Genomic DNA, 50,523 nt, shown 5'->3' on the forward strand with positions numbered 1-50,523 from the left:
GAAACCGGGTTTCGATACCCGTGGTGGGCAGAGCACAGATAGCCCTTGGGTAGCTTTGTGCATAATCAAAAACAAACAAACAAACTGAAGAAGTTCAGATCTTGTTACCATACCAACAAACAAGAATTGTGACCATAGTCGAAAGGTTAACATATTGGTTTGAATTTCGTGCAAAACGACTCGAGAGATATCTGTACTAGCTGTTCCTTCACATTATAACACCCTGACCGCATATTCGGTGACGAGAATTCGTATCCGCAGATTGCGAGTCGAGCGCCCCAATCACCAGTCGTGCCAGGTCGGGTAACATATAAAAAGATCAAAATATTAACGGCTTAGAGTTTTTCCCTCTCTATGTAATGGCCCCCCAGTAGCACAGCGGTATGTCTGCGGACTTACAACGCTAGAAACCGGGTTTCGATACCCGTGGTGGGCAGAGCACAGATAGCCCTTGTGTAGCTTTGTGCATAATTAAAAACAAACAAACAAACTCTATGTAATGAAAATTTATAGTAGTTCCAAATGAATCATCTCGGCCCCCAGATTTGCACAAAGGTAAAACTTTTGACCCTAATCATTAGAGAACCCGGGTATTGTGCGAAAACACTTTTACGGGGATTCCCCAAAAGCGGACCCTAAATTGGGCATTGATTTACATTAGAGCACGATAATAAGTAGCCCTACTAATTGCCGTTCGTAACTTGATTAAAGAAATTAAACTTGCGTTATAGCAGCACTGGACCTGGAACATCATTCCTAGAAAATATTAGAGACTGTTAGTAGCTTTGAGTGAAATTTATCAAATAAACCAGAATAATTGTAATCTCTTATATTTGATTTGCTACAATGTTGAACATTAACATCACCCGAGTTATAAATGCAGGGACATGAAAACGATAACTAATTTTTGTGCTAATTTTGTAGCTTAGAAATTAGTTTTAGAATACAATCTGATAAGACAAATGATAACACGAAAAAAACAACATATTTTAGAAAACTGTTATGAAATAATTTTCAACAGCGCTCATACTAACAGTAAAACATGACATACGTGGATTATATGTCCTTGCCAACATTATTGTTCATTTATTAACGCTGCTATATCGCCGTGTTTGTTTTTCAACAAAGAAATCGCTACAGAAGTAAAATACAATGTAAAAACATTATTGGGAGACATATTTAACGGAAAGTACTTGGTACAAAGAAATTAACGACATGTTGTAATAACGATGCTCCGGGTATTGTGTTGCCTTCTGGAATACTTCCTCTATCTTCGATTGTGCTCACAGCGATGACCATGATTAGGAACAACTGCTTAACAGACCAATTTCCACTGCAACAAGCTGCTGCAACAAAAAAAAACAAAAAACAAAAACAAGCCCAGTTTTAGACAACGAATTTTCATAAACTTTACACAGACTCTTCAGTGAATCTACATTGAATGAGGTCTCAGGCATGTAGCCGAACAGATTTGCTGTGATTCATGTTTATCCAGCTGTCTTTTTCTGGAAAACAGCTGTTGATTTCCAAGAATGAGTAGAAGCTTGTGATAAGTTTTCACCAACTTCAAACCCTTGTTTATTACCTAATGGTACAAAGAGATCTTCACAGCTTCACTGTAAGGGTTTTTTGGGTTGGAAAGTTCTCTTTTGTAGCCATAGCCTTCTCTTTGAGAATTAAGTTTTTGCCTCATATTGGTTTAGGAATGTGGTTTTAAGTTCACGTTGCTGTTCTAAAAGTTCTACAGAACAAATGTCTCTGCTTCAGTAGAATGCACTGAAGAGCCATTTTCTTGATCTGGTCTTCATTTTCATTCAGTTCAGGGAAGGCGAGATTTCTTAATGTACTCCACTTTAATTAATTGCAGAATATTTCCTCATAAATCTTTGTAATTCATATAACCTTTGACCAGAATACGTATTAATCAAATAATATAAGGATTACATCATCTCTTGTGCACTGAAGTATTGTTACGTGATAATACAGATATTCCATAGGGAATTAAATTATGACACGTTTATAGAAGCAAAACTATTATTCTATTTATGAGTATCGTAGTTACTCGGAACAAATGATTTGTGGACGCCATCTATAAAAACGGTTCTGATAAATGTTATGCAGAGGTTTAATAGCACTCTGTAAAACGGATTGGCATATGCTAATACAGTGTCATGTCGTTGTACATACAAGGGCTGATGCCAAAAATGACATGTTTTGCATTCTAAGGAAAAATGTTCGTAAGCGAGATTATTAAAAGTTGTTGAGCCAAAGGACACAACATTCCGAAGACTCTTGCGTTTCTGTTTTGGGACTCAATCAAAATGAAGCTGTCGAAAATGTTTACCAGTTTTTGTTTTAAAGTACATGAACTTGTGTTGGACGTAAGATAATATTCAACCCGCAAGGCTGAAATCCTTCGGATCTAACTATAACCGTAATAAAGGTCTGCTAAATGCACTTTATCCACGACGAGGAATCAAACACTGGGTTTTAGCGTTGTAAGTCGATAAATGTACAGCTGATCCACAGGGGGGAGAACGGAAATCTGCTCATTTTTTTATGATATTAGAATTCAGTTAGAGCCAATTTAGTTAATTTAATTTAATGTAAAAGTGAGTTTTACATCACAGATATTTCCTTTACTGCCAATACTAAACCGCTTATATGAAACTTTACTAGGTTATAAGCACGACTTCGTCACATGTCTCCAAAAGAGGGTTTTAATTGCTATCCTAATTAAATAAGTTAATGCTTCATACAATTAAATCTAACGCTTCGTTGCGATATTCTTAATGTGTATACAGCGTCAATTTTGGCCATGACCTGATCCAGAAAAGCTCCAGGATAGTGTGATATGTATAAACTTATTAGAATTAACATCTGTTAATTTTACTTAATTTTCTTGCTATTTTACTATTTCCTTTAAACTTGAAAGGGGAAAGTCGTTGTTAAAGGCACTGCATCATTACTTTTTAAATGACACATTTATAGTGTGTGGGAGTTTATAAAAAGACAGCTGATAATATTATATATAGATATATAAACTAATAACTAAACTTATATAAAATAAGACCCAAAACTCGTGCGCTTTTAAATAGTTGACTATTCCACTTTGTTTTCCTGAAAAAGAATAGTCAACTATTCGAAAGCGCTCGAGTTTTGAGTCTTATCTTAAGTTTATTACACATTATCTGTGAGCCTTTGTGCTAACTCTTTTATCAGGATATATAGATATATGTTAATGAATTAAGCGCGGAAATTTTATATTTTTTATTTCCTCAACTTAATTTGTTTTATTTTATTTGACTTTATTTCTTCCATATTTTTAGATCTAGGTAGACATTAATAATGTTCACACTCAACTTTCCATGTTATTTTACTTTTAGAATTTCTAATATACAAAGTTTCTTTCCCATACAAAATAATTCCAAATGTTTTATTATTCACTTCGTTGTAGAATTTAAACTTCTTAAAGTCGATACAGTATTTTGAGTAAATAATGTTGAAATGTCAGAGTTCAAGCTTCAAATTGCTTTTTATTTTGTATTTTTCCCTGGAGTGAATGTAAAATAACGAGGGCGTGCCAGATTTTGTCTTAAAAAATGAGAATAAAAAAACAACATAAGTATTAACGCTGTTCTTAGACAGCTATATTAACAGGCTGTGGTTGACACGTTCAAAGATATAACCGCTATCTATAGTTTTATTTCTTGCTCCCTCTACTGTGTAGTCAGCATGAAGACCCTCTCCGTTTCCAATAGCAACGGCTTCCTGCGCGTCGATCTCTTGTCTGACGCAGTATTCATTGACATTATCTTCTGCGCATGTAAAGTAACAGATAGAGACGCACCCTGCTGCCGCGACAACGATCCACTGGAGACTAGGGCTCTCTTTCGACAAACGGAATATGCTCATGGAACGCAGATAGGATTATTTTAGGTTCGAGGGCGTGTGTGTTGTTGCACTTTGGCATTGTGCTGTTGTAGTCTAGTATATAATTTAACACTTTAAAAACAAGAGACATTCGAGCAGTGGCACCTTAATCTCAGCTCCGAGTAAGTATTATTAAATACTTGAATCAAATAATTGAGAATCAACTGACAAAGAGAGTGTTTTTATCTAAACTATTTCTTAAAACATTTCTCTAAATTGATTTCTTACACATCAAGTGTTTTTGTCTATGATTCAATTTGTAAAATATCATATTCGTGGTTCAAAAGTACATTTATTAAGGATTCGTGAATAAACCTAGAAATTCAATGTAGAATATAGAATGAGATTTTTGACAGAAGAAAAATCTTTCAGAAAATGTAGCTGAAATAAATACATTCACAAGTACTTCACAAAGTAATACTCAACATTTAAATCAATAATAAATTCTTCTTAAATGGGTATGTTATATATTCGTCTCGATTTGGTTATATCCTAGTCACACCAATTATTTGATTTTTAAGTCAATGTTGAGAACCTTATTTTCTGTGTTATTAGTTTCCTGAAACGTATATGGAAACACAAGTTACTAAAGATTATACGTATAGCAATACTAAACTGTCTTAAACACTGTTTACCTTTTGTTTTTTGTAAACATAATGCATCATAGAGAGACGGTTCTTTCGCAAAAATAACATCGGTAGAATAGCTTGTTTGATTAAGTTTCTGAAGATTTTATATGTAGATAAAGATCACATTGAAAATGAAAGTAGCCCAGCTGCTCTAGTTACTCTTCACTAATGTTTTTTTTAATAACGCATGTTTCAGAAACAAAAAAAAAATGTTTAGTTAGTGAACAACCTTGCCTTCTTAATTCTCGTGCGGACGGTCAAAGATCGAATATAGCATACACTGATTTTTTTCTTTCTCAGAATAACCTCAGGTATACTTTCTCTTCCAGAATTGATGTGATGTGTTGTTGCTGTGAACAGTCTACTTGAAGAGCTTCCACTGCACTTGTCACTCCAGTTTAATACTCTCGTGGGTATCCTTGTTACATTAACTTTAATTTCTTGACATATATATATGTGAATACATAAATTTTGAAGAGATGGAGGATTAAACCATGACAAAAACATCTGCTATAGTTATTTTTACCTTAGTTTCATTCGTGTCATTCATACATCCTCATTCCTCTGCTGTTATAAGAAGCTATTATTCTCGTGTGGTGAGAACTAAATTTGGTTCTTTGCGAGGTTTCACAAAGATATTTTCTAATGAACAGTTAAGACCTACTGAAGTGTTTCTAGGCATTCCTTATGCCAGGGCGCCTACAGGGTCGCTTCGCTTCATGCCACCTGTCACCCCTCCCCCTTGGAGAGGAGTAAGAACAGCGGATCGGTTTGGCCCTGTCTGTCCTCAGAAATATCCAGATATTCGGAATACAACCGAAGCTTTGAAAAAGATGACACCTGGACGTCTGGCTTACCTGCGACGCCTTCTTCCTTTTCTTCGTAACCAGAGCGAGGACTGTTTATACCTGAATATATACTCTCCAACACGGCGTAAGTAGGCAAATTTGAATAGAATAATCAAACCAAAATTCACACAAGATATTAATATTTGCAAATACCACCACGAGGTTTTTCTTAGGCATTAAACCTGGCAGAGAGAGAAATGTGGATAAAACCTAAAACCTTAACATCTTATTAATTGATAAAAGTTTTTGAAGTTTCAATGACAATATTGTAAGTGCAATTAACCTGCTAAGTTAAATATGGTTAAGAAAAAATAGTTATATGTTGTTAAATTATCAGACTGAAGGTAAAACAGCTTCTGAAACGTTTTATCTTTTATACACAGTAAGAATTCTCTAGTAGCTTATACTACAATCCTCAGTTCTGTATTTTTCACCATTGAAAGCCCCCCCCTCCCAGTGGCACAGCAGTATGTCTGCGGACTTACAACGCTAGAAACCGGGTCTCTATACCCGTGGTGGGCAGAGTACAGATAGCCCATTGTGTAGCTTTGTGCTTAACGTCAAACAAACACAAATACTATTGAAAGCATATTTAATTTGAAATACTTTTCCTTATCAGAGGCACCCACGCAATTACTCAAGATATATATAAAGATTTTGAAACTGTTTTTTGTGGCAAAATTAATATATAATCTTCCAACCAATAAAATCCGTTTCAAGAACTTTAGATATATACATTTAAGTTGCCGAATGCTAGATTTTATAGAACATGTGCTTATTTGAGCGCTTGGAGATGATCAAACCATATACAAATGAGTGTTTTCAAACGTAAATTATGACAATAATCACACTTTCAATGCCGCAAACTTAATGGTTTATAACGCTAAAATTCGAGGTCCGATACCACATTTGGGCTCAGACTATAGCTTTGCCTATAAAAACAAACAAACAGACAATTACAAAAGAAAACAATAGAGCTTTGAACTGATAATTTGGGAATAATCTTTAGAGTTTTAGCATACTGGAATTAGTCATCACCACCCCTAAAAAAAAATTCCCGTTTAAGTATATGTAAATGATACAGATTTCATGTGTTGAACATTTAATCTCTGCACGTTATTTAGATATTTGCTAGGTGGCGAACTCATAACAAAAATTACGTGGTTTCCATGGAAATAATTGTGCAAGGTTGTTTCACTTAAAGCTGCTAAGTGAGTGTAGAATTCGTGCGTCATAGTAAGTCGGTAGCATGGGTTCGTATGACAACTGAAATGCGAAATATTTTATTAAGATAATGTAAATTCCAAGCAGCTTGTCTCACTAAATGGTATAAAATATGATAAATGCGAAATTTGTTTGTAAATACGAGAATTAACACAAGATAACGCGTCAACCCAGTGGATTTATATATGATAATCATGAGTGGCTGAACTTTGGAAGCATAGTTATTGAAATATTGACGCTCGTTTCTTCTTATCTCAAAGTATGTTTTTTGTTTTTTAATCTAAATACAGAGTAGATAAAAAAATAATCAATTCAATCAATAGCTATATAAGAACCATGGGGTTTGATGGGCCAGAAGCGAGACAAGATTGTGTTGTTTCATTGATTAATTTTTTTTTGCCATAGCCAGATTATCCAGTGGGGTTATGTCCTAAGGGAGCTCATAATAAAACTGAGCTATGTTCTCTGTCCACTTTCTCGCACGAATGTCTTCATTTTACGCTTTCATTAAAAGTTTTTTGGTCGAGTTTTATATTTCAACTGAACAAGGCAGCAATCAGTTTGTAGGCATTAAATATATTATAATATTTATAGTTTTACATTTTTGATGTTGTGATTGGTTAAATTTAAGTGACTTTATCGTTTCATAATTTTTTATCAATTGTGCTTAAATAAGTAATTAAGCCTCATGTTTCCCAGGTGGTAAGTGGTAAGCTTATGATCTTACAATGATAACATCCGGAGTTCGATTTCTTGTGGCGGACCGAATGTAGATAGCCCATTGTGTGGCATTGCACTAAGAAAAAAAAGAACAATAAATTAAGCCCCTATTCGAGAATGCGCGGGCCTTGTGCAATGCATTTCTTTCTTTTTTTATAACTGCTTAACACTTAATTCATTGTTTTAGTGTTTCAGCATATCGCCCTTTATATAGGTGAGTATTTCTATGAATTCGATCGCTCATAAAAGTCGTAATTTTAAAAGTATATTGTGGATTTGGGAGCTTTTTTCTGGCCAAGGAGCTCCTGCTTGGTTAACCTGATACCTTCTTTAGCTATATATTTATTTCTAGCATGGCTGAACTATTTCTGAAAACTGTTTAATTACAGATTGCTTAACGTGCGAAAGAAGGTTCTCTAGAAGTATTTTTTATCGATTTACGAGTTTATCATCTGAAAATCCTTGATTCTAAGATTTTGTTTTTATAATTCTAAATTAAATGTAGTTTCTTCATTGCATTAAATTCGGGAGACATAATTTAAAATAAACAATATTTCTTTCAAAATTATAAGATAATATTTAAGTAACATACTTTGTATTTCGGAAAAGTCCGGGCGTGGTCTAGTTGATAGCATGCTAGACTGTGGAAAAGTCCGGGCGTGGTCTAGTTGATAGCATGCTAGACTGTGAAACATGGAGTCCATGGTTCGCAAGATTGCGTTCCGCACTTTGAGGCCGTGGTTGCGTTATAATAGTGGCGGTCAAATCCTACTGTTCGATGAGAGTAGCCCAAGAGTGTATCAGTTCAAAATAAAGGACGGCTACCAAAGATGGTCCTGGTGTAGCTTTGAGCACTACCCGAGGTAAACAAACAAACCTTTGGGAAAAGTATTAGTTATTAACCGATATAATAAGTTTTAAATGTTTTGAAAAATTAACGCTGAATTATACAAATATATATTTTTTAAATTAGATATTTATGAAGGTAAGAAATTTCATTAAATGTAAAAACCCGTATATCTGTTAAAATTATTTTTTATAATTAAATTATTATAATAACTAGCTAATTGACAGAGAATAACACCAGGGGCCGTTTCTTGATAGAATATTCAAATCATAAATGATATATGAAATTTGAAATATTTCGAAAAATATGTTTACGGTATTACTTGTAATATTAGATATAGTCATAAAAAACTTTGAGAATTTAAAGAGTAGTTCACGATGTTTATTATTCAGAGGTTTGAATATTAATAAATAATATTTCTTATATCTGAAGTTTTGGTGAGAAAACGTACCTACAGAGAGACAATATAGTAATGAATATATCTCAATAAAGCCTGATATTGGTTCCTATTGTATTAGAAAAGTAGAGTGTGATCATCGCTGTTAATGCATTTATATGAACATTAAAGTTTCATAACCCTAAGAAAATTATTTTTACGTTTGTTATTTAATACTCATAAAATCTTCTTATTTCTATTGGTTTTGTTGAAAATTCAGTATTGAAAGACAATTTTAAAGCATAAATTTTTCATTTGAAAGTATTTTGCAGAATTAAAAAGTTAGTTTAATTGTTTGAATACTTCTTTGACATAAAGATATGACATATATGAATAAACTGTTCAAAGACATTCGGTATCTTAAATACAGTAGTACTTATAGTAGGAATGGGGCGGATACACAATACATGCAATACAAACTCATATACACCTTTAACAACCAAATAATAAGTCTTCAAAAATATTGATAGACACCTTTAGGTGATAAACAAACCACACTAAAAAAATACAAATCATACAACCACATGAGAAAGTCAGCATAGCAGATAACAGAAAAATCACGAAACCTCAAATTTCTCAATCTCACTGACTGTCTGACATTTTTGAACGCTTCTAGCTGTGTAACAAACAGACTTACTACAGTTATAAGTGCACCAAATAGAACAATATCACAGGGACTGCGTACTAGTGCTAGTGTTTATCTATACTAAACATCACCAAAACAAGAGCTATTTAACGTACATCAGGTAATACCTTGAACATGGACGCCATTTTAAAATACATATCTTCTCTCGCTCACTCCATATACTGAATAGGTGTGATCAAATAAAACAGTGAAGGTGGTGTGGTCTTCTCGATCTACAGCACTGTGTGACAAGATATGGAAACTGTGAGTAATATGTGGTATACCAACGTAGGTTGAGCCTTGAGAGAAGCTTCACTATGTAGGCTAGACGACAATCTATGTTCTTTTGCAAGGACTTTATAATACTTATTGTATATTAAACAAAGTTTGCATTCATGTAACATTTAATACGTAGCGTGGGAGTCTACAAGTAGTTCAAACTGCCGCAACCAGTTTTTGCCGCGTATAAACCTTGGTTGGAGGGTGATTTTTCCAGTTTTTCATAGTGAAAATGTTTTTCCAGTTGAAAGTGTTACAAGCGTTTATAAGGTGAACTCTGACTGCGCGGCTGAATCAGTTAGCTTTAGTGAATGGGCAATCATACACTACAGGTGAACTATTTAATATATCAAATATTTTGTTGGGCTTGAGGTGATCACTAAATGTTTTTCGGTAGAAATGTTATTTCGTCCATTTCATCTGGATTTCTTCCATTTGTGCTGAAGTGAGACTACAATTCTGTTTGTCTGTGCTACTCATTCTGTCAAACAAGCTTCCCATTCAACTGAAGATAAGCTGAAACTTTATTTGTGCTTAGTTTACCTGATGGTACACTTGACATGAATAGTACCTGTTTCTTTCATAAATGCCAACCTGCATTACCAATTTTATCTACATGAAATTATAGTTATTGCCTGAACTAGATGAAGTAGTTAATTAAATTAATTAGCTAATTTATCAACTCTTAGTGTATGCACACAACCACAACTCACGTTACATCACCCAAATGACATTTCACATTATAGAGTGTGTGCCATCACATGTATAGCCCACATGCACACTCACAATGTGTACATACACATTAAATGAAAAGAATGCACACCATACACACATGCACAGATATTTACACATACCATAATATTATGGTGCACACCCACACTGATGATACACATACAGGATATCAACACAGATGAGTGAATGAATAATGCGTAAGATCGTGTAACCTTGTATGAAAAATGTGCATGAACAAGTTGAAAAAATATTTTCACAAAAAATTGGAAGTGTAGGAATTGGTGCACCAAAACAAGGTAGGAATGAGCATGATATAATAAAACTTCTTCTCTGCAACCTCACAAGGTCCAACAGCGGGTCCATGCCTACTTCATTTTTATGTGTTCATGATACTATACAACTTATAGGCACATACAAAAGTGTGTCTATGATTCTTCTACTTCTGTATAGACAGTAACAAATCCATGACGTCGATATACAGAAACCTCTTAGGATATATTTTACCTTAGTATTTTAATACACGTATATAGCTAATGTACGAAATCCTGTTGCCTCCTCATTCAATCGCTAAAGGAGAGACAAGTTGTAAAGAAAAAAAAACATATATGTTATGGGTCCACACGAATATCTGATTCTTCTGGTGTCGTATAAACATGTATTGCCTCTAATAATTCGATTCACAGAAACCTCTAGTTATTGTATGATAAGCATAACTAAATTGATAGTCCACCTGTCTTATTGTATACAGGATTAAAAGAATAAAAGAAGTAGGCATTCACCATATTTTGGTACGCCCCTTGCGAGTCATTTCATTTCATTTCATTTCAATGGTAGCAAGTATTTAGGTATAATAATATCAAGGGTATTCAGGAATCGAGGGATTCCTCTTCACCTCTCCCCTCTGTGAGGTTGTACAGAGGAAGTTTTATTACATCATGCCCATTCCTACCTTGTTTCCTCACTTTTTGTAGTACCCATTCCTAAACTTCCAATTTTTTCTTAAATATTTTCCCACTTGTATTGTTATAGTTTTGTTACTTATTAACTGTTGTTGTATTTGTTTCATTACTTATTGTTTGTACTTTTCACTGAATATTATCACTTGTCATTATTAACGTTGCTACTTTTCAATGTTTTCTAAATATTGTCATTCGTTAGCTATTTATTTATCACTTTTTCATTTAAATATTGTCTTTCAATAATTATCTACTGTGTTATTTTTATCATTTGTTTCTATTACGTTTACACTGAATATTGTTGCTTTTTAATTATCTAATGATATTTTTTCATTATCAGTTTCTAACAATTATTTATTGATTGTCGTCATTTGTTCTTTATGTGTTATTTCTACTTTTTTCTATTTTTTATTATTTAATGAAATTTGAAGCAATTATTTTCTATTGTTACTTTTCATCCTTTTGTTATCAGTTGTTAGTTGAATATTGTCTTTTCTGTTGATTCGTTATTGTCTTATTTATTCTTCTTATCTCTTATGCTTATATATTTCTTCAGTACTTATTGGTGTAATTTTTCACAACTGTTCATTATTTATTTAGTTCATTTTTGATTAATTTTTGATAATAATCTATATTTTTAATTTTTATTACTTTTATTTATCACTTTTTCAATGTTTATTACCGCAGTATCTCATTATTTATTGTTGTCTTTTTTATACATTGTTGATAGATTTCACTTGTTCGTTAACTATTGTCGAGTGTTTCCATTATTTAGTGTTGCCACTTGTTCATTTATTGTTTTTCACCAGTTCACTAAATATTGTCTATTGTTCACGGTTTATCTCGCTAGTTTTGATTATGTATTGGCCCCAGTTGTTCTCTGCCTATTTTCAACAATAATTATTTTTTATTGTGTACACTTATTGATAAAGTATTGTTGTTTGTTAAAAATTTATATTATTACTTTTCGTTATTTGTTGATTTCATTTGCTCTCTGGTTATTGTGACATGTTTATAATTTATTGTTTATTAATACCACTTGTTTGAATTGTTGCTACTTGTTCAATACTTCCTGAGCATCATTGTCACCTGTTCATTAACTATTGGTTGTTTTTCATAGGTAGAGAAACATCTCGGTTTCCAGTAATCGTAGTTATTCACGGAGAGTCTTATGAATGGAATTCTGGGAATATATATGATGGCAGTGTGGTTGCTAGTCATTCTGAAGTCATTGTTGTTACCTTAAATTTTCGCTTAGGAGTGCTAGGTGAGTATCTAATTAAATTCCTATTCGTTGATAAATGACAATATTTATATAATTCAAAATCTTTTGGCTATTACAATTCATTTAAAGACAAAATATTTGTCATTTACTAAAAAAAATTATGTTGCTGACTGCACACACATATATATATATATATATTGAATTATCGAAAAAGAGATTATTAATATATATTTATAAATAATGTAAAACTGCCATATTTCATACATCTAACTAAAGTTTTTAAACTTTTTTTTTAACTGATGACCAAAAACATGCTCAAGATCTTTGTCAAGGGTTTGGTGAATATTCTGTAGCTAGAATATTCAATTTCAATATCTTTATGTATTCTTAAATTTTGTGTAAATACAGTTGTTTCTATTTGTGTGTTAGTAAAGCTGTACTTGTTTATCGTAGCATTGTTTAATTAAGTACGTATAGCACATAAATACAGCATGCCACTCCTTCCAAAGAAACGCACACAAAAAGTAGTTGGTGGAGAGAATTATAAATGGTCAATGATTGTTCCGAAGATTTTATGCATCTTTTGTGTGAGACATTTTAAAAATGATATTTTAACACTATAATAAACCAAATATTTGTGTATTTTGAATGACCGTCATAAATAGAGATTTTAGTTTAAACCGAGCAATTTACTTGAGCAAAAAAGGGAATATAAATCATTTTGTTTATATCTACTAACTATGAGCTACTCCAGTGATTCAGCGGTAAGCTTCCGAGATTATAACGCTAAAATTCGGGGTTTCATATCCACGGTGGGCACGTCACAGATAGCTTATTGTGTAAATTTGAGTTTAAACAAAATAAACATTTAAATAAATTATATTAAAAACAAATTCTTTAGGTAGTTTATCAAAAACTGCTATTTCTAAGGATCGGAAGTGAGTTCCGAAACTAACAACGAATACCATTTATATAGTAAAAATCTGTACTTAAAGAGATGTAGCCTATCTAAAACTTTTATCTAAGAGTAGGTAGTTCGTATTCTTGAACGTACCACTTTTTTCAAATGAAGTGGCTTGTTAAAAATTATCGGGATTTCCTTTTCTATACACTAGATATAAGTAAATCGCGTCTGTCGTTATCATTGTTAAGTGCATTATCCGCCCGCTGCTATCATCATCATATGCTATGTATTTCTGCTACAGTTGGCGTACAGCTCACTTAAAAAATGACAACTAAGAGTAGCGTTGGTTTGAACAATGTGCTGTGCTCTAGGTCTTATTCTATAGTATTCTGATCTAGATCTGACTGACTTGGGTCTTATCAAAGATGGTCCTTTTGCTATTGTTCTTATTCTTAAAAGACATTGGTAAGGCCTCACCTTCATTTTCCCTAATACGTGGAGTTCATGGAACGCTGTATGAAATGCATTATACTTTCATGAACTGGTTTATGTTGAGATGTGGCGTCTGATTGTCAACATCATCGACACTGTTAGTGTACATTGGTTGATTGTACTGGTTGTCCTACAGGAAATAAACTCCTCTTTTTTTCTGAAAGCTTTTCATAGTTCTAAAGATACCACAGAATCTGCTTCTCTGTTAACACTTCCCGGTTAATCAATCCTGACCTTCAAATTATTAACGTGTTTCGAAATAACAGCAAACTATTACAATGTAAAATAACCTAAGGACCATTTATTAAATTGCTGGAGCTGATGTAAGGCATCTGAACTGTAGAAGTGTTATATGTATTCTGATTCCTGTATGCTTACAAGTAAATCTTATGAGAAAATGTGCTTTAAACTATAAGCATTTACATATCAAGATATACGGCAGTGTGTCAAAACAACCTGCTGCAGAATACACCGCGTGCTATTAACAGGAGTGATAGTTTAGCGATTTTGCACCTTCTGTACCTCAGACTGTGGTAATTCAAACTAACAAATATTTCCAGTGGATGTTCTCTACTGAATTCACAAATAATTAACCGAGTAAACAGCGCTCTATCTATATGTAATATAAAAAAACAGAAATGATGTCTATCTTTCTCTGTAATTAAAGTTTCACGTGGTGGATACAGCAGATAACCTAATGTGGCTTTGCTCTGAAACAAACTCTAACTACGTTACACTTATTCAATAGGTAATTATTCTATATCTGTCCCCAAATGATTTTCGTATTTACAAAACATGGTTAACATTCTTGAAATCTACATAATATTTAAATAACTAAAAACAAAATTAAAAGAAGAAAATTGATTCAGCACTAAACACACTTGTTATCTCTAAATAGATTTTCAAATACGCGATTTTTACGCTTGTATCTAATTATATACGTAAACCGTTTAAGAAACAGCCCAATGAAGATTGTGTATAACACATTACTGTATCACAAATAAAAATTCAAAACTAGAGAAAAGACATGGAACTGACAAAATAAAAAGCAGTTTGAATTGATTATAATTTTTTTACAAAGTGGTATTCATTCTGTAAGGCCATTTCATCAGTATTAGCTAGATTTTTACGTATTGGAAACTGTTGTATTATGTTATAACAAATCTTTATGCCTTTAAGCAGTTTTCTGGTTCACACTTTTTTACGGACAAATAAAACTATTTATTTATTGATAGTTTATTGATAGATTATTTTTTGGATCAATTTTATGGCTAATAATTGTACATCTCTCGCGCTGACGTCAATCACCTGACGTAACGTAATGTAATTAAAGAATGTTCAGAACTAACTTTATTACCAATGAAAAATCAATGCCCAGAATTAGTTAATCATCATTAGATTTACTGAAACATAAATAGTCGCGTAAACACAATGTTCAGTATTAAACATAATTACCCATGAAAAAATAATATGTGAGATTAATAATCACTATACTTAATGCAACCCAAGTACTTGTGAAAGCAATGTGCAGCATTGACCTACATTAAGTTTACTGTAACCTTAATACTAGTTAAAAACAATTTGCAGCATTGACCATCATTAGATCTACTACAACAAGTATTGCGATATTTACTGTAACATGGAAAACGCATGGAATCAATTATCATTATTTTTCCGATAACCTGAATTTTCCTAGAACTACAATGTTCAACATTAACTACTACAAACAATGTACTGTCATGTCCTATAAATAATTTACTGTCACATTCTAGACACAATGAACTGTCATGTTTTAGAAACAATGTACTATCATATACTAGAAACAATGGACAGTTATGTCTCAAACACAATGTGCTGTCACGTTCTAGAAAACTTGGACAGTCACGTCCCAGAAACAATGTGCTGTCACATCCTAGAAATAATGCAATGTCACGTCCTAGAATCAATGTGCTATCACATTTTAGAAACAACGTACTCTAACGTACTAGAAACAATGGACAGTTACGTCCTAGAAATAATCAAATCGCGTTCTATAAACAATATGCTGTCACGTCCTGGGGACTATAGGAATCACCAGCGCAAATGTAAAAATCCCCCCTTCTGAAAGCTTTAAAGCTGTCTTAATTATTGTATATACAGTCAAGATAGGTCAATTGTTGTTTTTGTAACGTAAAGATATGAACCTCTCAATCATCGTTGTCTTTTTATACAAATGAATACATACAAAACAGACGAAAGGTAAGGAAAACAAACAGATCTGATTACCATGAAATTTATGCCTTTTTAATCGTTGATAATGTAATCTAATTATAGCAAGAAAATTTAATAATTTCAAATTATTAAGAACTTTTAACCTTTGCTTTTAAACCCACTTTTTATTAAACTTCATTGTTCATGTTTATCACACGCTTTTACACAAACTTAATAATGCTTAATATTATTTTAAAGTATAATAAGTACTTATTTTGCATTACAGCAGTCAGCATTTTTTAACATATTTAGCTTGGTATTTTGTCAAGTATTGTCGTTTAATACACAACAGGAAGTATGTGCATTAAGATTCCCTCTTCATCAGTTTATGATTTTACATTTGATAAAGATTTCACAACATAACAGTATTTTATGTAAATTGTTAAGAATCATTTCAAATAACATATACTTTCCTCAAATATTGTTAACAATGTACTTCCTTCTATATTTTAGCTGTTTTAGCTTCCTACAACACGGAAGTTTTAAATAATTAATAATTTTTGAATGATTTAAACTTGCAGAAATCCTTGAAAGTGGTTTTATGATAAATATTCCATTCATTTTTGCAATATTTTTACACAGTAGCTGAGAGTGAGAATTTCATAAACTACCCGCGCTCCGTTTTGAGATTCAAAGGCCCCTCATGATTAACATAAGCCGCAATATACCTATCAAGCTTTTACATTATCCCAAATAACTTCTGTAGTTACATATTTTGATTATTTCTGTGTACTAAACACGTTAATTAGTATTCTTAGATGTGGAGTTTTAATTCACTAAGCTAGAAAGACTTTCTTTTGAATTACAATTAAAAATTGAATCTACATTTAATTAAATGTGAATAATTATTCAATAATGGCTCAAAGTGTAAAACATGTGTGGATATATTATTCTATTACATGTGTAATTATTACATAAAGTCGTGTATAAAAAATGAACAAAGTAGTGATATTAAGTGATCATAAACACTGTAGTGAATGGATGTTTCCTAATATCTCAGCAACACTTTGGATACTCGGTACTCTTCAGTGTTGTGATGTCTTCGACAACATCACTGTGATATTAAACACACGCAATATCCCCAACAATTTACATCGAACTTATAAAGGTACAAGCGGTAGGAGAAAGTTATGTAAGTTTATACAAGTAGAGAGAAAGACGGTGAAGTTTCTAGTTACCGTTGTTACCGCCTATAATTAGTAAGTTTTGCCAGTGTGCTGATACGACCATGATTCACTGTGGCCATGATTGTGAAACTTGGTCGAAATTATATTGGTATATGTGTTCATTTAACAAAAATAATGAGTGTAATCAATGTCACATATTTAAAAACATAGTTGATTAATTAGCTTTAAGATCAAACCAGTTTCTTGAATATTATATTATACAGTATTCCTTAGCAATCTCTTTTACATCCGTAAAGGTTTTTCTATATTTTTCAGCTTCTGTTTTGGAATCATCAGATATTATACTGTATTTTTCAGCTACCAGTTTAGAACTATGGTATTCCCAGGTTCATTGATTTCTGTTAGAGTAATCTGGCAGGGTGATTTACCAGAAAATGTTTTGTAGACAACAATCTGAGTTCTCTTAACTCTCTACTGAGTTTTAAGCGACGGAAGAGACTGTACACCATTAAACACTCCAAAACAAACTTCATTTTAATGCAAACACAATCAAAGTATATTTTGTGTATTTTGTGGCGTACTTATTATATTGCTATCGCTGTGGTTAAAGCAAATAAGTAGCTGCAATAGTCTCAAATCATATTAAACTAGCCTTAGAAATATGATATTATATACTAATAACAACAATTTCATTATTCTCAATGTTTAGGTGCTACTCACGTGACTAAGTGTCACTCTCCTTTTGTGACAAGGGACGTTCTATACCTGGAGCATCACCTGACTTGCCAGTGGAAAAGATCATTTGCTATTTCTCTTGACCTTGCATTCTATATAAGACTACAGACAATATGTAAAGAACTTTTATTAACTAAGTGGTAGGAACACATGGTATGCCTGCATACTACGTAAATATCTACTAAATACACTAAATATCATAATAATTCAGCTACATTTTTAATTTAGGAATGTTATAACGTGTTTACGGTTACTGGATTTTTATCATTCAATATTATACTGTGTTCTTCAGCTGCTAGTTTTATATCATTCAATATTATATTGTGTTTTTCAGGTGCCAGTTTATATCATTCAATATTATGCTGTGCTCTTCAGCTGCTAGGTTTATATCATTCAATATTATTCTGTATTCTTTAGCTCCTTCTTTTGAATTATTAATATTATAATCTACGTTTAGTTGCTTTAGTTATTTCATTAATGTGTCAAGTATTTTATTTATACTTGAGAAGTTATTAATAGCTATTTTCTTCATTCAATGACACAATTATGCTATTTCAGAAAATCGTTGAATAAAACATTAAAAAAGAAATCAATAAACATACATTACCATGAACGCACTACTAAATGTATATGTAACAACCTTTATTACTTCAAATTTACGTAAAACGTTTAAAGGAACATAAATATATTATTTCAACTTCAAATGCAGTCTTTGAAGTCGCCCTCCAGTGGCACAGCGGTATGCCTGCGGACTTACAACGCTAGAATCCGGATTTCGATACCCGTGGTGGACAGACCACAGGTAGCCCATTGTGTAGCTTTGTGCTTAATTACAAACAAACACATCTTTGAAGTCCAGCTCTATCCTGAAATTGATTGACATTAGGTGACTGTACTGGTTGGTACAATAAGCCCTTTGTGTTCCTTCGGAATTCGATGTAGGCGTTATGTTTAATTATTACAGGATTTCTTCCCACACTGACGGGAGCAGCCCGCGGAAATTACGGCCTCATGGACCAAGTAGCAGCTCTACACTGGATTAAAGAAAACATTATGGAGTTTGGAGGTAACCCGAATAATGTGACGGTTCTCGGTCATGGCCATGGAGCAGCGCTCGTCAATCTACTAATGTTGTCTCCAATGGCTAAAGGTTAGTTTTATTCACATGTCAATGCAATGTAGAACTTTAACTAATTTTCCGAACATAGCAGCGATTACTATTATAAACCTAGAAACACAGTGTCCCATTTCGTCGTCAGATTTCCTCGTTTGGTAATTTAACATCTTGATGATCACTTTGATTATATTTATTTTTTGCATGTAACTACGTGGGTCATTGTTCTTTGTAGTAGCTAGAAGGACTTTTAATAAGAATACAGACTGTCAAAACTGTTCACATGTTGAAACAGTTTTTTTTTCTATTCTCCATCACGCCTTCAGCCCAAACATCCTTTGCTCTTTGGTAAGCCTATGAACCATGCTAGCTGTTTCCAAAAAAAAGGGGCCAAGAATAAGTTTTAAAAATTATTTTGGCCCACCCTTTATAACACATATCATAAACAGAAGAAGACTACAGTTTCAAGTTAGTTATACTATGTGGGAAATCTTTAAACAAGATTTCATTGTAAGAACGTAACTTAGTTGTAATGAAAGAAATATTACACAGCACAGAAACGAAATATTTTTATTCTTCGTCAATATTATTTGACATGTAAAAAAACCAAAAACTTTTCGATATAATACTTGTTTCAGCTATTACTTTTTCACTGATCGGTTACATTATATGGTAATATGTGTTATTTAACTCACTACAGATCTATTTTCACGAGTAATCCTGCAAAGTGGTTCTGTTCTTAGTCCGTGGGCCACTGCTCCAGAAGCGGTGACCTACACGCGACACCTGGCAAGAGTTCTTGGGTGTCCATTTGAAGATCATGCCCTCTTGGTGACCTGTATGAGACAACAGTCTTTATCCGATATCATGCGAGTTCAGTTATTAGTTCCCGAGCACCTGACAGCCTTCGGCCCGACTGTAGACGGAATTGTGATTCCAAACGACCCAGAGCTACTGCTGAGAAATTATCCCGACGTGTACAGTCAATATGAGCTCTTAGTTGGAGTGACTAGAAACGAATTTTATCACCATTTTTCGGCTCGAGACGAGAAATACGGAATAGAACCAGAACGAAGAGACAAGCTAATACGCACTCTCGTTAGAAACGTTTGTACCTACCATCTCCAAGAAATATTCCTTACAATTGTTAACGAATACACAGACTGGGCTAAAACTGTGCAGCATCCAATGAATATAAGGCAGAACACAGCGAACGCATTAGGTGATGCGTTAATAGTAGCACCAGTCATCCGGCTAGTGAATTACCATTCCAAGGCCAACTCCAGAACTTTTTTCTATGTGTTTGGACACCAGACAGAGCATGGAGATTACCCAGAAAGATTGGGATGTGTTCACGGTGAAGAGCTTCCTTATGTATTCGGTGCTCCTCTGGTTGACGGAGGCCTGTCGTATTTCCAGCAAAACTTCACGCACGCCGAAGTAACGCTGTCCATGGCTGTCATGATGTATTGGACAAATTTCGCCAAATATGGGTAAGACAAGAAAATAGAAACGTAGGTTTTAGGTTTGTTGATATTTTATAAACTAGTAATTTATAGATATAAATCGAACAATGAATACGATAATGTTTGCTCATTTAAGTTCCAGTGTGTTAAGGTAACTTAGGTGTCGTTGTTGTACATGCAAATAAAGTGGAACAAAAGAAAACACTGGGTTGATAAATTTTGATACTGTTAAAGCTGCGCCAACAGGAACGACTATTAAAGTTATAGCCCGCAGTGGCACAGCGGTATGTCTGCGGATTTACAATGCTAGAAACCGGGTTTCGATACCCGTGGTGGGCAGAGCACAGATAGCCCATTGTGTAGCTTTGTGCTTAAATTCAAACAAACAAACAAAATTAAAGCTATACTAACAGGAAGGACTATTAAAGCTATAACAACAGGAACGACTATTAAAGCTATACTAACAGGAAGGACTATTAAAGCCATAACAACAGGAAATACTATTAAAGCTATGTCAACAGGAACGATATTAAAGTTATGCCAACAAGAACGACTGTTAAAGCTATACCAACAAGAATGACTATTAAAGCTATATCAACATGAATGACTATTAAAGTTATGCCAACAGCAACGACTATTAAGGCTATGCCAACATGAACGATATTAAAGCTATGCCAACAGGAACCATATTAAAGTTATTACAACAAGAACGACTATTAAAGCTATACCAACAAGAATGACTATTAAAGCAATGCCAACAGAAACGACTAATAGAGCTATGCCAACAGGAACGCCTATTAAAGCTGTGCCAATAGGAACGACTATGCGTACAAAGTAGAAGTTAATTTTCATTCGACTGTGGAAAACTAGTTTAATTTAATATATGTGAGTATTTTGTGTTACCTCTACAATTGATTCCACTATACTTAACCTAATGAAAATCTTATATCTCACATGTTCCATTTAGTACATTTTTGTTTTAATATTAAGAAAAATTGTAAACTCTATAGTAAGTATATGTTATGAATAAGAAATAAGATTACGGTTTGATAAACGCTGAACTTCAGTGTCTCGTAAAAGTTTTCAACTAATTGTAATAGCTTCAAAATCCAACAAAACATCATAAAAAATACAACTATTCTTAAATCTTCCATTAACAGATCGTCAAACAGTTTATCAGTTTCAGTATTTAAGAAATTTGAAGCTCCTATATTGTTTAATGTTATCCTCAAGGAGTGTTTGCTTGTATTTGATTTTTAAAGTTTTTTAAAGCTTAGATATATATATTGATGCTTATTTTCTGCTTGAAGGGATCCAAATATTCCTCTTCTTCACCGTGATGTAGTTGGTGATAAAGGAATTGGCCATTTTTATAGGTTTGAATGGCCAGTATATGACGCTGTTCATCAGAAATATATTTCCATAGGTAAGATTAAAGTTAGCCTTCAAGAAAATAATAATTGCCTGGCATTTATAAAACAGAAATCTTAAAATACTCTAGCAGTGCAAATGTTCACTTGTCTTTTTACTCAAACATGTCTGAAATTTAAAACCGATACATCTTAAAAATAATATAATTTAAGTCAGTTTCGGAAACAAGGATTCACTGACATAAGCACAAAGAACAAAACTTGTTTCACTGAAGTGCAAGAAATAACTTTGACTTTTATATGGATATATATTATAAAGAAATACAAGTAAAACTAAGCAAAAACTTGAAACTAGTTTAATCAGAATGAGGAAGTGTGCCTAATTAAGGATAGTTGGGAGTTTTGTCTCTCAATTATGAAATAATGTTTCGGTTAAAGATTTAGTGGTAGAATTACTAGAACTTAAAACTGATAAATTAAAGAAAACAGTCAAATGTCCCGTGTTTTCTTTATGTTGGCAATTTCATGTGTTAACGAGCAGCTCAGGTTTTAAGATATCGTTTTTTGTGAACGTAAGATATCACACAGTCTTTACACACGAAAAAATACGGGTCTCATTAACCAGTGAAATATGAAAGTAATCACCGTTTCGGAAAAAAGTTTCAGGTTTAGTGAAGATTTAAATGCCATTGTTAAATCAGTTTGGACACTTAGTTAGTTTGATGAAAAGAAGATGGCCCGGCATGGCCAGGTGGCTAGGGCGCTCGATTCGCAATCTGCAGGTCGCGGGTTCGAATCCCCGTCACACCAAACATGCTCGCCCTTTCAGCCGTGGGATTGTTATAATGTGACTGTCAATCCCACTATTCGTTGGTAAAAGAGTAGCCCAAGAGTTGGCGGTGGGTGGTAATGCCTTCCCTCTAGTCTTGCACTGCTAAATTAGGGACGGCTAGCACAGAAAACCCTCGTGTAGCTTTGCACGAAATTCAAAACAAACAAAAAGAAGATGCCATTGAAAATTTAACCGTGGATTTAGATAAGGCTGTTGTAAAAAAGAAGAATGTCAGAACGAAGCTACATGAAAGGAGTTTGTAAGATCTGTTGAGTAAAAAAAAATAACTTTGTACCCAAAGTGAAAAAAAAAAATTGACTGAAGAAATCAATGAAGCAAGCTATAATTTATGAATATCTATTAAAAAGTATGTAATATTGATTAACCTCAGTTTTACAAGTGAAGTTAATGCAAGTGTGCTTTGAGTTGAGGTAATCAAGTAAGTTAGATTACTTTTTTTTTAAGTAGAAAGAAACAAATACTTCATCCACATACCTTATCAACAAGATTGTTTTGATTGATTGGACAGCGGTTAAGATATGTGTGATCATTATGATGATGAAGAAACGTGTTAGAATCCCAATACCTGTGGAATCAATACTTGTGGAGCTCATTACAGCGGTATTTATTTTTGGTAATATAGGGAGTTAGTAATAATAAACTGGAATTTCGTGATAGCAAGATCGAAAATGATCACATCGGAATTCTGAAAGGCCAAACTAGATAATTTTTCTCGAAATTATAGAAAGGCAAACGTCCATCGTTTTTTTTTTGTCTTTTTTACTAAAATATTGAAAAAGTTAAAAACTGCTCATGAAGTAGTTATGAAAGAAAGTTGAACCATTTCAACAGCCCAAGTTGAAAGGGTTGGAGAAAAATGTTAATTATTTTTTCTGAATAAATCTATGTCAAAATTATTTATTTCCCCGAAAGGGGACCAAAGGGCGCCCGGAGGTGTCACCTGTTTTAACCACTTGCACTACTTTATAATAGTGTGTTGTCAGTAGACGTTACATAAGGGACGCTTAACACTGCAATTTGTAGTGTCAGTAAAACGTCCGCATGCCATGTATCATGAGAATAATTATGCATTCTGTAGGCTACAACATAGCATGACATATGTACTTCAAAAACAAGAAATATAAATATTTGTTACTTTTAATTTTGGGTTTATTCACTCTCGCGGAAGTACATCTAGTAATTATGTATTGATTACCTTGTAATTAATTTTGTTATGTTCCTGTGATATAGTGTTACTATATACTATCAGAATGCTAAAGCTTTTATGATTCACAAATATTTTTTTAATTAATAATATTTTCTAAGCTAATGTATTCTTGTTTTCTTAACATTTTAATATGTTATAGACAAATTCCTCATTGTGGTTTATAATTTGTTCTTTATCTTCAAATTGTTCTGAAGAGACAGACATGACCCAAGACTTACAATCCAATGGATGAAAAACACTCCGCTCGTTTTTAACTTTTTCTAAGTTTTCTTTTCTTTATTTCAGGAGTGGACAGATGGCGTATTTTCACAAGTTTATAAATCAAAGACATTTTCGGAATTTTTTTGCATCGACATAGCAGCTCATAGAATGGCTCTGAGTTTTTTGTTTTTTTTTCAAGTACAAACTTTTAGCTCATAGCTCTGTCATCTCTTGATCGATTTGAGATATAATTACAGTTTTGGACTCAGGAAGTCAAACTCTTTCGATTCATATATTTGACCACTACCAAGGTCTCATATTTGAATTTACTCCTGCCTAAAATAATTTCAATTTGAGGGTAGGCTCGTACAGATCCTGATGAGTAATAAAATCGAATCGGGATACGCGCGCCCTACGCTTGGTATTGCTGACGCACAAAAACACAGCTAATAAAAATGAAAAAAGGTCTCATAGATTAATTTACTTTAATCCTGCCGAGAATTTCAAGTGCCGTGGCTATTGAGGATTCCCTCTTGTTTATAATAAAAAAAGACAAAGATAATTTTTGCGATCTTTAGATTCCTTTGCTATTGCCTTCGAGAGATTGTGTATGAACGTTGTACTCAATAACGATACAAATACGAATCCATTCTTAAAGTCCAGTTCGAATTTACAGTGGTCTTTTTTTTTTCTAAGATCTTTCTCATTATGAAACTTCGTTCAATATTGTTATATTCAACAACGCTAGAATCCGGGTTTCGATACCCGTGGTGGGCAGAGCACAGATAGCCCTTGTGTAGCTTTGTGCATAATTAAAAACAAACGAAAAACAAAACAATTAAGCATTACCTATATTTTGGATTTTGATGCGATCCTGGTTACTTATGAGAACAATATGAATGTTGTTAACTCACATAAATATAACATGTAAGATCACAAGGTCGTTCGTTTGGAAAGTCGTGCTAATGAGCGTGGAGAATGATTTAAGAGATAAAGAGGCTATACTTATTAAACAAAGCGCTTATTTGAACTCGAAATCATTCATTTAGTTTCATCATTTTAAGTGTAATTACTTTAAGACGTCTTGCCAGATTTATTGTTTAGGTTCTGCTGGCTGGTTTCCATAAGACCCAGAAAACTGGAAGTATAGAACCTTATTGATAAACAAATAATTGGTATCATTAAAAATCACCACCCGTATTAGTACAAACTATACTTGTACTGAAGAATAATTCAACATTTAAAAGAGGGCGTTGTAATAAAATAGAAAGAGCATCTTGCTACTTGACTTTTATACAGGCAACGTATGTCACCACACCGAGTAAAAATCTGAGTTTATTTTGTCATGTGTGTATATATATATATACATATCATTACTGACATATGTGTGTGTTTGTGTATACACATATATATCTTTACTGACATATGTGTGTGTTTGTGTATACACATATATATCTTTACTGACATATGTGTGTGTTTGTGTATACACATATATATCTTTACTGGCATATGTGTGTGTGTATACACATATATATTTTTAGTGACATATGTGTGCGATTATAGGAAATAAAAACAAAATATATATATTTTTCAACACAATGTAGCTTAAGTGATAGAAATGGATGTAACTTATGTTTATGAATATACGTTTTCAAATAAACTGAAATATACATTTTAATAGTAACTTTAAAACTAAATTATCAAGAAGACGATTAATTAAAGGTCAAACAATGTACTGAAGATATTCTCTAACAAAGAAATCTCAAATTTTAAGTTTCCGGTGGGACATCGGTAAGTCTACGGATTTACAACGCTAAAACCAGGGGTTTGATTTCACTTGGTGGACATAGCAGACAGCCCGATGTAGCTTTACTATGAAACACACACACGGAAATTTTAAATCCTGAGGGACCGTATTATCTCATTTTTCAGATTGTACCTAGAAATAGCTGTACTAATACAAATTGAAATATTTTGAGAAAGGCCCCCTGACCAGCACATGTTATTGCTATTTTTTAGGAATAAAACCAAAAATTCGTGACCACTACCATGCTCACCGTATGTCTTTGTGGCTTCACCTTATTCCCAAGCTAGACAAGAGCGACGTTGGAGTTCCGCCGTATCACCATTTACTGAACGAACATAATAATGCCGATCTGTACGACGGTATAGTCCGCCAGGTACCCTTTCCCCAAGGATTTCCAGTAACTACAACATCTTTGCCAGTATACCCAGGATTGCCTTTGCCGACACTGGCTGGAGTGTGGAATATCAGTGAAATCTTCAAGCAGACTGATGATGTCGTTTTTCTAACAATTGCTCCAAATGAAGACCATTCAATTTCAACTAATGGTTCTGACACAGTGGCTACAGTCTTGAGACATACGAGCTATTCGACAGCACTCAGTGTAACTATTGCTGTTGGGTGCTCGCTTCTCATCTTAAACGTTCTCATATTCGCTGGTGTATTTTATCAACGTGACAAATATAGGATTGAAGCAAAACTCCACAAGAAAAATTACAAGGTTTATTCTTTGTTTTGTTCAAAGCGCTCAAAAAATACAAACTATGACGAATATTGTAAAATGTGTTATAAAAACAAATTATACATTTGTATTTTCAATAAGCTATTGACAAACTAAAGAATATTATCAGCCGACGTGAAAATGTGCGGTTGAGTATTTTTTTTAAATGTAGGGATATAGCAACGTCATATTTTAATAATAATTTTTGTTTTGTTCCTGCTGCTATTTGTTATATTAAGATAGATACTAGTAGCCAAATAGGGCAATAAGTTTCATGGCTGAGTTTTAATTCCTGTCAAACATGGGAAACGTTAACTTAAGTTAAAATATACAGAATGTAGTTTGAAAACCAGATTGTTTGATATTTTTCTGTTTTGTTGCTTTAGGTAAAAACACCTAACGAAAGACTACCGTCTCGGCCAATAAACAAACAGATCATAAGAGCAATCCCCACATCTCCTAACACTCTTCAAGACGTTCCACCTCCGCCTACACCCCAGGCACAAGATCAGCCCAAGGAAAAACCCACTCCTGAAGTTCAGCCTCTTCTTCATCACACTGGGCACGAGATTTCCATAATGAAAACTCAAGAAATTAAGATGTAGCTGTTTTTCATTGTACTTTAATACATCAGTATTACTTTATAGGCTGTTATTTTTACTAAAAAGAGTGACATCTTGATTTTATTTCGTCTGACGTAATTATTTCTAATAATATTTGTTTATTTCATTGCTTTACTCATTGTCTTGCTGATACTTATCTTGCAAGATCAGAATCAAGCAAAATGTTCTATGTGATTATATACTTTTGAGGCGCTTCGTTTTCTGTAAAAACACACAGACATTTTAATTAAATAAGGCTTTAGTTTTTATGCAAACTCGAGAAAACATAACTGAATTAGAAAATGTGTAAGTCTACTAAAAACTTCTTTAAAGTATGTCATACGGCGCCACAGCTTAGCAAACATGAAAACGAAACTTCAGCATAACAGAAACGAGCAGAATATAGAGTTAAATAAAGATTAAACAGATGGAGTATAAATATTCTGCTAGAATCTGAAATTAATCTAAAATAGATCATCAGTTATTGATACTTTTTGGTGAAGTTGGGTACAATAACAATGTTAATTATCTCAGCTGAATGAACCAGATCAATCCCACGGTGTTTTTTATAAAATATAAAGTGAAATTAACTTAAATTTTGCTAGATAACATCACGAACCATTTTTTATTTTAGTTTCATATAATTATGCTATATTCTTATCAAAAATAATGTATTCAAAAATGGATTTCTTTCCATAATGAATATTTTGCTCTGACAGAATACTGATGTAATTGGGTCTTACGAATGACACAAAATATATTAGCTACAACTTTAGTTGAAATCTGCCAGTGCTAACGAACTCTTTCCTATTAAAGCAGATACACTTTAATGAAAAACAACAACAACATAAAACAATTCTAATACCCAATTAGCGAAAAGAAATGAAATAGGATAACATTTTCTTCCTTTATGGCAAATGTATTATAACACGATATGACTTAACTCTGCTTTGAATGATTTTATATTAATGTTAGTTTGGATGATATAATAAGTGCAGTTTATTATTTTGAGTTCAAAACTTAAAATCACAGTACTCGACCAACGACACTAGTAATTTAGTAAGTAACAAAACAAGATAAGCTTTTGGAGGCTTAGGTTCTTACTTAAGATGAACACTCTTTTGTTGTAGTAATTATGAAGATACAATTTACTAAAGTTATTACAAATGAAATGTCTAGTTTATTTGCCAACAAAAAGTACAAATCATTAGTTTTTGAAGATACTATTCACTCGTTAAGTATATATATATATAGTTATATATATGTACGGGATAAATGATAAATTGATATAGGTGATAATTAATGAGATACGTGAAAAGTAAACCAAAAACAAAAAACAGGAGAAACGTTATCATGTTTCGTTGCTTAAAAGAAATAATGTGCTTTTAACTGTTTTTATTACTGCATTTTTCGTGTTAAAACTCACGATAAGTAGTATTGTATAAACACAACTTTATAAGATAAAAATTAGCTTCTAATTCGTGAAAAACATTATCCTCTAAAATGCATTTTTTTTTACCAATCTAAGGTTTAAAATTAAAATAATGTATTAATGAATGATATCCCTTTTACTGAAAACTGATTAATCTCATTACTAGCCCATTAAGAGTGGTTATACATCGAATGATAAAAAAATAAATTCCTTACTCCAAATCTTTATGATTTGTATGTAACTAGTATCTGCTATAGTCCTTACGTATTCATTAAAACAGCACAAAATAATCAACATTACCAGCCCTCCGAACCTTTTAGTGAAACTGGTTTTAGCGTGACGACAATAATCACATACGTGGTGAAGTAGTTAACGAAATCCATTTGTGTGTTGGTACTCTGTAAGTCCATTGATTAATTGAAGAGTAAAAGCTCAGAGATTTTAATTCATTAACAAAAGAAAAAATATTGATATATTATTAATAACATTTGCCGCTTCTCTTGTTAATCCTCCCGATATTTTGAAAACAAATATTACTTAATAATCTTAAACACACTCAAGCAGAATATATGTTTTATAAGCATTAAAACAGAATATGGTGGCTACAAAAGTGACGTGTAAAAACATGAAAGAAAAATTTAATGTGTCCAGGCTGGGTTAGCAATATGTTTTACTTTGTGGTTGCTTTGAATAATCTTTGAAAAAATAAAATGAGGAATCATGTTTATGATTTTAGAAGTTTTGATATAAGTTCAAGAAAATATGCTTATGTATTAGGGTAATTTTCTGTATTCAATTACTGTTTCATTTTCACTTGAAATAAGTTAAGCTCAAACTACAATTCCTTTTAGAGCAATCTTTTCATCCAAATGGTGCTATATGCATATATAATCTGGAATATAAATACTAAATTCCGAAAGCTAGACTTCACAATTTTAAAGGAATGACTTCTATCATCACAATCGGTTTTTGATGTATTCTGGAAGCTAGTTAGTATACAACTTAATTTTCTTGTGACGATTAATGGAGATGTTTCGACTCAGAAACAATATTCAAAATCATAACCCAAATAGTGTTTTAATAAACCTTTCTGATTGTTAAAGAATATGAAAAGTTTAATTTGAAAGTAATAATAATAAAATAAAAAAGTTTTGTGTACAAATGATATACTTGTTTGTGTAAGCACAAAGCTGCTCTATGGGCTATTTGCTCTGTGCCCACCGCAGAGATCATATGCAGAATTTTAGCATTGTAAGCCCTTTAGCTTACGCTGACTTTCAGATCTTTAATCGAATTTCCCAAAAATAAGGTGTACATGAACTTGGATCAGAAAAAGAGGTAGGGCAACTTAGTTACGTCAACTTCAATTCCCCTCTCACCCAATCAATGTTCTCATTGGATAAGTCTTTGATGGCATTCTTAAGGCGTATCCCAGTCATTTACTATTTAAAATGTTAATACTTTCATTGCCAGAAAAAAAAATCTGAAATAAACTATTACTTGAATGTTTTAATAATTACAAACAAATAATCTAAATGTTTGTGCTTAATGTTCAGTTTAAGTTATGTATTATAAATGTTAATAATATGTGTTGACATTCAAGAAACCACGAGGAATGATTTCTATTATTCATAACAGAATTGAATTAAATATAAGTTCTAACATATATTTAATTCTATAATTTAAACATATGTATTCTACAAATTATGCCAAGGATTTTTAACTACTGTGAGTTTCAAAATAAAGGTGTTCAGGTATAATGTGGAAAATTATATGCAATCAGCTGTTATAAACAACATTCAAGTTTAGCAGATTTTAGGGAATATTCTAAGTGAACAATGAAACATATGAAAAACAGTTAAATATCTACTCCTCCTAAAAAAAACTAGTTTAATCGAAATGGTTGGTTCTTGAAGACTTTTCCACTTTTACTGCCATCTGTTGGAAATTATTATAAGCTCTCAGTAAAATATTTTAAAAACATTTGAAAACAAAATAGAGTTTACTTGGGTAATGTTAAGAAGCTTTCGGTCTAAATTAGATCATACTCAGTTCATAATTTCAGAAAACATTCCAGGGGAATATTTCATGTTATTTGTATTCTAATGTGTATTCTGTAATTTGTCATAATAAACTGTGTTATTATTATGAATCTCAAGCAATTGCCATTAAATTTTGAGGATGATTTTTTAATGGTTTTAATTATTATTATTATAAAAATTACACTGAACCACTTTGAATACACTAAGAAAATGTTTTATTTCTAATGATGAAAGAATTAGCAACCCTTATCAGAATGTTTTATGTCTGGTATATTATTCTAAGTATTTAAAAGTATTTTGAGAAGTGACCTGTTAGGAGTATCGATTCACAATAAAAAAGCATTATTTTTCTGCCTTCTACATATTCATTTTACAAAATTTATAATTCATAAAATTTATAAAATAATGCGATTATCAATATATTTTAATTATGCTTAGAGAAATAAAATCATGGTATTCTTTAAAACGTAATAAAATTTACTGTATCATGCACTTTAGTGGAATTTTAAAAGGGATAACGATTGAAAATATCAAACTAATATATAACTTACCTGTCGATAGATAACGGTTGAAAGGCTTTCATGTAAATTATATGTTTAGCTGTTTAACAATAAGCTTTAAATATAATTGCAATTATAAATTTAAGGATGCTATTAAAATCATTATTAAAAATAAAAGACAGTTTTCTTCATGTCTCATATGAAAAGAATATTCAAACTCTAAATGTCTTTTTTAGTTTCCAAAAGCAATAAAGCAATGAACTAATTTATCATTGAATAATGGGATATGAACTGAATATTCTTACATTCGACAGAAACCGAAATTATCAATTTATTAGTAAAGTACTTAAATTAGTAAGAATACCAAATTCAGGTTAAATTCTAAAATTTAATAAATATTTTTTTTTAATTTGATGATATAACTATTTTGAAACGTTAGATAAAAAAACCAAAACAGGACATTTAGGGTGCCAAATACCCTTTTGCCAAAATACGAAAGCAAACTGTGAAAATAAAAATATTTCCTTGAAATACAAAGACATATTCTACATTACAAAAAAAAATGATGCGTGTCGTACAGAAAGGGATGAATATCATATCACAAAAACACTTCTGTTGTGCAAAAAGAAAAAAAAACGAAGAAAGAGGAATGTCTTCCGTATACAAAGAGAACTTCTTTTATATAAAGTGGGATGTATACTACTTGTCATAGCTTATATTATTGTTCTGAGTTTTAGCACATTTTTCGTGAAAGTGGATAATGTTACATGCTAAAAACAAGATTTTTTTGCCGTCGTATAACTCTTATACCATTTGATCATCACAAAACTGAAGAGCTCTTAATAAAAAGGAAAGAAAACTTCATGCTCACGTTTCAAGAAAATGTCCAATTATTCAACAGAAGTTATTCAATAATTACAAATTATTGATAATAATATCAAACAACGAGTGTTCAATACTTATAAATCGTAATCTAACAAATTAAGTTCCAATGACGGATTATCTTTTTCAGCTTAGATAAAGTTAACTGTTTTCACTAGATGGCGTTAAAAACGATTTTAAAATTAACATCCGTTACTATCAACGCGTGAGCAAAATTGTGTGAATTTATATTTATCAAAACAGGAAATAAAAGAAAAACTGTTCCGTATATTACACTTATATCGCATAACTACACCAATGTTTCATCTACGTTATAAAACTTAAATTATTTTCATTGTCTAGAAATGGTTGTGGCGAACAGTTAGCATACCGAATTGTGAATCCAAGAGTCCATGCTCCAAGTCTTACTTGCGCGAAAAAATCGCTCCTTATATTGGGACCCAGTTGCGTTATAAGAGTAATGGTGAAAGGCCATTAACGGTGGGATAGCGTTACGAACTTAAAACGCTAAAATTCGGGGCTCGATTCCCCTATGGTGGACACAGTAGATAGCCCAATGTGGTTATGCTTTGAAACAAACAAACACATCTTCTTGTATACAAGTTCAAAAGTAGGGATGGTTAGCGCATATATATCCCTCGTGTAGCTTTGTACGAATATCCGAAACTAACAAACAAATAGTGTTATTGTATAAAGCCAGAAATGCAGAGTGTGGATATTAAATAACAATTTCAACAATGTACGGAATATTTGGCGTGGTGATGGATTTCGCTCATCTGTAGGTGACTTTAGAAAGTTAGGATCTTTATTAGCATTTAGGAATAGCCTGAAATGTTTTATATGGTAATAAACCATACTTGTCGATAAATCACATTAGAAAGTTAGGATGAGTTAAAATTTAAAACTTTTTTGAAGATGTTATGTTTGTTGACATTCACTTGAATGTCTCTGGAAGATTAAAAAAAGATAAAGAGTTAACGATCTGGGGTGAAATCAATCATGTATTTGTTTTTATGTTGAAATTATGTTGGTGAGAGAACCGTTTCATTTCAGTTATCACGTAACAGAGTTCGTTTATATATTATAGAAAACAATATCTCAAAGATTACATCTTTTTCGTCGATTTCATTCGTTACTAATTTTATAACAAAAGGGTATTGTAACATTCGTTTAACTTGCCTTTTTTTGTTAGTGCACTTATGAATTTTAATTCTAACTATTCTCTTTTATCTTTGTTTGTTTGTTTGTGGTTAAGCACAAAGCTACACAAAGGGCTATCTATGCTCTGCCCACCACGGGTATCGAAAACCGGTTTCTAGTGTTGTAAGTCCGCAGACATACCTCTTTTATGTATGTTTAAGCCTAATATAGGATGAAACTAAAGAAAAAAAAGCAAGAAATACAATAAGTAAAGTTTATTAACGTATTCTGTGTAATTAAACATAAACTTATGATATGAAAATATTTTAATTGAAATATTATTTCTTGGTCAGGTAATTAAGATTTTATGAAGGATTTAATTATTTTAAGGAAATATTTTAAAAGGAGCAATTTATTTATACCCTGTCAACAAAACATTTTATAAAATATTGTAATTTCAACAGTATTTACCCATCTCTCTAATTATATTTATTTTTCTTTATATGTGAGTATTTTATGTCTTTATGTTTTTCTATAATTTCAGCGTCTTAGTAATATTAAGTCTTTTTATGTGCAATGTTACATTATCATATAACTAAGATTTACAAATATTATTTATATTAATTTTGGATGAAGTATTAGAATATTTTGGGCTTTATTATTACAAGTACTGACGTTATGAGACTATCAACAAATAATGCAGCATACATATTCATATTGTATAATAAAGCTAGCTTACAATTAAAACTTAGTTTATAAAATACTTGTAATTACAAATATGTTAAAGGTGCTATCTTGCCTCCAGATGTTCATATGATCAACAAGACATAGCCTAAAACGTGTCTTGTTTGTTTGTAGTTAAGCACAAAACTATACAATGGACTATCTTTACTGTGCCCACCAAGGGTATCAAAACCTTGTTTCTAGCGTTGTAAGTCCGTAAACTTACCACTGTGCCACTAGGGTGCAGAATGTGCCAGGAAACCAAAAGATGGATTGTAGGATTTCAAGCGTTGTTGTCGTACATTAGATAATCAGGTAAATTATTATAAAACAATATAAAATATTGTTTTAATGCTGTAATTTTCTCATATTCTTATTCAAGGTTGTTTTTATAGGTAATTTTTTCTTCTTATTTCTCTTTTTTTAGAATCTTTGTGCATTATAGTGTTTTCTTTGAAGTGTCGTAATGTTGTTACATAAGTTTAATTTAAAGCCATTCTATAACTTTATGTCCAGAACTGAGGACGTTGTTGGAACGTTAAAAGTATTACAACGAAGTATTCAAATAATCCAATACAAAGATACTTGAACATTGGCAGAATATATCTACACTACTCCCATTTAAATGGTATGCCGCCAAAGAGTTGAATAAATAAAGGTTTAATGTTATTCTCTGAGTTCACCTTTTCATTCGCCAATACCACTGATTTTGCCTTTATATAGAAAACTATTCGCATACACTATTCTTTAGGAAATCGTAAACTTCCTGTTTCTGTTTTAACTTCAGACGCTGACACGTTAGATTTCTTCTTGTCATCAGTCACTGGGAATTTGGATATCTTTTCACTTCTATTCATTGAGGCCTTGGATCTCTTTCCACTTCTATTCAATGAGGCCTTGGATTTGTTTTCATCTCCATTCGCTCCGTTCTGTGGTCTGTTTCGTTGAATACAAATTGAATTGGTTATTTTTGGGAGATAACGGAAGAGCTTACTGTTTTATCCATATTATGAAGCAAAATGAAATTGGTCATAAACCACACACTTTAATGACTCTTCATTAATTATCAGATTCCAAGCTGCTTGGGATCTATATAACTGTAATATTATAATAATAATATATTTAATGAATTAAAATCTTCAAAATTCCGATTTCCTTTTACAAGATCATTAACTACAGTTTGCTACTTCAAAACAAAATAGTTTCATCTGACGAAGAAATATTCATCATTTTTACATTATCTCCTAATGAAATATAAATTTTAATGATTGAATTTCATAGTTTCTTCTAGTTCACTTGAAACCGTATTGTTTAATTCGAAATTATACAGAGGTTTTAACGTATTATTTTAGAGCATTTTTAAATATGCAAATAAGCAAGTCACATGTGCACCACAGCCGTTATAACGTAGCGGTGAAGAATTATCTTTTGACGTTGTTTGGCGTACGTAGGTAGTAGTTGCGTATGGTGTTTCTCACACCTCCAAATTCGTAATCATGATCCAATCAATGAATGCCTCACCCGCTTCATGGATTGTACCATATCCCCCCGGTACCGCAGTGACCGTACAGTGCAACACGAGATGGTCTGTGTCTTGACTTTTGGAGGTGTGTATCCGGGAGTAGGACTGGCGTCCTAGTCTGGACACTGGGTTTGGATCACTCTTAGTTTCCCCCTTTCCTTCTGCCGGTCCAGCATGATGCGTATGTAGGTAATGTGATACCACCGAAAATTGATCGCTTTTTGGGAAAGGTATGTAACAGTCTTTGAGACTCCAAATGTTCATACACTCTGGTCATAAAAATGTGTTCAAATCAGAAAATTTGAATTTCCAAGACTGAGATACCTCTTGTATTTAATGTTATTGGGGAAAAAGGAATATGGATAAACTTGGGGCCCCAAGACCAACCAGAAATAGACCTGCTATAAGTCGCACCACAGCCATGCTAAGCAAGGTGCGATGTCTTGTAACAGATGAGAATCCAAGAACTCAAAGGTAAGTGGCAAAAGCTGTACATCTGTCCCAGGCAAGAGTCCGCGAAATAATCTAATAGTATCTCCGTCTGAAAAAACGACTGTTTACACGTAATACACGTTCAACTGTCACGTACCTCAAGCAGCTGGCGAATGAAACAGATGTTCATGCTAGTTCATATGAAGACATACCGGTCAAGTTGCCGGACGCAGCACTTATGTATTTTTGTAGTATAATACTTTTGAAACGGGCGCTTGGAAAAAGTCGTCCTAGATGGCTTATGAAAAGCATAGAGTTATATTATGGTCAAAATAGCTTAAGACGGAGTCTTTTACAATAGCCACTACGCTGCAGGGCTATTGCCAAGATGTATGGTTATCAGATATAGCATGAGCAAACATGACAACATGGACTCATTGAATAATAACGATGTGGTGAGGATCCAAAATCATTTTAATATAACACATTCAACCTCTGTATTTCAAAGTTCTCGAAACGAGGAAATAATTGTTACAAGAAACAACCAAATAGCGTAAACTCGAAGAAAAAAACTAGTACTCGCTTCACTCTTAGAAGAAATCCCATAAGCATTCCAGCAGAGAGTAAACATTCACTTTTCATCAGAGGCAAAGAAACAAACCTTTACTGGAAGCACAGTATAACACTGTTGAAGTGCAACTTGGTAACTTTTATAACTGTATGAATATGTTACCTATGCTAAGTGTACTGTTGCCCAAGTAGCTAGCATGCCAGACTATGTTTCGAGGTCGTTGATGCGTTATTAAATGGACCGTCAAACCTTACTATTCGGTCTATGGACTCAAGAATGCGGACGCTAACTCAGAGAACCCTTGTATAGCTGTACTGCACCCTAGAGAATTCCTACATTTGCAAATTCTTATAATTGTACAACTAGAGTTTGCTTTTCTTCTCATGCAGGTTACTAGTGGGGTTTGGTTGTGGTTTCTTTACTAATTGATTTGTGTATTTTTGTGACAAATATAACTTTATCTGGCCTGTTAAGAAGATATTATGAACTAATCTGATATATTCATTTTCTTCTAATGAATGTCAGTCATCGTAAATATAAATCAATATTATAGTAAACAGTTTTAACCATGTAATATGGATAGCATATCCCAACAATAGTGCTATAATCCGTAAATAATGTTTTTTACTTAAAGGGGAAAGCAAGGAACATGTTTTAATAAACGTCAGTAACATGAAAAATAAACAATGAATTCTTTATTTTTGTATCTGATTTATATCAGATGGTATATAAATGTGAGGAAAATCCTAATGGTCACTATGAAAATATTGATGGCTTTTGCAGATGAGTCAATGCAGAAGGGAAGTTATGCGTCAAGTAGTATTACATATAGATGAAGAATACCATCTATTTGTAAACAAGATCAATTTTGCACACATATGTAGTTATGACTCATGGTAAATAAACGTTGAAAAGTTAACATATGCTATCGCAAATGAAAAATCGCACCTATTATTCACCAATATTTTCAAGAGTGTTGAAAGTGGCATGTTTTGGTGAAGGAAAATCATAGCTTACCAAACAGTATTGATTATTAAATACTACTTTCTGTGACGATAAGCTAAGAATTATCACAAGCAATTTATAAGAACTACAATCTTAGATATATTTATTGTTTGAAAAGCATTCTAGGTTGAACTATCATGTAAACTAACCATGAGTAACAAGTATGCAATATTTCTCGCACTGGTGGCTATTAATAAAATGAAGAGAAACAGGAAAGGAGCAAGTTTTTAACGCTGGATTGGCGAGTATTTTATTAATGTGTCAGTCAGAGCTTAAAATTACACAAGCAAGTAGGTAATCAACTGCTTAAAATAGTATTTTTCAATTATAGTAAACCTCAGTTATATAAAGTCTGAGATTGCGTGGAAAACTACCACTCCTTTAATTATATATAAATATATTCATAATTTCTTGTGTTGCTTTTGAATGCTGCTGGTTTAACAATTTCATTCTTTTTTCAGAATTATAAAAAGTCTGATTTGGTATAGTTATTCGAAACAACTCATATAAAATCAAACAAGTATATACTTTGTAAAGCACATGCATATTTTACCCAAATTCGTCACATAAAACCTTTTTAAAATAACTCTCAACCACAGTTAAGTGTGACAATCATTTTTAGACTATGATATTTATTGAACAAGGAATTTTTGTTGAAACAAAACAAGTTGTAAGTTCAATCTACTTATTTGCCTGTTACCCGGTGGCTAAGATGTAAGTCTGTGGACTTATAACACTAAAAACTGGGTTTTGATACTCGCGGTGGGCACAACATGGATATCATATTATGTAGCTTTGTGCTTAACAATATACATATAAACAAAACGCATTTGCCCAAACACAGGTAAATAATTCGTGTTTACAAGGGGCCAAGAATTAATATAGCTAGTAACACATAACTGGCTTAAAGCATTTTCTAAGAGTAAAACTATGAAAACAATAGTTACCTAAAGAACTACTTAAACTATACTAATGCTTAAAGTGTCGTCCTGTTAGAAAGCTTCTATGTAGGCTTAACCTTTCTACCAATAATTTTAGTTTTGCAGTGAAAAGGATTAGATGTTGATGTATTCAGTTCTGAAAGATCTTTGTTGCCAAATATGACTATATTTTTTGTTATGGCAAAATGTTTCTGAGTTGTTGTTTTTTAATTATTAAAAAGTATCCGAAGAGTAAAAATAAAATTCAACTAGAATTCCAATTCTTTAGTTTCCTCAATATTCTGCAGACTCTGAATGTTCAAACAAATAAACTCCAAAGCAATAACAATAATAACTTTTGTATATAGAAAACACAAGAACAGCTAAAACAAAACATTATATATCTTTTTAGAAGATTACCAATTGTGGCTTTGTTTTTTATTTCTTTGTTTGCCGTTAAGCAAAGAGCTATACATTGGGCTACCTGTACTGTGCCCATCATGGGTATAGCGTTATAAACCTTCAGAATTACCGCTGAGCCATCCATTGTGGGACACAGCAGTAAAAGAAGTTGTTCATGGTAAGTATTAATAGACCACATGTATGACACATCCCACCCAACTGACAGAACATAATACAATCAAGGCAAGTAGGCAACTCAACATGGAAAAACAAAGGATCAAACAAACACACATTTTCCATTTATAATTGCTAAATGTGTCTACCAACGCACAATGCTGGAAATGAAAAAAATCCCGATGGTAATATCAACATGCGAAAAAGTCCTGCTGTGTTTATTGAAATAGATAATAAACGTAGCTATAAAATATTATTTTCTTTCCATCCCGTGGAAAGTTTTAGCAAAGCTAAATTTAATGTCTTTTGACTATATTCATGGAAAATCTAGAAAGAGACCTACAATAAGTTGTACCCCCGCCATGGTAAACAAAGTGCGTTGTCCTGTAACAGATAAGAACTCAAAAATACAAAGGTCAGAGGTAAAAGCCGTCCTCTTGTCACAGGTAATAGTATATAACATAATCAATAACGATCTCCGTCATGAACAGCGACAAAAGTCACGTGTATACAAATTACTTCCACGACATACCTGTTCAAACGTTGCATACCTAAGCAACTGGAGAGTGCTATTACATAATAATACATATCGGTCAACTCGTCAACCGCAGCGTCTGTGGGTATCTGTGCGATACAGTTATTGAAAACATGCTGGGAAACCGACGTCTTCGTCCACTAGTTGCATTATAGAGAAGAGGTGTGCTTTGGATATGACAATCTTATGACGAAGCCTTTTGGAATAGAAACTATGCTGCAAGACTATTGTCAAGACGTACAGTCGTCAGAAGAACATGACCGGATGTGGCAAAATGGACAGTAATGAAGAGATAAGGCTCCAACACCATTTTAATATAACGTACGTAACTACTGTGTGTGTTGGTCTTTTAGTCGAGTAACACAACAGTGCTCAGATATCCCTAATCGGGTTAGATATGCATGTAGCTATAAAGTGAAAACATGTACTGGACCAAGACACAAAAAAGAAAAATATGACGTAAACTATCTTGCCACCTTTTACTTATTCTCTAAGTTCAAAGAAGTGCCCAAAAACAACAACAAATAAACTCCACCAAAAGTAATATATGCAAGTCCAGCGTAGCAACTAACAATAAGTACTCATAAATCAAAAACATATGAGAACATGGCAGATACCGAAAGTAAAATAGAATACAGGTTAATCCTGACATTAAACAGAGCTTTGATAAAACTGTGATTATCCAGAATATACGTAGAGGCATTTTTATAGGTACGTATGATTCTATTACCAACCATTTGAGCAATGAATTGAAAAACAAACAAACTATTTCTGAACTAAATAATGCTAGTATCCAAATCTATGTATTTCAGAATTTCATGCAAACCAACAAAGAGGATTCTTTGCTTAACCATCCATAATTTTGAAGAGAATAGACTTGATAAAAGGCAGCTAGTCAATACCAGCCATCGCCAATTCTTGGATTACTCAAGTCGAACAGTGGGATTTGACGGTCTCTTATAGACCGGTCTATTATAGACATCCGGACACGATAGCCAGAAATCACACTCGACCCTTCAAATGTGTAACGAATATATCACACCCAATAACACAGAAAATATCTGGATATCCTATAAAACGCGAAGTTAAACGCGAAAAACTATAGAAATTAGGTAATCAAAAAGCCTAAGGCAAGAGTTAATATGCTTGTATTATTTAATGAAAATACAGAAGATACAGCAGTAAAACTATTTTAAACATTTCCAAACTATATATAAGAGCAATGTTTAGGTATTCTGCTTTATATTGATTTCTCAAACACCCAAATTAACTAAATACAATTACATAGATAGCGCTAATATCAAATTAACTATCTACAAAATAGATTGTTTTCAAAAAAGATCGTCATCTCAATGCAAGATCAATTTTTCACAATGTATGTAGTTCCTGGTCTAACATTTTTAACCCCCATCCTTAATCAATTTCAAGTTATCTAAATTACTGTCCTAACCCTAACTGACAAGCTATCCACCTCTACCCCTAACAAGATAATCAATATACAGTATTTGTATCCTATGTTGTTTAAAAGACAAGTTTATTTACTAAAAATGCTAGAAAAGGTACAAACAACTATTTTTTAAATTTCAAATAAAAACTATTTTTGAAATAAATTTAATCCCCATTTTAGTTTATATTCTTACTAAGGTTGATGCTCATATTTCCATTCTTACTGTAACAACATTTTATTTTCTCTTAAGCTAATTTGAACTTAAAGTTTAACATTTAAAGCTTTATATTTGAATTATATTTTTAATTTATATTCATTTCTTTTCATTTATAGCCACACGTTTTTAATTTTAAAGTTTTAAGGTGTTAGTTTATGATTCGTTATTATTATTATTTTGTCTAATATTTATTAATTTATAATGATTTTGGATTCTTATTAATTTGTGCCATTTCAAAAGTGTATTAATATTTAAAATTTAGGTTTATATATTTTTTTCAGATTTTCAATTTGGCCTTTTGTGTTGTTGACAACCACAAAGCTACATAGTGGGCTATCTATGCTTCTCCGACCACGGGTATTGAAACCAATATTTAGCGTCATAATCCCGCAGACTTACCGTTGAACAACTGAGGGGGGGGGGGTCGATTTTGGCTTCAAGATTTTATTCTGTTCAATACGTTAACCATATTTTCAAAAGTGTTTTTTTCTTCAAATCTTTAATTACTAAAACACTTTGAACCTACAGTACTGTGCAAAAGTGTTAGGACAAGAGAATATTTTGTCATTCTTTCCATTTTATGGGGCTAATTCTTCCATGCCATTAGAGAATGTAATTTCAATACTATAGTAATGCTTCACTGATCCCTCTTGACAACTGAATGAGCCAGGGTGAGAATATATATCATTCTTTAGAATTCCCATATACTTGTACCAAGGGAATGTCATAAGGGTTCTGCTTGAATGAACATACTGATCAAACTTAGGGTCTGAAATAACTGTCATGGTACCCCATGTAGTGTCTTAACTATATTGAAATAGGCTAGCAAGGAGCTAGTATATGGTACCAGTATAAGCAAGAAGAAATCAGTTTAATAGCACTCCACAAATAAACCTTGATAAAAACAGTGTTTAATACTATATATATTAAATTTGTGGTCATGCCACGGCCCAAAAAAGCGTAGAGAATTGTCAGTACAACAGATACTTCACATAAAAGCTTTATGTGTTGCTGGTTGGACTCTCGGACAAATTGCTGCAGACTTGAACTGCTCCCCAAATACTGTCAAGTACACCCTAAACTGTGAGACCGAGACAGCTAAATTTGAAAATAGCAAAGGAAGAGGCAGAACACCTAAACTCAATGATACTGATGTTAAGTATGTTCGTTTATGTAGCCTTCGGGACAGAAGGAAGACTGCCATTGATCTCAAGCATGAGATAAACGACCATATGCCAAATGATAGAAAAGTATCCAGCACTACAGTATCAAGAAGACTTAACGAGAATGGAATGTTTGGTCGTGTAGCTGTTAAAAAACTTTTACTTCGATTTTCAAATATTGTAAAAAGACTGAAATTTACTCAAAAGTATAAAAACTGGACTGTTGATGATTGGAAAGGATGTTATGGACGAATGAGTCCAAGCATGAAATATTTGGTACAAAGAGTAGGTTGTACGTCCGGCGGAAGAAAGGTGAAAGATATTTGCCTCAATACATAGCACCTACCATGAAGCATAGGGGAGGCAGTGGGATGGTTTGTGGGTGTTTTTCTGCTGAGGCGACAGGAGATATTTGCAAAATAGATGGAATAATAGACCAGCGCAAATACCACCAGTTATTGATCCATCATAGTTTACCCAGTGGTTTGCGTATTATTGGTAAAGGATTCTACTACCATGAAGATAATGACCCCAAACACTCATCCAACTTATGGAGAAGCTACTTACTTCAGAAAGAAGCTGCTGGAGTCGTTCAAATGATGAACGAAGCTAACTAGCTTTGTCCTTGGCCACACACGTAAGGTTTTTCCAACGTTGAAGTTAGATAATGATTTCGTAAAAATGTCTGATGAGAATCCACTGAAGTTAAACGATTTGCAATGTTCGAACTTTGAAAAGATTCCTGGTCAAATATCTGAAGTTTTCCGATTTATAAGCGTTATAAAAATCACAGTTATAGCTTTCGAAGTTTATAGCACACTGATTATAATGAATACTAATAGACATACTACTTTGGCGCGTCGCGTTGGTTGTATTTATAGGTGTGGGAAGGTTTTCTAGAAAATTCAGATTACATAACAATACTGAGCTATATTTAAACATTTACGTATATAGATATATTATTGATTCTTCTTCTAGAGAATCTTCTACAACTCTGGGAACAGGCGGGAGTTTATCTAACACTGTAAGCTATGCATGTTTTTAAATATAAATATAATTTAAACAAACGTCGATAATAAAATAAATATATAATAATAATAAATTCGTTACAATAGCATCTACCATGAAGCATGGGGTAGGCAGTGTGATAGTTTGGGGGTGTTTTTCTGCTGAGGCAACAGGAGATATTTGCAAAATAGATGGAATAATGGACCAGGGCAAGTGGTTTGCGTATTATTGGTAAAGGATTCTACCACCAAGAAGATAATGACCCCCAAACACTTATCCAACCTAAGAAAGAAGCTGCTGGAGTCGTTCAAATCATGCAATGGCCCCATACAGCCGCAATCTCAACCGAATTGAGCAGATCTGGGATTTTACATATCAAAAATGTGACAAATCAAAAGTTACTTCCAAAGAAACTTTATGGGAGTATATTAGAGACATTTGCTGTAAAATCCCAAAGGCCATTTTGAATAAATATGTTAAAATAATGCCTGAAAGACTGTCTACTGTTATTAAATCAAAAGAAGGACACACAAAATATTAACTGTTTGCTTAACTCAAGCACTTTCCTGAGTTTCTGTTGTAATAAATATGAAGATTAATAAGATTTTGATGTTTTATCTGTGATTTACCTTCCACTGTTCTTTGAAAGAAGCCTGAAATCTAATTTTAGGCTATGTTCTAACACTTTTGCACAGTACTGTATATTTGATTCAGTATAAGCATTATTATTTTACGTAACCTTAGGAAGGACATTGTATTGTTGGAAAGTGTTCAGAGGAGGGTTACTAGAATGGTGCTTGGGATGGAGGGGTTGTCATACGAAAAGAGGTTGAGATCTCTCAAATTGTTTTCTTATGAAAAAAGGAAGAGTTAGAGGAGATCTGATTGAGGTGTTTAAAATTGTAAACGGAATTGGTATTCTTGATGCAACAATTTTTTTAGTACTTAAGAGTAAGAATAGTAGGACTAGGGGTCAGTAATATAATTTTTTGCAAGGTAGGAGCCCTCTTCAGCTTAGACAGTTTTATTTTTCTAATAGGGTGGTTGTCCTTTGGAATGGGTTGCCTTCGGATGTTGTTGAGGCAGTAAATGTAAATGGGCTTAAAAGAAAACTTGATAACTATAGGAATGATAAGGGCTGGCTTTAATTTTTTAATTAATTTATTTAATAGTTTTAGTTTAGAGGATAGGACAGCAATAGCTCCCTTGTTGTCTCAAAAAATTGTGTTGTATTATTGTAGAGATTTTTTTCTGGCGTGAGACACACTCTTAGGATAATAAAAATATCCTTGAATTTTTCAGTATATTAAGTTGCAATAACATTAATTACATCTTATTTTCGAATAAACAACGTTTTTGAATTTCAAAATCATTGTAATAGAAATATAATAATTTTACAGTTACTTATCCCTCTCAACCAAATCAAACCTTCAAATGCTATAACTTCAAAGATAGGTTAAAATATATTATAAAATACAAAACTATATGAAGATTTAGATGGTATTTGATTAAGTTAGGTTATGATAGCACATAACATACGGCTGAAAGTAACGTCTATTAACATTTCAATTGACATACTGTTTGCATAAAATCAGATAGGTTTCGTTTGACTATTCATAAACGTGTCATTATTCAACTTCGGTCTGTTCTTTACGTATGAGAAATAAATACATATAGATAATGCTGTAGCATTGTAAAGGACTAAAACACAAACAAATAGCTACTACAACCAGGTTTGAAACACAGAAAGGAGTTTATTGAACTATAACAACCACAGAAGAAGTCATAAATGAAAATTTCGAACAATTAGAATACAAAATATAAATCTTCCTAAAACATAGTTAATAACAACTTGCTTGGCCAAGGCTTGCTACTAACATTAAACAACAATATACTATATATATACCAGGGTTTATATTTCAATAAATAAAGGAAAAAGAACCACAAAAAGAAAAAAAATATTTCCAAAATAAAAATATTCCGTATTTACACAACTACAAAATGAGTACCAGCATCGAGTAATAATAAGCAACAATACCTGTCAGCTGCCTCTTGTGAATTATCTTGTTGAAGTTCATGACAGGGTTTTTATTCAATCGTTTTACCACGAGATTACATTTCATGTGACCATAAATTTACATAATATTTCGCAACATTATTTATATCTGTACGTGACCTCTAGGGGAAATTGGTGTCAGTCTCATAATATATGCAAACAACATCTGATAATTTTCCTCGAATAAAATTTATGCATCCCAATTTATTCAAACACCCCATTCTTGTATCATTAAATGTTCATAAAACATCTGACTGTAATGTTGTTGGGTCGTAATTACCTATGTTCTATCAGCATTTTGAAATATCAAATTAGAATTTCTAAGTTTCGTAAGCGATTTCTTTAATCCAAGAGTTAAATTATCCTTCTTTTGTTTTGCAATAACAGAATATATTTATTTTTTTCGCTAGGGATTCATCTTTATTTGAAACATCATAAATAAATTCTTTAAGTTTTAATTTCTTCGGACAATTGTATTTTATTAGGCTTATTTGAGGGAGTAAATGTTAGACCTTTCATTGTCTTTCAAGTTATTTTCTGTTAAATTAACAATTTTGAAAACTACCGATCCTGGTTATCTAAATTTTCGTTTTTTTAATCATATTTCTTCTGAATCATAGGCTTTTCGTATAATCATATCTTCCATCCTATTGTAGTTTTTCTGTTAAGCCTTTTATTTTTCTGCCCTTGTATCTTGTTTTGACTTTGAGCATATTTATCTCCTATACCAGTACCTACTTGATTCACTTTAGTGTTGCTATTGTACTTGCCATTTCTTCTCCATTTTTGTGAATTGTAGAATGAATTATTTTCTCCTTTTCTGTTACAAGCCTCTTGAGAATTTTGCACTCTATTTGTAATCATTTTTCTTTCAACTTTCTCTGGATTTTCTCTGTCTTTCTTTAATTGTCCTATGAACAATATTCCCTTTGTTTATCTTTTTTTCGCTTCTTCTCTCTTCCATTGCGAATAAGTTATTCAAATAGTCTATCAATTTTTAAAAACTTCTTTACATTCTATCCTTTCCTTTAAAATATTCCATATTTTCGAGTCAGTTTCCGTGAATTTTATCTTTTGATTTCCCCATCTAAATTCCAGAGCTTCTATTTCGATCCTCAATTCTTCCATTTCTAATCTTGTCCTAACTTATTTTTCTTTATTTGAAATAGTTTCACTAATTGTTTCACAAAATTTAAGAGGTATCAGTGGGGTATTCTCTTGAACTGCATTCTTCCACAATTTATTTACCTTTTCTGCTCTTAAGCTTTTTCAAAATGCAAACTTTTTCTTTCAGAAACTCTTATAGTGTTATTTAAATCACAAAAAATTATTTTTATCTTTCACCTACTTTTTCTGGAGATCATAATTTCTTTCCAAGAATCCGTTTTCTAAAAATTTGCTTCACATTTACAGAATTTCAATATTCAAAACTAAGAATTTTTAAATCATCTAAATGCCTGAAACAGTGCATTATCTTTTCTTTATGTGCAAAGTTGTTTACACATTTCTTTTCATTATAAAAGAGGTACAATTTAGCTAAATTTGGTAATTAGTTGTAACCCTTACAATACCAACGTTTTGTAGAAAGTTATTGAATATACAGTATGACAAATGATTTTTCATTTGACTTATTTTAAATCTATAATTTTTGTTAAGTGTCTTTGTGTCTAAAAATCAATAATTAACGTTGAAAGAACAAAAATATGATATTTCAGTTTAAATGTTGTATATACTCTTGTAAAATAAAGTTTTAATACGTTGCAGCTCATCATCCGAACTATGAATATTAACAGTAGAGAGATCTTTATTGTTGTTGATATTCCACCACGCAAGTATTTCATTTTCGGTACTTTTTACTTTTTTGTTTTCTTACTAAATGGTTAAGGCAATCATTAAGAATTTATGCTGCTGGTTTGTTTGCAATTTTGGTTGAAATAGTAATAAATCGAAATTATATGAGATTTTTGTGTATTTTAGGGCAAACACGTAGAGAAGCTGATAACATCAGAAGGCACTGATATTAACTTTTCTGGATCTAAGTATTAAACCTCTAGTATAGTCTTGAGCATTCTTCGAAGATGGCTAGAAGAATGATATATTGGCTATTTCTTCATCCAAGGTACGAACGTAAAAATGTTTTTAGGATGAAGGCTTAGTTACTGTTGGTTTTACCACTAGGGCATATAACAAGTTTATCTTGTACCTTTTGAATTTTTTTGTATAAATATTTATAATGGAAGTAATCAAGCTTGTTGAGGTTAATATACTTGCATAAATTCTTGATTTTGATAAGTAAATTATTATTCCATTCTGTGAAGTAATTTGGTGAATGTAATATTACATAGCTTAGTTTAACGACCAATTCGTCAAAATTTTTACTAACAGACTTGACTAGATGTTCTGTCTTCATTCTATATAGAAACCCATATTTGGTATCATATTTGAAAATGACTTGAATTATTTCTGTCATACTGAGCTAACCGGTGACGAGTGTGTGTCACAGACTGGATCTTTGTAAGGACTTTTCTACCAGCATTACGGAATTGTAGTCATTCACTGTTTGAAGATTATTAATAAACGTTTTGTAATTAAATATTCTAAAATGAACTGAAGGGTTATGTATATATAACTAATTGTAAGTTCCATATCGGATACCGAAGAAAGCTTAGAGTTTAGGGTGTCGTTAATCGTTGAAGAAATATTATGTTCTTCAGTTAGTGGAAGTTTGAACTAAATTATAAAATACGTATTATGTAAATCGTGTGAATGATTAGTGCTGGTGAAAGAAATGTTATATTATTTTTATAAATATCCATCATTAGAGGTTTAGCGTGACTATCAGAAGGATATAAATTTTGAAAGACATTTAACATTGTATGCTTTTAATGGATGTAAGGATTGATTGAAATTTTTCACAACATTATTAGACGTATAAAAACTATTATTTAACTATTTAAATTAGCATAAAAACCTGCCCAAGATTTTCTAAGTTGGTTTTACTACTGCTTTTGAATGCATGGATTATGCACTGGGTTTTATTGAGAGTTAAAATTGATTTATGTTGAAATTCATAATTAAATCCATATGGAAAAAAAGATTTTAAATTTTAATATGTAATTTTTATAGCCTATTTTTTCCATCATATTAATGTATTCAACAACAAGAACTTTGATGCCATTAAAACCGTGAACCTTAAAGTAACTTATGACTATGCTGAGATCTGTGCAAGTTAATCCTTTAATGCATTTCGGTTGAAGTTTCTCCAATATTTTGCAGTTCTGAAAAAAGAACATGTGAGTCAATATATATAGTATAATGTAATATTTTTGTTTGTATGTGATTAAGCACAAAACTACACGATGGGCTATTTGTGCTGTGCCCATCCTGGGTATCCAAAATCTGATGTTTAGCATCATAAGTCTACAGGCTTACCGACAGTGAAGTCAGGCATATGAGCAGAGTACGACTGAGCAATAATTGTGTTCAATAGTGAGCACTGATGTAAAGTTAGTGCACGTGTTCAGAAGGATTCTATTCAGCACTAAATTATCTGCTACTTTCCATAATTGAAGAAGTGTATCGTGTAGAGTCTCTGTAGCGTTAATGCATATTTCGAAAAAAGCCAAGTTGATTATAGGAGAAAATGATTTGGAAGATATTTTTGACGGAATTCTCTAATGGTTATAAAGTACTGTTTGTGTCGTTTTTAATATTTTCATACAAAGACACACTTGCCCATAACCGTTTCTTATTCTGAACTAATAAACTAGAGGGAAGGCAGCTAGTCAACAGCACCCATCGCTAATGCTTGAGGTACGCTAATCGAATTACTGGGCTTGGTAGCTAATCATTTAATGCACTCACAGCCCCAAAGTGTGGAGTGCGATTATGTGGCAAAGAGACATGAACCATGAATCCTTAGATCACTAGGTCATGCAAGGCGCTCGTAATAAAATACAGCGTGTTGTTGTTTCGATGGGTTTATGTGATTAGTTCACTCAGAAAGAAAGAATTAATCATCTCTTGCAGTTATTTTATGAATTTAAAAACAATAATTATCTGTAGCTTAGCCAACATGTTAAGACATTTATATATAACAGGTCTAAATTGTTATCGTATCATGGTAGCTTTGCGAATTAATTGTACAACTTAAGATAACGGAGAATGTTTATATGTACTATACACTGAAAAGATATGTATAAGCAATACAAAATTCTGGAGACTTGATAATCTAGTTTCTGGCGTTCTGTACTTCTTTTATAAAAAGAAAGTTGATGCTCAAATAAAAAGGCCATCAATCATCGTGAAAAGGAAGTTGTGATAAATTTGCGTGTGCCCTTGCATGATGTAAAGCATTAGATGTAACCTCGCACTTAGTTCCGCCAGTTGCCATCCCAAGACAGAGTAAAAGTATAACATAAATCTATGGTATTTAACGGATGACTTCGAGAAATCTCGAAACACTTGTCAAGCAAAGTAGCTAAAGAAGCTTTCTATTTCCAGCAGCGATAATTGTATTTGTCTTTCAAAGAAGTTTAATAAGTGTTGTTCTGTATATTTTATGAAAATATTATGATCTGGTATAAAATCATGCAGTAAATACTTTGTGAGTGACTTGTTACACACGAGTTTTACCAAAAGTGAAAATTAAAGGCTGCTTTAAAATATTTGTAAAAGACAGAGTCCTACGGAAACAAAAAGAGCTCATTCTCTGAAGTTGATACTGCATTTGAATAAATAAAAATGTTATGTACAATATCACATTTAAAAGACTATTTGCATCTTGAAAAAACATTACTTTAATTATTTAGTTTAAAACATCAACGGTTAAAAAGTGGTTGGGCAAGATATGTATTCCCGGAGAAGCCCTGTAAATACTATTGTTTGTTGTCTGTTTTGTTTAATGATATTACAAAAACAACCGACTGCTCTTTGAAAATTTTCAATATATTCTTATAACTGACTTAAAAGAAAAACTTAATACAATACGCTAAAACGGGACTGTTATCTATCTATGAATATATATTAAATATTGATATATATATATATATA

General features: G+C 32.4%; 1 protein-coding gene across 1 annotated transcript; it reads left to right on the forward strand.

The window, feature by feature from the left end:
• The first annotated feature begins 3,861 nt into the window (after positions 1-3,861).
• On the forward strand, positions 3,862-30,884 carry LOC106464321 (neuroligin-4, X-linked-like). Its single transcript, XM_022392563.1, has 8 exons — positions 3,862-4,055; positions 4,892-5,495; positions 12,350-12,496; positions 18,927-19,112; positions 19,777-20,569; positions 21,853-21,968; positions 26,193-26,698; positions 27,085-30,884. Exons 2-8 carry the CDS (start codon positions 5,057-5,059, stop codon positions 27,301-27,303), a joined length of 2,406 nt encoding a protein of 801 aa, XP_022248271.1. The 5' UTR covers positions 3,862-4,055; positions 4,892-5,056; the 3' UTR covers positions 27,304-30,884.
• The last annotated feature ends 19,639 nt before the right edge of the window (positions 30,885-50,523 follow it).

The sequence above is a fragment of the Limulus polyphemus genome, unplaced genomic scaffold, assembly GCF_000517525.1.
Source record: "Limulus polyphemus unplaced genomic scaffold, Limulus_polyphemus-2.1.2 Scaffold59, whole genome shotgun sequence".
Lineage (NCBI taxonomy): Eukaryota > Metazoa > Arthropoda > Merostomata > Xiphosura > Limulidae > Limulus > Limulus polyphemus.

What these genes read in the sequence shown, in the direction of transcription:
- LOC106464321 (XM_022392563.1), top strand. Translation starts at nt 5,057, where the DNA reads ATGACAAAAACATCTGCTATAGTTATTTTTACCTTAGTTTCATTCGTG. An exon ending in TTTTCGCTTAGGAGTGCTAG is followed by an intron (nt 12,497 to 18,926) that starts GTGAGTATCTAA and finishes TAATTATTACAG; the next exon opens with GATTTCTTCCCACACTGACG. An exon ending in TCCACAAGAAAAATTACAAG is followed by an intron (nt 26,699 to 27,084) that starts GTTTATTCTTTG and finishes TTGTTGCTTTAG; the next exon opens with GTAAAAACACCTAACGAAAG.